The sequence below is a fragment of the Rhododendron vialii genome, chromosome 5a, assembly GCF_030253575.1.
Source record: "Rhododendron vialii isolate Sample 1 chromosome 5a, ASM3025357v1".
NCBI lineage: Eukaryota > Viridiplantae > Streptophyta > Magnoliopsida > Ericales > Ericaceae > Rhododendron > Rhododendron vialii.
The window spans coordinates 24,911,927-24,983,654 of NC_080561.1; the positions used below are offsets into that span (position 1 = coordinate 24,911,927).

Genomic DNA, 71,728 nt, shown 5'->3' on the forward strand with positions numbered 1-71,728 from the left:
CAACCCTTCGGCCAGTATTTCATTTCACACAGATTACTGTCTATCAGCAAATTCTTGTTTAAATGTCATGTTCTGACTTTCACATGCATATCTCAAAACATTTAGGGGGCAGAAAAAACATTTCTCATTTTATGAACAAAAGCTTGATTACAAAATCATCACTGTGGTTGTTTTCACTATACAATTTTTGCTTGTCTCTTTTACTAACTATGAATAGGAAAAGAGAAAATCCTAAAGCTGATCATGACGACGCCTCCGAGATGGCCTCTCGGATGAAGAGGGAGATTGCTCACCGACCCCCATATCCTCTCTGCTAGTAGCTGGTATCGGCTCAGCCTCAAGCTACGAGGAAAATGATACAATCGCTCAGATTCAAGAGAGGATACAAAGCAAAAGGGAATGTATGAGAACCAACCATACCTCAAGGATCCTACGGTGCTGCCTCCGCACTCTAATAACCATGCACCCATTCCTGAACTATTTCAGCAGGTACCTGTGGGATGACCAAACATTGCAAGCGTCTAAACATGGATATAAAGCAAGCAAAGGCTAGAGTGGAAAGCTAAAAATACCTGTGAGATCCCGGTTGGCAGTGTGTGAAGCTGAGTCGAAGAGGGAATAACCGCCAAACGCTCCTCCTCTCCATCATTAGAATTGAAAGAGACATAAGAAGGGGCCCGTGGCCAAACAGGAGCAACAGGAGGAGCAACAGCTGGAGTCAAGAAAAAATGGCAATACTCCGTGTAGTCACCTACCTGAAGAAGCAAACCAGCCCAGTCTCTAATCCGAGCATTCTTCAAGTCTTCCTTAGACATTAAGGAAGTGGATCTCATCAACGCCGGAGGCGGAAGAGGAACAAGCTGAAGAGCCTCAGTACGTGGGCACCACTGACTAGCCACCCGATCACCTAGGTACCAAGCTCAACAAAAGGGGCCCTCGAGCAAGCTACGGGTACGATCCAGAACCCTAGAATGCGCAACAGGAGCATCTTCTGGTACCCCATTCCAAAGGTCAACACGCACCTGCAAATGAGGTCAAATCAGCTATAACATAAGAATATGGAAGCCTGAAGATAAAGAATATAAGAGAAAAGAGGTACTAGATCGATTGTCAATCGGTCCAAAACCCGTTGCCATTCAGGAAGGTTCAAAACTGGTGACCGTGGCTTCCATCGTCCCGCCAACCATCTCTTGTAACGAGGAATATAGTTCTCATCTTCATGTCTAGTGTCAGTGGGAAATTGAAGAAGATGTTCAAAAGCATAGAGCCGAAAGATGAAAATAACATAACTCAGTATCAATCAGAGTGAAAAAGGAAAGAAGTAAAGGAGAAGGATGTACCTCAAGCACTCGGTAGTGACCACCAAGGATGAAGCTCTTGTCTCAAGAACAAGCTCCAAGGTTGCCATACAAAGTGGATAAAGCTCTATGCTCTGACTCTCAAACGGCTCCACACCTCGGTTCTCTCACTTCAAGCTCCAAGCTCCAATCTTCAGGCCATTGCCTTATGATTGATACCGGCTCCGCGCCTCGATTTTATCACTTCAAAGCTCCAATGATTGTAACCGGCTCTGCGCCTCGATTCTGTCACTTCAAGCTCTACACTTCCCTGGCTCTATACTGCCATGTCTCAAAAATCGACGTCCGATCGTCTCCAGAAGATGGTTTGGATTCCACCCAATTTCATCAATTCCATCAAGCTCATTCGCAAGGATAGGCTACCGAACCGAGCTCCCCTAAGTTAAAGTAAGGAAGATCATGAAAAGCAAACGACTCACCCGCCATGTACTGATCTACCCCAAAATACTAAGGATGCTCTCCGCAAAATTTCCCCGGCAGCTCCGCGCTCCTTCAACTACTCTCTACCAAAATCCTGGCATGACCCAGGTATGTTGCACTACAGCTTTTAAAGCCTGAAGGTACGTCTTATGTTCTTAACCTTCTGCTATTTTTAATTTTCTTTTATTGCCCCCGAACTACGATTGGTCTGAATTTCCCTTGTGGAATACATAGGCAGCCTCCCAGCCTGACCATAACTAAAAACCTTTTTCGAAAACCCTTGGAATAGTTGTTCGACCAAATTGAGTTGCTTTACGGCTTTGACTCTTACTTGATATGTCTCGTGATCCGTCTAAGTTAGTCAAAGAGGGGCATCTTAGACACCCCAATTTGGCCTAACAATTATTTCAAGTCCCACCTTGGGGACCATCCCGATGATGAATGGATACATGTGATTAATGCTGATTGACTTCTCGTAAACCTGTGGACTTTTGGTGAGTACTTTTAGCCACTTAGAGGACCCAATTCAGAGCCAAATAGCCTTTCAAACAGAAATACAGCATCCTAGGAAAATACATCTGTCGGCCGCAAGATTGATCTCTCAGCCTCCACATCATTCTTTCACCCGTGAAACATGTTGTTTGAAAATCTCCTTGAGAGATTGATCCCTTACCCGCGAGAACCATCCTTCTGCCACCAGATCGTCCTTTTTCCAGATTTTGGAATGTTGTGTCAATCGTTTGATCAGATGCTCAAAACCCTAGCAGCCAAACTCCGATTCTTTTGGGTTACGAAAGGAGATTTTGAAAAGAGAACTTATAATCATATACTTCCTATTAATTCGTGTATTGTGATTGGTTGGAGTGATGTCATCCGGTGCCTCTATAAAGGACCCTTAGGGTTCTGAAATTATAATGATAATTCACCCTCTCTAGGCATAATATTCTACAAAAATACTCTCTTACACCTCCTCTCTAAAAGCCCTAAAATCCCGAAGGCAGCCGCACCCCGAGCAATCAAACCTCCAAAGTATAAACCCAAACCCTAGGGTTTCAAGAAGGAAATCAGTTAATCACCCTCAATCTAAAGCAAACAAACAACTGAGGGATCAAGGTGGTGAGGCCCAGGGGCCTATGGTTTGATTTACTTTTCAATTATTGTATCTTAATCATAGTATCTTAAGTTTCTGATTAATAATTCGTTCTGGTGTGAGGAAGAACATCGGCTAGGGCATTCATTCCAAGGGCCGATACAACAATCCAGAAGGATTCCTTGGCCGTGACATCTATTCACCGGCCGAGGGATCCATTATCTAGGATAGCCTGTTTGTTCTCTGCTTATATTTTTATGCATGCTTTCATTACTGTCCGGGCTTACCTTATTCACTGTTAAAGGCTAATAATCAGATTATGTATTTAGAATTAAATAAAACAAGTATTAATCATATGTTGAACTATTATGGGCAAGTCTCACGATTGGGCAAAGAGGGGTGCTTAACACCTTCCCCTTATTGTACTCTTGGCTCCCGTACCCGAAATCTCTATCTTTTTTTTTCCAGTTTTTATAAACTAGGTGGCGCCTCTATTTTGATGATAACTGTTATCGAATGGCGATGTTCCTAGCTATGGGAATATCCACGATCTTGGTTTATGAAGTAGAACCAAACAAGCATGATCAATTTGTATGGCAATGCCCCGTTTGGGAGGTGTCTACAGGGGGTGGGGCTCCGGCTCCTGCTCCTTCTTTCTTATGAAGAGGCCTTTTGCCTTTCAGGAGTTCGGCTTAGACTCCTGCTCCTTCATTTTTGTGAAGGAGCTCTTTTCTGTTCTGGAGTGACTCTTAATCCTACTCTTTCTTCTTCAAGAAAGAGCCTTCTTATACTCTATCAGGCTCGTCTATCTCCCCTGGAATTTCTTCGTGAAAGCCTAGAGTCTTTAGGATGCTCTCAGATCTACTCTAATTCTCAAATTTCATATTCCCGTTTCTTGATCAAATGAGCAAATTCTTCTATTTTTTGCTTCTTCTTATAAAGGATGTCTTCACTGTTATGCATGCTTTTCGAGTGTGCAACTGACTCTCCTTCACAGTGAGATTTACTCCATGTGAACCCTGTGGCTGTCCTTCCTTCTCTATTCTTGGAACTATCAAGGACGGTCAAGGGGTTACCCTTGCTTGCTGTCTTCCTTTCGTGTCCTGCTTTGGGCTTTCTCGGAGCTCCAGGTGGGGACTTGTCTCCCCCCCAACCAACAGGTCCTTTGGATCATGCGGCGTCTTTGGATCTTCGTCCATCATGGTCGTTTTTCAAAGAGAACTCTTTCGTTTCCCACAAACGGTGCCAATTGTAAGTGGAAAAAAATAGATGGTGTTTGTAGTTGTACGTTAAACACAATGGATTCTTGAGCCTCCTACCCAATACCCTAATCTGACGTCCGAACCCTAATATGCAAAACAGACAAGGAGTGACCGCACCTTCGCCTCTCCTCGGCAACGGCCCTTCAATACCTAAGTTAGTATCACATACTAGAGAAAACCCTAATTATCAGTAGGAAAGTAGTATGAATGCAACATATCGCGTACCTTTTGTCTCTAGGCTAACCTTGTTTATATAGATGTGCATATGCTTGCTGCTCAAGCATCCTAGTTGCCCTAAGTTTCCTATCTCATATAGGAAGCTTAGCTCCCCGAGTATCCTTCTTTCACAATAAGCCGTGATCCTATTCACGCAGGGATTCCTCTCTATTTGGGATTCTCTCCATATTAGGACTCTTTCCTTATTTATCTTGAAGGAATATTCGGTTTCCTTACCCGTGAGATCTTATTTTCTTCTAGAATACTCCTTCCACCTTATCACTTAAGGCTGTCTTTCCATGGGATCTTCCTTTGTTCGGCCATCTCATTGCCGAATAGACTGTTCCCTTTAGTGACCTTCTATGTCATCTGTCCTTTATGCCGATCACCGTCCTCATCGGCGGTATGACCTTTTCTATTTACCAACACTGGTCCCTTGTCCCACTTGTTCAGGTCCATTTGTGTTTGTACGGGAGTATCTCCTGATATTTGGAAATGGGCAGTTACATGCTTAGATCTCAACTCCTTTGATTGTGTCAACTTGGTGTAACTACCTCTTGTTTGAATAATACAATTCGCGCCTTTGAGCTTTGAATTGCTCATTTTCTGAGCTACCATTTGAGTGACATCTGGCAACGATTGTCATTACCTATAAAACGACACTAAGGTAATCATAACATCATCGTTCTTTAAATTGTGTGATTCCATATATTTCAGTTTATGCGTACTCCGTCTTGTCCAACATTAATGGCCATTTATCATTCTCTGAGTGGGCCAATAAATTCTCATGCAAACAGAGCCCTAACGTGGGTCCGCCCCTACTTATTAGTCCGAAAGTGCCATAGAGAACAACAAAAGTTTGTAGTCGAAACCAACAATTTATATATGCGTTGTTTGGCTGGGAAGGCTCCACCACAAACTCGAGAGTGCTTCATAATGCCTTGCCTAACGGGTTGAGAATTACACAGGGTATGTGACTTTGAAACCTTTCCATTAGTCAACATACCTCTACATTTGTGTAAACATACTCACCTACACTTTGTATGTCATTTGTAGGTCGTTACTATCTCATCGTGGCCGGTTACACTAATGGACGGGGATTATTAGCATCGTTCAGGTGTCAACGATACCACATTAACATTTGAAGGGAAGCACTTTGTGGCACAAAATGTGTAGGGGGATGAAGATGATTCATGCTCAGAATAGCACGAACCTGCAACGGCTACTTGTACCTCTTCACCTGAACCCTAATTCGTCGTCGGGACCCTAATTCATCATCAGGACCCTAATCTGCAAAATAGACAAGGGATGAGCGCACCTTTGCCCCTTGTGGCAAAGGCCCTCCAATGCCTAAGTTAGTATAAGTACTAGCAAAAAATCCTATTTATCAGTTGGAATGTTGTGAGATTGCAATGTATTGCGTACCTTTTACCTCTAGGTTTACCTCTTTATTTATAGATTCATAGATGCTTGCTGCCCAAGCATCCTTGTTGCCCTAGGATTCCTATCTCGTATAGGAAATCCTGGATATCTTGGATTCTCGTTCCCTTATTAGTTTATTACTTAAGAGTCCTTTTTGGACCCTTTTCCATAACTGGCCGAACATCCCATTCTTGTTGGATATCTTTTCCAGATCCTATACTCTCGGGATCTCATCCCTTACGAGATATTATGGTTTTGTAATCTTCCAGACTACTTCCTCTGCTCCAACTCTTGACTGGAGTTCTTTCCTTGTTCGGCTATCTCGTCGCCGAACAGACTGCCTGGACCGGTCACCTCATGTCCCTTTCTGCCGAACAAATAGCTTGGACCAATGACTTCTCATGCCATTTGTTTATATCACCGATCACCGCTCATGATGTTTTGTTTTTATCGTATTTATCCCGTGATGTACCACATGTTTGGCTATTGTTTTATCTGTTCGGGAATACCTCCCTACAAAATGTTGTGGAGAGATGCTTTGATGTGTGTATGGGGATGAAAACAATTGATGCCTAGAATTACACCAATTGGCAACGGTTACTCTTGCCTCTGCACCGGAACCCTAATTCGTCGTCGAAAACACTAATCTGTAAAACAGACAAGGGGTGAGCACACCTTTGCCTCTCGTGGCAAAGGCCCTCCGATGCCTAAGTTAGTATCACGTACTAGCAGATGAACCCTAATTATCAATAGAAAAATAATATGAATGCTTCATATTAGGTACGTTTACCTCTAGATTTACCTCGTATTTATAGATTCCTAGATGCTTGCTGCCCAAGCGTCCCTATTGCCCTAGGATTCCTATCTCGTATAGGAAACCTAGGATATCTTGGATTCTCGTTCTCTTATCAGTTCATTACCTTAGTCCTTTTAGGACTCTTTTCCATAACTGGACGAACATCCCATTCCAGTTGGGTATCTTTTCCAAATCCTACATTCTCGGGATCTCATTCTTTAATGGCATACCACTGTTTCTGGACCCTTCCAGAGCGTTCCCTTTGCTGCAACACTTGATTGGAGTTCTTTGTTTGTTCGGCTATCTCGTCGTCGAACAAACTACCTGGACCAGTCACTTCACATGTAATTGGTCATTTATCAATTACTTGGACCAATGTCTTATCAGGAGCTCCCCTCCTATCCGGCCTTCTCATTACCGAACAAGCTACTAGGACCAGTGACTTCACATGTCACTATTCCTTTATTAGTCCCTAGGTCCAATAACTTCTCATGTTTACTGGACCAAGACCCCGTACAACCTTCCTAGACCAATGATTTCTTAGGTCACTGGTCCACATCACCGACCATTGTCTTGCACCACGACTGTCCTTGTCGTATTATACCATGGTCCCACGTACCACATGTTCGGGCTTTATTTCTACCTTTTTGGGAATACCTCCCTACAATGTGCTTAAGATGAGATGTGGAATCTTGAGATCCTACCCTTTCTATCCTATTAGTGTAACGCCCCTGAATTTTGATCAATAAAAATTTCGTTAAATATTTGAATTTTATTTGAATTACTTATTTTCTCTGGAGTGGCTATATGATTTCTTGTTAATTATCGTCGTAGTTAAATTTTGGTCTCGACTAGAAACCCTACTTGACCAATTTAGTTAGTTTCTAAACTGCCTACTTGGAGGAACCGAGCAACCAACTCACCTAGTTACTAGATGAACCTTTTGGACCTTTATTCTTTATCCATTGGTCCATAATGGTTAGGGTAATTTTTATCCATTGGACAATAAGCTTTTCATTTTAATATTTGACTAAAAGTACATGTAGTCTTTTCAAAATCTTATTTAAGTATAAAAGTACTTGTACTTCTTTTATCCATTGGTCTTTAACCGCTAGGGAAACTATTACCCATTGGGTAATAGCCCAAATCTTCCAACAAGGTACAAGATTTTAATTAAATAATCAAGTATGAATTTTCCATGTGATTTTATGCATTAAACTATTGGGGTATATCTAAACCCTAGATTTTCAAAGTACTTTATTGACTAAACTAGTACTTGTACTCTATTATAAACTAATGGGGAGAATCCTAGCCTTTTATTTAATTGGGGTACTTGGTACCACACCTATATTTAAATATAGGGCTTTTGTCACATGTTTTAAAGGACTTTGATTATTTTAATATAAAAGTTTCCTAGTTACTATTGTCCATTGGACAATAAAAGTTAGGGGATTTATTATCCATTGGGTAATAGAGTTATTCTTTCATCTAGTACATGGGTTCATTAAATTAGTCTTTTATTTTTTTCCCATGTGATAAAGTACATAGTATTTTATTATGTAAAGTACTTATTAGCCTCAGTAGCCTTTAAGGCCTAAGATTCTCCTAAGTACTCTTTTATTATTTTATATTGGGGTTTTGTACCCAATTGGATTAATTTATTGGGGAGTGGATCTTCCTAGAGTACATTAGTATACTAGTCTAATTGTTTAGTCAAACATGTGCCTAATTGTAATTCTTTATTGAGTATTTGATTTGGTAAATCTAGTACTTTGGTACTTTTTACTTATTCTTTCTTGTTTATATATATATATATATATATAGTGTACTAGGAGAGAAAGAGAGAGAGACAGATGCCGAGAGAGAGGGAGAGAGAGATGCCGAGAGAGAGGAGAGAGAGAGGAGAGAGAGAAAGGAGGAAAGAGAGAGGAAATTTGATTGTACCTTCCATGATCTTTCTTCATCTTTTCAAACCCATGGGTGAATCTTTTTCCTAGCCAAAACTAACTCTCCTTTGTACTTCTATGATTTATTTAAAACCAAATCTTGTACCATTGTCTCTTTTCTTCCAACAAATCTTCCATAATCCCATCCAAGGACAAATCTTAGCCATGCAAGCCTAGGGTTAGGCTTTGATCTTTCAAAGATTGCATGACATGTGTCAAAATTTGATGTATGGAGAGTGAGAGGGGGGCCGGCCTTAGAGAGGGAGAGGGAGCCAAGATTTTTCCTATAAATAGGACCCCATTCCAAGCATTGAACTCACACCTTCAAGCTTTGCTCTTCCTTCTCTCTAGAATTTCTTTGTTCTTTCTTTGTTCTTCATGTTCTTGAGTTGTTCTTGAGTTCTTCAAGAAACTCAACCTAAGCCGCCACTAAACCGCCACTCGACCACCTTTCGATCCATAAAGTAGAGTAGTGTTAGTCAAGATTAGGTTTCGAGAGAGACCATTCTCTTTCGAAGCTTCCGAAGGCATACCGTAGGAAGTTACTTCGTCTGACCGCCGATTACCGTCTGTAAGCCGTTACTACCGCCTAGAAGAACGGTAAGGAAATCCTTACTTACTTCCTATTTACTTACTTACTCAAGTATAACATTGTTCTGAATTGCTAAGAAGAATGGTAGAATACCTCTACTCACTTCCCTAAGTTTAAGTAGATTCGAAAGATAGAACTTTTCGTTTGTTTAGAAGTATTTGTATTTTGATCTTTAAAATGATTAATGCATAAATGAATTGCTTGTATTACTTGTGGTGTGATTAAGCATAAGTGATTTCACTCCAAAGGCGTCCGTACATGTGGCGTTGTGCTTTGAATAAAGCATAAGTGATACACTCCAAGGGCGTCCGTACATGTGGCGTTATGCTATAAGTGGTATTGAGTTGGATGATCTTGTTAGAATGTTTCATGCTTACTTTTGTCCTACCGCGGAGTCTTTGCATGTAAACGAGACACGAGAACCGAGAAAGTAAAAACATGACACCTAGGGTGTGGTTAATGAAAGGGAATGTATTCCGAGGATGGAAATATTTTGAAACTACATAATGACCAGTTTTGGGTGGCATTATGTAAGTTGTGTGCGTGTGTAAAAGAAAGATTTGTGAAAAACTCAATGAGAACCCGGAGCGGCGGAATCATTTTGGGGATACTCGGGAACCCGGAGAGGCGGAACCGAGGGTTTAGATTTTGAAAACCCCAAATGGGAACCCGGAGCGGCGGAACCACTGTGGGATACTCGGGAACCCGGAGTGGCGGAACCGAGGGTTTTGAATTGTGTGCGTTCCCATGGGAACCCAGAGCGGTGGAACCATGGTGAGGTATGGCTTGGTTATCCGCGGTATGGAGCCAATGCAATGTGTGCCAATGGGAACCCGGGATGGCGGAACCATTGTGAGGATACTCGGGAACTTGGGACGGCGGAACCGAGGTTGGGTGTGTTAAAAACGATTTTTGAAAGGTTGATTTGTAAATGATAAGGTTGACACAGTCTACGATGAGTCGCGTAGGAGAAACACAGAAAATCTTAGACACCAACGATAGTTGATTAACGAATGTGGATGTGTCATTGTTAGCTGTGTATGCATGTATCATGTGGAAATCGATGATTATATAACCTGTTGTTTGTAAGTTACGGGATTGTACTGCTGAGCTTTTGTAGCTCACGGTGTTGCCTTTTTGGGGACCCTGACATGTTATATTGGTGGCGACGCCGGTATAATGTGTCAGACTTTGTAGATGATCAAGGTGAGCGTACACCTTGGAGGCCTTTGGAGCTGAAGAGCTGGTTCAGATGGAGGAGCAGGCGGAGCTGTAGTTAGGAACCTTAGTTCCCTTCCCTTGTGTAATAAAAGTACTCTCAGGAGAGTTATGATGTAATAAGAGCCAAACTCCATTTGATTTTATGAATAAAATGTCTTTTTAACGTACCCAAAATTCGGGGCGTTACAATTAGGATGATTCAATGTTGCATTGTCACAGCATGTTGCCTCCTCCACATGGCCGTGAGCAGCTCGATGGTGATTGGAGATGGTTCTGGAGGTGCCGGCGACAGTGGTGCTGGTGGTGATGGCGTGGGCCGAGTGGACTTCCGCCGAGGGACCCGGCGAAAGGTAAAAGTGTGGCAGCCGAGGAGGTAGAGACCACGAGGGTTCCATTTGTGTACCGGGAGGAGGATGTACTGTTCCGGCCAGCGGCTACATCATCGGGTCACAGGCCGATCACAAAACAGGATGTTGCAGAACTCCTGAGTGACGAACAACAAGCCCAACTTTTGGAGGATAACCCCGCGATAGGGGCTGCTATTTTGGAAGCCCAAGAGGAAGGAGAGAGGATGATAGCAGCTTCGGAGGCCGCGGCGAGGGCCGAGAGGGAGAGAACTGAGAAGGAGGAGGCTCTGAGAGGCATGGAGGCCGAGGAGAGGGTCGGAGCTAGGGTGTATGGGCCCTGAGTGATGGCAGTGTCAGAGGCAGAGAGTCTGACTCGTGTACCTTTTACAGCAGAGGGGTACATGCCACCCACGCCACACTTGTTTGTGCCATCGGGCTTTGCGGCATATAAGCCACGGCGGATGGAGTATGACCCCGAGCTCGTCCTGAGAGATCCCGAGACTCACATTTCAAGTAGTTGGACAAAGGTAAATTCCTAGAAAAGCCTCCTTTGTAGTTTCAAATTTGAATTTGCCCATTTGTGCTTGAATGTTAAAACATAAACGGTAATCTTCGAAAGAAAAGACCAAATTGTAATACCATGATCTTGACATCGAGTGCCATGCATTTAACATAATAACTTGAACCAATCATCTGTTGCCAGGCTGCATTGATTACCTAGAACTTGAGAATGAAAGCCTTGCATGCTGACATATCCTCTCGCTGCTTATTTTTATTTTGTGTCTGACACAGGAGAGAGCGAGGCAGAGGGATATCCGTGGTTTTGGAGGCGCGTGTAGCTCTTTGGCGCTATACCAGGGCTTGCCCGCCAGGGTGAGGCAGTTAGTGGATGAAGCAGGCTTCAGAGAGTTCATCCAGACGCATACTCTGCCCAGAAATGACCATGCCGTCCTAGTAGCACTTGCAGAGAGGTGGAGGGACACTACCAACTCCTTCCACCTACTACCCGGGGAGATGACAGTGACACCTGCTGACTTTACAGCGATCACTGGCTTGAGAGTTGGGGGCGAGCCTATCCCGTTTGACTTGGGCATTCACGAAGACCCAGTGGCCCTGGAGTGGTTCTTTGGAGAAGCACCCAAGATTGAGGAAGGGATGGCAAGGTATGGGCAGTTCACCAAATATCTCAAGAAAAAGGTGACAACTGAACAGGAAGCGGAGCAGATGGCCCGGGCATACCTATTGTATCTCTTTGGCGCGACCTTGTACCCGAATCGGCGCAGTAAAGTTCACTTGTCATACTTGTCTGCACTGAGAGATTTGAGAACAGCTTCGCGCTTTGACTGGGGTGGAGCGGCATTGGGCGCGGCCTATGGTTTCTTGGGCGACTCGTCGAGGACGGAGATGAGCACTGCTGGATATTGGAGAATCTGGGAGGTATGATTTCCATAGAGTAAAGCATAATTTCATATTACACTTGTATCCATTTGATTACATAACCTGCTTGATCGTCTTATTGTATGCACTGATGACTTGATTTGTTTGTGAACCATGCAGCTCTGGGCCTATGAGGTTTTGAACATGTGCCGCCCAGCATCCAAAAGCCTGGACTTGGGGATTCTCCCGCGTGCTCACATCTGGAGCAAGAAGAACATGGGAGAGAAGAAAGGGAGAGGTGACCTGAATAGCTTCCGGATATACCTAGACGAGCTCAAACCTCACAGGTATAAGCACAAAACTTGACTGAACAAAGTACAGATCTCTTTGTATTACTTTAATGCTGTCGCTGATCAATTCTTGCATTGTTTCCCTATCCTGTGTGCAGATTGAGTGGGATCCTTAGAGGGTGGTAGGGCCAGAGCCCGAGTACTTGGCTAGGAGCAGGGTTGTGACGGCTAGCAGAGTGTTGCTGGAGTCAGCCTTTGGTTGGCAGTGGTACTTGGGAGATCGGGTGACATGTTAGTCGCTCGGCTTCACTGAGTTCCAGGTGCCGGGGCCACTTCCACCATGGGCCTCACACACAGAGGAGTACACACTGGCTGAGTTGGAGATGTTTACACAGCCTGACACCGACCTGACACGCCAATTGCGACCTGAAATGGACTATGCGACATACCAGAGGGAGCGTTTGGCAGGGCCGCTGAGAGTCCGGGAGTTCAGAGAGGTCTGGAGTCAGGCTCATGGAGCTGCTGAGGAGAGGAGAGCCACAGGTGAGAGACAGAGTGGTGGCAAAGGCCGTGTGAGACGAGGCTTGAGTGGACCAATGAGAGGTGGGCCACCAGAGCTGCTGTGGAAGATAGCAGTGGTTGACTCTCAATGCAATCCAACCGAGCTACATCTAGCCCTGCCAAAGTTGAGCCTACACCGATTACTGTTCCAGTAAGACATTGTTGTTTCCTTTCATTGCATGTCACTAGAATTGAATTATCGCTGAATTGCCCCGATAACTCCCAATTCGCTATTGTAGGTACCAACTGAGTGGGCAAATGAAGCTGTTCGTCGCATGCTTGCACTGGAGAATGCAGTAAGAAGAGCAGCAAGTGGTTTGCCATTGGACTTGCGCTATCTAGCACCAACTCCACCACCAGCGGCTCAGAGATCTCAGGTATACCCTTCAGAAAATGATATAATCTTGTTTTCAATACTTGATGTATGCATTCCTGCTCGACACATACTATGATTTGATAGCCACTAATTTGAAATTGATCATACCTGCTTTCGAACATATGATATGCAATATGTATACTAATGCATAAAAAAAAAATTACAATGCAGGCACAAAGGCAGGCGGCTCCTAGGAGGAAAAGCGCCAGAGACCCTCCACCGAGAAAATTGGCAGAGAGGGCTCCGACTCCTCCAGTTACTACCAGGCGATAGACGAAAGGCCCACAGCCGACCATCGCGAGTGAGGAGGCAGCCCGAGAGGCTATGGCATGCGCAAAGGAGCGGTACCAAATCAAGATGCGCCAAAAGCCCTCGCAAGACAAGCCAGTCCGCAAGAAGCAACTAATCCTGCCTGAGGTCTCTAAGAAGGAGGACGAAGAGGAGGAAGGAGAAGAAGAAGAGGGAGAAGAGGGGTCATCCGATGACAGTGGCTCTGACGACACCACAGACGATCCCAGAAACAAGCAAGATCCGAGAGAGATAGACGATGACGACAGCGACGGAGATTGGCTCGGAGAGGATTGAGGGCTACTACGAAGCCTTCTTTACTTCCTGCACTTTTGATCTTTGCTTTGGGGCCTGCATGCCCAAGTAGATAGGTAGATGATGGGCGAATAGGCCCCAGCTGACATTTGATAGCTGTTTTGAGGCCTACGTGCCTTTTTGATTCGTGGGCGGGTGTGCCCAAGTAGACATGATGATTTTGATCGGCCGAAGTGCCAAACATGCAGTAGTTTTCTTCATCTCGACTTGGATAGATCATAGTTTAGCTATAAAATTTGCATTTTCGCGGTTTATTTACTCTTGCAGTAGATTAGAGCAGATAAAACACCGCTAATACTAAACTTGCATTGATGACATGCTGAGACTGCTTACAGACACATAAACACGTATAGATGAGACTAGCTCAGGAGAAAAATCGGGGATACACCCTAGGACACGAGGACATAGAAAATAAAATGAAATTTTGGGCAACAACAAACCAAAATTCAAAATACTCCAGCTTTGATAAAACCGACACTTCTATGAGGTCAAACATGTACAATATGACTTGGACAAATCAACGGAACTGAACAATACATCCCGGAGCAAAGTTTAGACCAAAAAGTGCTAAAAATGACACAAAAATGGACACAATATGCAAAATACGACCTGATTACATCCCGGATTGAAACCGACACCTCCGTACAGTCACATTAGGCTCACATAACCTGTACAGCATGAGAGAATGGGGCGAAAGCCTTTGAAACAAATTTTGACCTCTCGAAACCCCAATTTGACCTTGAAATGGGCCACCGAGGGTCCAAAATCTTTGTTGAACGTGATACTCTTAATCTGACACTTGGACACAGTCACATATACCAATAATGACTTGCCGGAGTCATTAAAAGTACAAAATACCCATTAGAACGGAAAATGACCAAACTTGGTCAGTAGCTGCTGTAATCTGCCAAATTGTAGACTGAACCATCGCGCGATGGAGGAACAATCGCGTGATGAAGTGAGTCTGTCGCGCGACAATCCTTTGCTGTTAAGCCATCTTTGTTTGACCCATCTTGATTCTGAGACGTTGAAAGCCTTGTCACTGTCCTTGGTCGTCCAGGATACATCTAGGGCAATTCACAGGTGTGCCCTAGCATTGAAAGGGGGCAATGCCATCTTGCTTGGATATTTGCCTTGGAAAAGGAAGATATTTCACCAAGCCTTGGCTATAAAAGAGTATGCCCCTGCAAATGTGAGGCACATCCTCCCAGAGCCAGCACTTTCAACACCTCTATCATGGCAAATAACCTTCCAGTCTTGATCAGCCCATGGCTAACGGCCTTTGTAGCTGGAGATTGGCTATCATTTCGATTTCACGGGCTGGCTGCTTTTCGTTTTCTTCGAAACGTCAGGGTCCGCCCCGAAATTCTGATGGCAACGCTACAGTTCTGGGACCCAGAGGTTCATGTTTTTAGGTTCAGGGACAACGAGCTGTGCCCAACCGTGGAAGAATTCCAAGCATATCTCCAGGGGTTTGGTTCGAGCGTGATTGTCGTACCACCTTACAGGAAGAGCATGTCAAAACTTTTGCAGTCATGTCTCGACATTTTGAGGGGAGCAGCCGAAAGTCTATTAACTGAGGGGCAAATCAACATCATGCACCTGATGGAGTGGTATGGGCCTGAAGGGAACACAGAGGACACCGCCCTGCAGGCTCGACGCCGATTTGCCCTAACGATCAGTGTGCTGGCCGCTTACTTGCTAGTATCTCAGAATGGGTGAGTCAACCCCTCGCTAGTGAGCGTTGCCACCCAAATGGTTACTCGAAGGAATATGGTGCTGCTGGTTCTAGCAGAGACACTCATGGGCTTGGATTTGGTTTCTACTGGCCAAACAAACGTATTCGGCGGTAGTCCACTCCTACTGCAGGTAAACTCTCACTCAGCTCGCCTTTTTCCAGTTTTCGCACATTTACCTTTTACGTCGTCTCTCGACTTAGGTCATATCGGGGCTCCTTACTTGTTTTCTCACTCGAGTTTTATATGGCTCCTTGTCTTTTACCCTCTCATACAAATATAGCTATCCGACAAATTGGGATTGCTCACAGCACCAGAGGCAAACTGGCCTCATTTGCCCGGTCGGATGCATCAGCGCAGGATGATCTATCCGGAGATGTCTGTGAACCAGTGGTACACGTTCATGAAGGAAATGCTACCGAATGAGATCATCTGGAGGCATGAGGCCCTGAACATTCCAGACATGGCTCTTAATTCTGCAGGTTTCGAGAGGATGGTGATAGCCGAATTGACCGTTTTCACATTCTACATTCCCGGTCGCATTCTCCGTCAGCTAGGGATAAGTCAAGGACTGCACCGAGCCGGAATCGAAACTTTCAACATTCCTGCATTCACTACATGGAACTTGGCCGGATATGAGAACAATTGGGGCCTGCGGCAACTTGGCGGAGCAGAACCAGATTTCAGCACAGAGCTCATGCATCGATACAAAGCGTGGCTACGAAGGAAAATCGCGAGAAGACAGAGTGATGACTGACTCCCGATAGACTCTAATGATCTAGAATAAACTGTGAGCTTATCAAGGCCTCTATCATTTTATTCTGTTTTTATGCTTAACTGTGTTTAAAAACTTTGCTTAGTTGTGTAATAGAAGTAGCAGTTTGAATAAAATCGAAAGATTTAAACTTTCTCCTCTTGATCCAAATGTTGAACACCACGCCACTTTGAATGTTGAAGAAAATTCCAAAATGGCAAACCACGGATCAAGTTGATGGAATGTGACCGAATCTCACGAAGCGACTGCCTACGTATCCTCTTTCAAGGAATCAGGTCAAAACGTAGTTCAAGTTTAGGTTCGCTTGAGTATTTTACCTCTCTTTTTACGCTCTAACTTTTGCCTAGTGCGGCCACTTCGGGTTTTTGGCCTAGCGAGCTTTTGAATATTGCCTATTTATTTTTGCCTGAACCACCTTCTCAGGTTTTCGATTCAGCAGGCTTGCTCTAATTTTTGCTTGGAACCGCCCCCCTTTGTGGTTTTTGGCCCAACGAGCTTCTCTCAGGGGTAGTAATGCTTGAGTTGATCTAGGTTCACCAAAGTGGAGAACTCATTGCCGTTGAGGTCTATAAGTTGAGCTGCTCCCCCAAAAAGGATGGTCTTGATAATGTAAGGCCCTGAACGCTTCGGACGAAACTTGCCACGGGGATCGAATACGGGCGCCTGAATCTCCTTTGCAACCATGTCTCCCTCAACCAAGTCCCTAGACTTCACCTTCTTGTTGAAAGCTTGTGCAATCCTTCACTGATACCCCTGAACATGATATAAGGCACGGAGTCTCCTCTCATCGAAAAGCATGAGTTCAACAAACCTCCCGCTGAGCCATTCAGATTCCGTGAGTCCGCACTCTGCCATGATTCTCAATGATGGCACCTCAAGCTCGATATGGAGTACCGCCTCCATCCCGTAAACTAAATAATAGGGTGTCTCTCCTGTCGATGTTCGAATTGACGTCCGATACCCCCAAAGTGCTAGAGGTAGTTGCTCATGCCAATCCCGGGCAAATTCAGCAGACGTTTTGATAATCGTCACAATGTTCTTGTTTGCCGCTTCAACAGCTCCATTCGTTTGAGGGCGATAAACAGTAGAATGATGGACTTGGATTTTGAACTCATCGAACAATTCCAAAACCCTGCCTTTGAAATGAGTCCCGTTATCTAACATAAATGCTTGAGGTACACCGTATCGATAGATGATGTTCTTCCTGATAAAATGGGCAACCTGAACCGCAGTTAGGGTTTTGTAGGATTCGACTTCTACCCACTTGGTAAAGTAATCTATCGCTACCAACATGAACCTGTGCCCATTCGAAGAAGACAGTTTGATCATGCCTATGACATCAATGCTCCACACAGAGAAAGGCTAAGGAGAAGTCATGCCAAAGAGGTTAGAAGGGGGGACATGCATTAGATTGGCATGGATTTGGCACTTATGACAATGCCGTACATAATCCACACACTGGGATTCCATCGTAGACCAGAAATAACCCTGTCGTAGGATTTTCCTAGCAAGCATGACACCACTCATATGAGGACCGCAGACTCCTTCATGAACTTCTTCCATAATCCTTGTGGCTTTAGAGCCATCGACACAGAGTTTGTGCATCCCACAATGGGATCTCTTGTATAACTTCCCTCCACAAAGGATGTACTGAGCAGCTATCCTTCATAACGTGAGTTGATCCTTCTTAGAAGCTTCAGTTGGATACTCCCCACTTTCAACAAAATTCCATATATCATGATACCAGGGTAGGCCATCATCTACGTCATCGATGGCATTGACATACTAATAGGTAGGACAGTCCCGCTGTTCGATGAGAATAGGGCGGAGTTTGACACCTAAAGGAAGTTCAACAATGGAAGCCAAGGTTGCTAAGGCATCAGCAAATTGATTCTTCAAGCGGGGAATATGAGTAAAAGTAACCTTATTAAAATGAGGAATGAGATCTTCCAAGTCCTGATGATAAAGTTTCAACTTCTCTTCACGAACTTTCTAGTCCCCATTGGCTTGAGACACAACAAGATTGGAATCACCAATGACCTCGAGTTTTTCCACACCGAGGGTAAAAGCGGCCTCCATACCAACAATACAGGCCTCATACTCAGCTTGGTTGTTTGTGACATTGAAATTGAGCTCATACTCAGCTTGGCGTTGGCAGTACTCTGATCCCATATCCCTTCTGGTTGGTTGCTCCATCAAAGTAGAGTGTCCACACGTCTTCGACAACTGTTAGCACTTCCTCATATGGGAACACAAAAGCTGAGTCCTTTGGTCCATCAACAGGGTGATCTGCCAAAAATTCCGCGACTGCTCGTCCCTTGACGGATTTCCTCGTAACATACTCAAGATCGAACTCTACCAATAAGAGCAACCAACGTGCTAACTTACCAGTAAGTGATGGCTTCTCAAAGAAATACTTGAGAGGATCCATTCGAGAAATCAATTTCACTGGATAAGCCAGCATGTAGTGTCTCAACTTCTTAAAAGCCCAAACAAGAGCCCAACATGTCTTTTCCAGAGCTGTGTAGCGTTCTTCACATCCGACCATCTTCTTACTTAAGTAATAAATGGCCTTTTTGTCACCCTTATCTCCTTCTTGAGCTAGTGAACACCCCATAGACGAAGGATTCACAGAAATATAAAGTATCAAAGGCTTCCCGGGAATCGGCGGCATGAGGGCCGGAGGATTCTGCAAGTAATTCTGAATGGATGTGAAAGCCGCTTGACAGTTGTCTGTCCATACAAACGGAGTGTTCTTCTTTAGAAGACGAAACATCGGCTCGCAAGTCAAAGTTAACTTGGCGATGAATCTGCTGATGAACTGAACCTTCCCTAAAAAGCTCCGCACTCCCTTTTCAAACTCTGGTGGCTTCATCTTTAATACAGCCTCAATCTTTGACGGGTCGACTGCAATCCCACGAGTAGTGATCAAAAAGCCAAGCATTTTACCTGCTGTGACTCCAAAAGTACACTTCTACAGATTGAGACGCATTTTATACTTACGGAGTCGTTCGAAGAACAGGGACATGCCCCTCACAAGTTTTTGACTTGGCGATCATGTCATCTACATAGACCTCAACTTCTTTGTGCATCATGTCGTGCAAAATGGTCATAGCAGTGCGCTGATAAGTAGGACCGGCATTTTTCAAACCAAACGGCATGACCAAATAGCAGTAAGTCCCCCATTCAGTGATGAATGTTGTCTTCTCACAGTCTTCTGGTGCCATGAGAATCTGATTATAACCCGAGAAACCATCCATAAACGAGAGCATGGCATGTCCCGCCGTATTGTCAACAAGCACATCAATATGCGGTAGGGGAACATCATCTTTAGGGCTCGCCCTGTTCAAATCCCTGAAATCGACGCATACTCGAATTTGTCCATTCTTCTTAGGTACTGACACAATGTTGGCGACCCAGGTAGGGTATTGAGAAACCATAAGAAAACCAGCGTCGATATGCTTAGTGACCTCATCCTTGATCTTCTGCACCCAATCCGGCCTCATCCGCCATAGTTTTTGTTTTATGGGTTTAGCATTTGGCAGCAGAGGAATTTGATGCTCCATTATCTGTGGGTCAATGCCGGGCATGTCTTGATGAGACCATGCGAAGATATCACTGAACTCCGTGAGCAGTTCTTTGAAATCCTGGTATTTCTCTGGGGACAAAGTGGAGCCCACTTGAACCATTCGAGGATCGTTTTCATCTTTCAAATTTAAAGAAACTAAATCTTCTTTTAACGCCTGAGCATGCCTTTGATCTTCCCTTTCGATGAAGGCACAGACTTCCTTGGGAATATCCCCATTGAAATCTATCCTTTCATCATCAGGGTCGACACAGTTTATGTATAAATCATCAAAGTAGTCAGAAGTAGGCTCTTTCATTCCAAAAGGCCCCTTAAGGCTACTAAGTACAGCAGAGTCAAACTCAAAATAAAAGCTTTGACGTGGAGGGCCAAGAGGCACAAACTCCGACTCAAAGCTAGACTCAGAAGACTTCGTGTCAGACTCAAACTCAGACACATCATCAATGCAAGTTAAGCGCGGTTTGAAAATGCAATTTTTAAGGCTACCCTTGGCTTCTGTAATAAGAGAGGTGGGATCCTCGAGGGCATCGGGCCCAAGCATGAGCACTTCGACTTCTTCAGCTTTCTCGGCCAAACCCACTTGGGAGAACTCATGAAATAGCTGCTCCAAGCTTCCCTGATTGAAAGATCCCAGCTAGTCAGTCTTGACCTTCGGCTGGTTGAGCTTCTTCTTGAATTCCATCCTTGCTGGCTCCTCATCACTATCCGACTAGGTGTCATTAGCGAAAATCTCAAAACTCGGTAGCAGCTCCCCAGTCTTTGAGTCGATAAAGGGCTCAGCCTACCCTGTGTAAACAGTGTTTCCCTTCTCATAGACGAAGTAGCTGTCAGGATCACCATAGAGGGTTCGAGGCTTTCCCGCACATTTCCTTTTTTTGGCATCATTGGCTCAGGCAATGTACCCCAAACCAAAACGGCCCTCACAGGTAGGAAAGGTAGGGAATTACGGGATCCCTTGTTGGTGAATTCTTAAGCCCAGCCCAGGTAGATAGGACATCCTTCTCATGATATCCAAAGCAACAGAGCTTATGATGAAGTCCCCATCCACGTTGATGGCCAAAACAGAGCCAGATGTGTCAAAGGAGAAACCTCCAAGATCCACGTCCTCTTCACCGTGCATAATTCCCAAAACTGGAGTACCATCCTCCTTGAGCGGGCGAATGCCTGAGTCCCCGTAAATTGTTAACGTGCTAGTAGGAAGTCCCAGCATAACTTTTTGATGGAGAGTAGATGGCACAGCCATGATGTCATCTATGGATCCACGATCTACCAAGCAGAAGGTTGAAAGTGGCAGGGATGTCAACAACATGGAATTCAACATCCATTTCAAAGCCCTCAGCATCGAGCTTGAGCATCAGCGTACCCTCGACCACACGACGAGTGCTATCGTATGCCTTAACGGCCAAATTGGAAGGTGCAAAGTCTTTTTTAGTCAATCCCAGACGGTAAGCCACCCTTAAAGGGCAAACATTGATTATTGAGCCACTGTCGATGAGAACAATCGGAACCCAGAGCCCTCGGCATTTGACAATGATGTGCAAGGGGCGATTGTGATCGACCCTTTCAACCGGCAGATCCTTATTGGTGAAGAACACGGTGTGTTTGGAAGTAGGTGGGAGGATGAGAGATATCATCGCTTCGGGAGTGATATCAGCTGGAATCTCAAGACGGGAAAGAGTGTGGCAAAGTTTCTGTCGATGTTCACGGGAAGAACAAATCAGTGCCCAGATTGATATAGCAGCGGGAATCTGCTCAAGTTGTTTCTGAATCATGTCCGTATCCAAGGTGCCAGCAGGTACCTCAAGTGGTGCAGACCTTGGGAAGGTAGAGGGCTCGTTCCTTTGGTTAGAAGGGTTAGACGAGCTTCCAGCCTGTAGATTAGCAGACTGAAAAATCCGTCCACTCCTCGTAACATTGTGAACGTTTCCCAAAGAGGGCATGACCTGAGGGTCTTGATCAATATCCCAGAGGTCAGCAGGGATTTCACCCAGTTTGCGCTTCCCTTTGTCAGTCAGTGATGCCATCGTAGGCACTTCCAAGTCTAAACCCAAATCCTCAGCCAAATCCTTTACCAAAAGTGTGTCCCAAAAGTCCAAATCCTTGACCGCCGGGACCTCTGCAATAGGTTCTGAGTTGGCGATGAAGGGAACATCCCAAAGTTTGCCATCAGCTAAAGAACGATTGACCATCCAAACCTCTACCCCCACTTGGATATTGACTATATCATCGACATCCCAAAGATCGACTGGCGGGATAAGGTCCGTGACCATGATACTGCAGTCTTCCCTAGTCAAGAAAAAAGAACTGTAAATCGTGGAAGCCCTTCATTAACGATGTAGAAAGTGGGGTCCTGCTCGACATCAGATACCGAGTTGCAGAGCCTGTCGATGGTAGAAGGGAGAAAGCATTCCCTTAAGACACGAGATTCTTCTTGAACAAAATCGTCCTCAACAAAGTGAGTCATGTAATCTGGTAAAGCATAGCCTTGAAGAGGATTAGTGTCAAAATCCAACGGAAATTGCCAAGTGGGTTCAGGATCCCAACAGTATTCCTCTTCGGGAAGCAAAGGTTCAGGCTGTTGGAACAGCATATACAAGGAAATACCATCCAAAGGATCAAGCATCGCCTGGTTGTGTCCGACCTGCCATTCTTCATCCCAAGCCTGGTCATGCTGAGGGAGCGGGAGATACTCGGGGTGTAACGGGAATCCCTCTAGCTCAAGGTGGTTCCATTCTTGGATTAAAGGAGCAACATAATTATCATCGTCGGCTATAGACCAACCCACGGCCTGCATGCTGAGCTCAGGGTCTTGCTCAAAGAATGTTGGTAGAGCAGCCCTGAATTGGGTTTCAAAGTTTCGAGAAGAACTAGGATCCATTATGATCGGGATAGGATCACGACGAGTCGAGGTAGGACCAAGTCATATAGGCTGAATAGGGTCATCATGGAGATCACCAATGATTTCGTTGAAGAGATCGAAGCCTATCTGCAGGAGTTGAAGAGTTGGATTTGGACGAGAAGGTTCCCCAATGAACATGAGTTCTGCTTCTGGCTTCGATGGTATAGTTACGACCGGTTTGGGCTGGTTCACTGGGATTATATGGTCAGTAGGGTTGAATATGGTAGAGCGAGGGTCATTTTGAGTGGGGCTGGAGGATATGTGGTTGATATGTGGAGCAGCATTGTGCTTTGACATGGAATTGGAAAGGATGTTTGATTTTTGAGATGGTGGAGGTGGAGCCTGAAGGGTCCCTGTAGGGGGATGAAAACAATGGGTGTTTCGAGTAGCACCTAATTGCAACGGCTACTCGTGTCTCTTCATCGGAACCCTAGTTCGTTGCCTGAACCCTAATCTGCAAAAACAGATAAAAGGTGAGCGCACCTTTGCCTCTCGTGGCAAAGGCCCTCCGATGCCTAAGTGAGTATCACGTACTAGTAATCGAACCTTAATTATCAGTAGGAAAAATAATTTGAATGCCACGTATTGCGTACCTCTTACTTCTAGGTTTACCTCATATTTATAGATTCATGGATGCTTGTTGCCCAGGCATCCGTGTTGCTCTAGGTTTCCTACCTCGTATAGGAAACCATAATATCTTGGACTCTCGTTCCTTTATTAGTTCATTACTGTAGTTCGTTTAGGACTCTTTTCCATATCTGGCCGAACATCCCACTCTCGTTGGGTATCCTATCTAGATCCTATATTCTCGGGATCTCATCTTTTACATGAAATGACTACTCTGGAATCTTCTAGAGTACTCCCTCTGCTCCTACTCTTGATTGGAGCTCTTTCCTTGTTCGGCTCTCTCGTAGCCAAACAGACTGCCTGGGCCGGCTACTTCACATATAACATTGGTCTTTGTTTAGCTATTTGGACCAATATAACAGTATGTCACTATCTGCCGAATAGTCAGTTTAGACTAATGACTTCTCATGCCATTAGTCCATATCGCCGACCATCGCTCAACCTGATTTTAATCGTGTTTAACCCATGATCCCTCGTATCACGTGCTTGATTATTACTTTATCTGTTCGGGAATACCTCCCTACAATTGTTCCCCAGCTTTGCTTGTTGCCACTATTCGGGGACTACAAGTAAAGCTTAAATTAGACCTTGAGGTGAGCTCCTTGAGTTCCATGTAGATATAATACCCAAACCCATTGATGTTTTTGGCGGTTTAATCATCATTTCCTCAAAGTAGTGTTTCCACGTGGCATATTTCGCACGTCTTGTATTTAATTCTGACTGACGTTTCGGCTAAAAACGACGTCAGAACGGCATCCGTTGAAGCCTTCTTTCCATTACTTTTCTTGTAACGGTGTGAGAGGAGACATCTCGTCTCCGTTCCTTCCACTTTAAACCCCTAGAAAGGATACTTTTGGATTTTTCACCAAAACTTGAACCCTTTCTTTCTCTCTTTAAAACTAGGCAAAAATAACCCGCCTCACATCCGCCATCGCCGTCGTCTGCAAGTTCGATTGCGTCCCAGGGAATCTTCATAGTATCTTTGTAAGATCCTCGTTCTTACTTCATTTTTTAGTCCATTCTGAGATCTCAGAACCGCTGGTTTCTAGGGCTAGTTCATACCCTTTTCTGATTTCATAGCTTTCTTTTGGTTACCTCTATGGCGGATGACAATGAAAACCTTCCTAAACCCAGTAAGTTTAGAAAACTCTGTGAAACTCCTACTGCCATGGCAGCATTTAGGGCAGAGTATAACGTCCTAGACAATGTGGGCCTCGAACTTGCCCCATTGGGAGCAGATAGGGACGATGGCTCATGGGATAGAATGTGTATCCCTATTGTGGCCATTGTCGAGGGTGGGGTTCGATTTCCACTTCACCCACTTCTCCGCCAGATCCTGAATTGGTATCGTCTCACCCCCATGCAAGTTTCTATGAACGTATTTAGGCTTGTAATGGGAGTAATAGCTCTGAATAGAATTCTGGGGACTCAGTTAGGAATTTGGGATATTCAGTGGTGGTATAGCATAGTGCTAAACCCCGATTACAACACATATTACTTCAATGTCAGAAGAGCAGAAGAGCAGAAAAGTGTCTCGTGCTAAATCTGCCTGATTCTGCTCGTGACCATGAGATTGACTTCCTCTACGTTACCGGAGCATTCGAGCCAATAGAGGAAGATGGCCAGGTGGTGGGCCTTCATTGCCCCCATATTTGGGGCTACCCATGTATGCTCCTGATTTTTTTGCTCTACTTATAATTTCTTTCCACTGTTTTCCTCTTTTTGTATTTAAACCATACCTGTGCTTTAATTTGCAGCGGATAACGCCAACAAACGTCCCAGGCGTGTGCCAAGTTATGTCCGAACAACGGATATTAACAGGATCTTGAAATATACAGGTGAGCCCAGTACCCTAACAGCTGGTCGAGGTCGCAACGCGGACGTTCTATTAGGATACGATCCTGCATACAGAGGGGTTATTGACAGAAGACTCGCCAACCTAAGTACTAGTACTGCCTCAACTTCGACTGCTTCCCAACCACGGAGTTCGAGATCCCATGCTGGAGTTACTGTTGCCGGACAACCAGGTGAAGTTCCCGTCTCCGAGGGCATCCCATTGCCTCGCTTAATCCTTAGAAGATCCTCACAACGTCAAGCCGTCTTTCAACGACAACCCGAACAACCAGCCATTGACCTTGATACCAGTCAATCATCGTCATCCGATTATTCCCCGTCTCCGCCAAATTCAGGTACAATGTCCCATCAACCCATAAACCTTAGCTCTCTCCTGACTGTTTCTGCCCGGAGACGGGGCTCTGGGAGGGCAGCATCAACCGGGCATGCTCCTCCCCCACCCCGTCGTACCAGGGGTGGCTCTACCCAGTCTTCCTCTTCTCCTCGAGGGTCTGATATTGTTCATGAAGCTGGTGATGCTCATCGGGACAAACGTCCTAGAGTAGAAGACTTCAGTGATGCCGCCGGACAAGCCGCAGCTTCGATTCCAGCCCCTATCGCCGAGTACCCAAGCATTACCTCAAACTTGGGCCCCTCAATTCACCAGGGGTGATTGGTTCGTTCATGTTGGGGATAGTGCAAGTTCTTTTGAAACTGCACTTGTACTTGCCCAAGGCCTTCTGCTGCCTGTCGATATGCAAAAGGAGTTTGGATCTCCACCTAATCGGCTCATCTCCACTGGTCTTGTCAGTGGGATAAAGGTAAAGTATTATCATTACTTTATGCATGCTCCATGTTCCCCTTATTTACTATTACAGTGTTGTCACTATTTTTGGACATCTCTCAGTTCATTCAAAAAATGATTACATTGGGAGAGAAGTTCCAAGATGCAGATGCTGAAAGGATCAGGTTGTTAAACGACAACACTAGGCTGCTCCGTACAATCTCAAGACTAGAGAGAGAAAGAGACAAAGCCAAGGCTGATTTTGAAGAGGCGAAAGGAAAACTCGGAACAGCTGAAGCTAGCCTCAATCAGGCTTTGTCAGAAATGGACAGGACCAAACAAGCTGCTTATTGTGGGCTACCACAGCCCCGGGTGAGATCGGGGCGGCCCAAAAAAAAAACACATACCGCTCCGGCTAATTGATTTGAAAATTTTGAAGAGTCGCCACCCGGATTTATGGTTCGCCACCCGAGAAACCGTTTTTGATTTGAAAATTGATTGACTTGAATTGAAAACCAGAGATCATTCGAGGGTTCGGAAGCCATGTTACGAGGGGGGAAGGGTTTTACGGCACCCCCCCTCGCCCGACGCGATGTCGGTCTCTACTAAACGTTTATGGGATTTTTCAAATGGATTTTGTTTCGTTAAACATGTAGCAGGTATCCATAAGTGTAGCAAATAGAAGGTGTATGCTGGTGCTTGTGTACAAGGAGTGATGAAATGATGATGGGCATATGCATGCTGGCAAAGCAGTATAAACTGCTACTGGATCAACTCTCGAGCGCTTGAGAGTACTCTCGAGCGCTTGGGAGTGCTACTGACCAAATCCTGTAGAGTTTGTTAGTCTCGAATAAGATGCCAAATAACGGTGTACACTGGTGCATGTGTATGGGAGGGTGATTATGTGATGAAAGACAGCAAGATAACAGGGAATGAAACACTCCTCACTGGCTTCACTCTCGAGCGCTTAAGAGCATTCTCGAGCGCTTGGGAGTGCACTTTCTGTTAGCACTGACACAACACAATGTAAAGACTACAAAATGAAATACTGTTACACAGACCACTGGCTCAGAAGAGGACTTGAAAAACTGAGATGGGACCTCAAGTTTTTCAAGTCATGTATCCTTGCCATTACACAAACGGATCTACAATTCTAAAAGAGCAAATGTACACATCTATACATGCAGAAGCTCAGAAAACTGGGAGAGTGAAATGCAATGGCATGCATGCACTCCTGAGCACTTGGGAATGGATCCGAGCGCTTGGGAGTGAGCTGCATGCCAGCTTACTCTCAAACGAAAAAAAAATGGTAATGCTGCACCATAAAAACATCCTTATCTGAGTTTTTAACAAGAGAGGATCTTATTTTTAACTTAGGAAAACTTTATTCTTACTTGAAATTTGTAAGAAACATTTCTGTTTTAGAAAAAATGATCTTCTGTGTCTACATGCTAGAATAAAACCATTTCGTTTAAAAGTGCATCTCACCCCAGCCTACTGCTTACCAAAATGCCATGCATGGGAGTGAAAACTATCCCGAGCGCTCAGGAGCACTCTGGAGCGCTCGAGAGTGTTTCCAGTAGGGGTTTTGGGAAAACATTATTCATGGACTCTTTGCTCTTGCCTTTTCACTAAGGTCTCCCAACCATGCACCAGTATTAAGGACTGGGACAGGCTGAGAGACCCCCCTCAGAAGGGAGAACAACCTCTTGATTTGAACCAAGGATAGAAATGTTTCTACCTTTATTTGACACTTTGCTCCTTGGATGGTTTTGAAAGGTGAATGTGGAGATCAGAAACTGAGAGTGCTCTGGATTTCTTGCCTTTTCCTTTGATGATTTTGAAAGAGACCTTTGAAGTTGGGCAAGAAGTTTTTTGTTTTTGAGACCTTTTCCTTTGAACAAGAAAGAGGGAAGAAGAGGAGTTTAGAGAGAGAAGATTTTCGTCCCCCCCTCTATTTGCTTTTGCTGAAAGACAAGGTGTATATATATAGAGGATATAACCCATGGTTTTGATAATCAAGTGATTTTGAAATAAATCCATTTTTAAAGAAAGAAATCTTCAGCTGATCTCTTCTCTGACTGAGGTTGAGTGTTGACTCACCTCAGCCGGTGCAATGATGGCTTGCATGGATAGTAGGAATCTTCTTCACCCATTGGGCACTGGGAGAGGTCTCGAGCGCTTTGGAGTGGTCTCGAGCGCTTGAGAGTGAGTCAGGCCAGTGGTTTTTGGAAAACAGTTTGGAGCGCTTGGGACTGCTTCAAAGCGCTTGGGAATGATTTTGGTCATTTCCTCCAAGGAGCAACGTCTCAATTGGTACATGGCTTGTTCTGATCCATATTCATCATCGGGGAGCCCCAGGGCCACAAATTAAGGAAATTTGACAAGTCCAAATTGGGGTGTCTACAGTTGCCCCTCTTTGGACGGCGCTTGGCATCATGTTTGGATGCGAGTGTCGTCCAAAGATCGAGACAACCCAATTCGAGCCAAATCAAATCCTCAATTTACGAATCAAATGCAAATAAAAAGCATACAAGCACTCAATGCACAGGGTCGTGTCTTTTCAGACTGCCTACGTACCCCATTTGTAGGGATCAGACCAGCGTAGTTCTTTGGGGCAAATGCAAACACGTGTGATGCATGCATTGGAAAGAGATCGACAAATGCTTTGATAACGATAGAAACAAGAAATGGGGCCCATCCGTTACTCTGTCTGGTGGACCAAATGATGAAAGGAGTATTACGCGTTGGGTAAAACTTCTTGCGAATACATCGACGATTGTAGAATTTAGGAAACTTTTATCGACCTCTAAGCAGGAATTATTTTTTTTTTTTTGCAAACTAGGATGATCCAGAATAGATCACGAAACAAAATCCGCCATCGATTGCTCTGTCTCGACTCGGATTTAAACAGGACTGAGATTGATTTTGTAAAAATTCTTGAAGGACAATGATCATTAATCAAGGCGAAATGCATGAGCTTACGAAAAGCAACAAAAAGAGTCAAGCACTGGTGACCCACTCCCGAGCGCTTGGGAGTGGTGTCGAGCGCTCGGGACCATTGCTGGGGTCCACCGCCCTTTCATCTTCCTCTTTTGATTCGGGGGTTAAGACCCTGGTTCTCGAGCGCTCGAGAACCAGATCGATCGATCTCATCTCTCTCGACCGCTCTCACTCTCTCGACTTTCTCACTCTCTTAATCCTCTCGACTCTCTCACTCTCTTAATCCTCTCGACTCTCTCGACTCTCTCAATCCTCTCGACTCTCTCACTCCTCTCAATCCTCTCCCAATCCTCTCAACTCTCTCACTCTTGGTATGGCAAGGGGGAACGAAGACAGGGCGGTCGGCGGCGGCGAAGGGACGGATGTCATCGGTCAGGAGGTCACCGTTGGTGCCACGGCGGTGGCAGCTGGGGGGAATGGCGGTGGCGCAGGGGCGGAGCCCAGCGGCGGGGACGCCACGGTCGGTGCCACAGTGGCGGCGGCTGCTGGTGACCCTGGGGTCGCCGGAGGGAGTCCAGTGGCGGTCGCTGCCGGTGAGGGTGCAGAGGTGGCAGCAGTGGAGGGCTCCGTCAGCGGGGACGGAGGTTCGGGCAGTGGAGTCGGGGGTTCGGGCAGGCCTCTTACCCCTATCGTGGAGGAGTTGTTTGCGGCTGCCGAGCGGGCGAGCGACGGGGGGATAGCCGACCTCGGTGGTGAGGAGGTAGTTGTCGGACAGTTCAGCGAGACGCTGGTGCTGAGGACGGCGACGGTGTTGGAGCCGAGGAGTGGGGATAGCGGGATCGGGTCCTCACGCCCTGTTCCCTTCGCGGACGGGGACTTCCTAGAGGACGTGGAGCCCCGGGATGTCTTGGACGCGCTTGGTCTCGACTCTGTGGTTGCAGCGGTGCTGAAGGACGCTAGCACGCCTGAGGACCGGGCTTCGGCGTCGCTTTTAGGGGCTTTACTGAGCGGAGCGGGCTCGGGCGCCCAGAAGGTGGTTGTACCGGAGGCGGAGGCATTGGGAGGGGATAGGGTGGCTGCCGAGGTGGCTGCTGAAGTACGGGTTACCGCGGTAAACGAGGCGAAAGCCTACTTGGAGGGGCGGGGAGGCTACCTGGCGAGGGAGGGGCCCGAGTTCACTCCGGCTACGTATGCTCCTCGACTACACTTCTTTGAGCCTGTGGGGATGACGGCTTACGTCCCCGGCTACGCTGACTACCCTAAGGAGATGCTCCTCCGGGACCGAGCTTCACACATCTCCTCTGGCTGGGTCACGGTGAGTTTTCGATCACTATCTTTTCTTGAATCCCGCAATTTACTTTAAATTTTATTTCCTGCTCGAGATCTAATGCTATTTTCTTGCTTTGTTGAAACAGCGCACGATGGACGTGTACGGCCACGGGGGCTCAGCCAGCTCACTGGCGCACTTCAGGGCCTTGCCTGAGAGGGTGTGAGCACTGGTGGAGGCAGCAGGGTTTGGACCCTTCGTACAGCTGCTGACAGTGGTGAGGGTGGACCGGGCTGTGCTTATAGCGCTGGCGGAGAGGTGGTGGGACACCACCAACACCTTCCACTTCCGGTTCGGGGAGATGACAGTGACGCCACTCGACTTCGCGGCGATCACAGGGCTCAGAGTTGGAGGAGACCCGATCCCTTATGACTCGAGTCTGGTGCTGGACGACGCGGCTCTGAGGTGGTTCCTCGGGCAAGTGCCACGCCACAGCGGGGGGATGGCAACTTACGGGCAGTTCGTGGAGTACTGGGACCACGAGCCTGCGACCGATGAGGAGGCGGCCCAGATGGCCCGGGCATACTTGCTATACTTGTTCGGGGCTTCTCTGTTCCCGAACAGGCGTAGCCGGGTGCACCTGTGCTATCTAGCGGGCTTGGTCGACTTGGGACAGGCGGGACGCTTCGACTGGGGAGGTGCTGCTCTGTGCACGCTCTACTGTCTCCTTGGAGCTGCTTCTCGCGGGGTTGGAGACACAGTTGGAGGGTACTGGCGGGTGTTTGAGGTATGATTTTGAATTATTGCTTTTGAATTACTTTCGACTGCTTTTCGACTTGAATTATGCATTTGAGATTGATTCGACTTGAATTACAAAACTTGCAGCTTTGGGCTTACGAGGTTCTCGGGATGTTCCCACCCGAGAATACTTGTACGGACTCGAACTTACTCCCACGCGGCTTAGCCTGGGGTAAGGCATACCGGAGAGCAAAGGAGCGACGAGGAGAGGTGATGACTTTCCGGCGCTGGCTGGACAACCTGACAGGGGTTGTGGTACGATCGACATCTCTTGCTTTTCTTTTAGCAAATTTTTCGGCGAGTAGACTTATGAATGAATCCAAAATTTGAATTGCAAGTTCGCTGGGACCGGTGGGCAGGGATGGAGGCTGACTTCCTTCCGAGGAGTCGGGAGGTGATGCAGAGCAGGGTCTTACTGGAGTGCCCACTGGGCTGGCAGTGGTACCTGGGGGATCGAGTGACTCGACAGTCACTTGGTCTTCCAGCGTTCGTGGTTCCCGGGCTGCTTCCTCCACGCGTGCAGAGGACTGAGTCCTACACTCGTGATGAGCTTGAGCTGTTCACCGTGCCGAACACGGATCTGGAGAGGCACCTGCGACGCTTCTTGGACTATGCTGCTTATGCGGATCGGTACTTGGCGAGGAGCCTAGGGGTGGAGGAGGAGTTCGAGAGACGGGTAGCTGGAGTGGGGGCTTGGAGGGACGAGGGCGGAGCGCGGAGCTGCGGTGGTTGCTCTACACGGGGTCGGGGACGAGGCGCTAGAGCCCCTGCTGGTGGGCGAGGTGTGGGTGCCGGAGGTGGGGGAGAGGGGAGCACGAGGGTCCCAGAGACCGCGGAGGCTTCAGTACCACCGGCGTTGCCAACGCTGAAGTGGACTATAGGCGTGACGAGTTCGTCGGGTGCACGGGAGGTGATCGACGTGCCACGTCTCCCACAGTCGCCGATGCGATTTCCTGCTCAGGTATAAACAGCATTTTCGTTTGCTTTATATATTGACCACTCCCTGTTCGCGTATTCTGAATCTTGGATCATTCTGTAGGTGCCGCGAGAGTGGGCTGAGCAGGCCGTCATGCTGATGGTGGGGATGCGCCACCTCTTGAAGGACTGCGCTAAGGGGAGGGTCCTTCAGACAAGACCTGCCCCTGTGACTGCTTCTCCTGCTGCCACTCAGGTATGACATGCACACATATTCTATATTTCGATTTGAGTAAAGTTACGTTCGAATATGCACAAAATGAGAAAATGTTTGTGATATGCAGGTGCCGCCACGACGTTCAGCTAGGATGCGCCCGCAGGGCGCCACGAGCCCTCCCGTGCTTGCCACCGCACGAGGTCGGGGTGCAGGGTGCGCGCCATGGCCTGCTGCGGGTGCGAGACAGTTCAAGGTTTTTCCCCGGGGGGCGTCTCAGCGGAGACCAGCTCGCGTGGAGCCGGAGGAGTCAGAGGAGGAGACAGAGGAGGGCACAGAGGAGTCCTTCGAGTCACGTGTCCTGGGGACGTCGGACTCGAGTATTGCTTCTGGTTCTCCTGACGACGACGGTGATGACAAACCCGAGAGTTCTGAGTCCGAGGGACCACAACAGAAGAGGATTCGACGGGTCTGAGCCTCGAGTTTTGCTTTGTTAGTTTTACCTTGTACATAGGCCTGCGTGCCATCGTAGTTGTAGATTTCGGGCCTGCGTGCCTCAGTTTTGCTCGGGCCTGCGTGCCCCGGTAGTCAGGATTTGGGCGCGTGTTTGTCCCAGTTTTTTGTGCTTCTTTTTTCACTCATTGTAAACACCGTGTTCATTTATGAGAATTCGCACTTTGTTCTTTTATTCGTTCGCACTGCTGTTACAGAATTATATTTTATGAAATATGTTCGTCTAGCTTTGAAAGAACATAAAGAGTACGCGAATTTGGACCGATACTCTCAAAGTGAGGAATAAAACTCGACATCGACACCAAACGACAAACCTTCGAGCGATCGACCATGAAATTTAGATTTAAGGGCTTTTGATCGTAACCGAGTGCGCTGCGCGGTTGACAATGAGTGTTGTGACTCGAGGGGACCGGGAGAATTACTAAAATATTTTTGACAATCGACACTTGCATTTAAAATGACGATTTTGGTACGATTGAATGATGAAAGCTTGAACTAAGAGTGCTGACGCGTTTTTGGAGTGCGTCAAACAGTCATTGAAACCCGTCATGGCTCGAGCGTGTTGTTTGATTTGACCAAATGCCCTTGATACGGATTCCGACATGCTCAAGGAGTGAAAACTTTGGAAAACTTATGATTTTTCACGTAACACCCTTGAATACTCGACAAAACACATGGACAGAACTACTGTACCCCTTATACAACTGCTGGGAATTGTTAAGCTTCTAATGTCTCATGGAAGCCAAAATGGGAAAACTAGAATCTGCTGCAAAACAGCAGTACTCTCAAGCGCTCGAGAGTGGTCTCGAGCGCTTGGGACTTCACTCCCGAGCGCTCGGGACTGCTGTCATGGACTGTCCCTTGCTGTTTTCCAATGCCACTTATTGGCTGTCCTCTGTTGTTTTCTTCTGCTCGCACGTTTTCAATGTGCCTGAATGGCTTCGTATTAGCTGCTTCCCCAGAACAGAATGGCTTCCTAAAGCTTGACTTGTGGTTTTTCCAATATTTTCCAAGTTTCCAAAGTTTGAATTTTGAAAAGATTTTGAAAATGATAAACTTGATGAGTTTCAAGGCTGGTGGGGAAGTGGTGTTGCCCACTTTAAGCTTCTATAAATACCAGGCTCTCCTTTGGTAAGCCATTCACACTTCATTTCATCATTTCCCTTCAAAAATCCATTCTTTCCATCACCATGCTAAACCAAGCCTTACTTCGCCCTTGGTTGGACAATCTCAAAGGCATCGACTGGCTGAACTTCCGAGGGCACCGGCTTTACGCCCTAAGACATCTCCGAGATGTTGCAATTCGTCCCGTCCTGCTGCATGCGGCGGCGCGCTTTTGGGATCCAGAGGTGCACGTCTTTCGCTTCGGTTCTCAAGAACTGTGCCCCACCGTCGAGGAGTTTCATGCTTATCTCGGAAGCCATGACTCTGCTGAGCCGGTTGTTCTTATGATCAGGGAGAGCATGAAGAATATTCTGAAGGCAAAGCTGGGTGTTAGCGGTAACGTCGCTGAGTTTCTTTCTCGGGGTAATGCCATTAACATCGTGCAGTTGTACGAGAGGTTCAGCCCACCTGGAGACTTGACGGATTTCGAGCACCAAGGTCGTAGGATGATGGCTTGTTGCATTTGCCTTTTGGCAGCCTTCTTGTTGGTTCCGTCCGTTGGTCAGCCCAATTCCTCACTGGTGGGGGTTGCTGCTCAGATTGAGGCTCGCAAGGATGTTGCACCATTGGTCCTTGCTGAAACCTTGATGGGGTTAGATGCCGTTCATGCTGGTCGCACAAGGGTTTTTGGTGGTAGTCCACTTTTGCTGCAGGTTAGGGACCTCACTCAGCTCTCCTTTTTCTATTTCTCTCATTCATTTTACCTCGACACTCGGTTCAGGCTTTATCTGGCTCCTTACTTGTTTTCTCTCTTTTTGGCAGATGTGGCTTTGTGACAAATTAAGTCTGTTGACACCGCCAGCCAATGATTGGTGGTATCGTGCAAGTGGATGGAACCGTCCCTTTCAAGTGATGTATGGGAGTGAAGATGATTGGGCTGATTTCCTTGCTTCTGCGGAGGAAGATGACATTGCTTGGCGATGCCATTGGCTGAGGCTTCCTGCTATGACCGTTGGCAACATGGGCTCGACACATGTGTTTGTGGCTGGCTTGACAGGCTTTTCCCTCTACTCACCCTTCCGTATTCTCCATCAGCTTGGACTTAGCCAGGAGGTGCCGCAGCCGGGTTCTGAAGTGCTTCGTCTCCCTCCCTTCAACATTCCGGGCCTTCGGAGTTACACTCGGTCATGGGGGACTCGTAGGACCGAGCCAAGTGACCCACTGTTTTCTATTGCTTCGACCGGAAGGTACCGTAAATGGCTAAGAAGAGATGTGAAAGCAAGGATGGGTTGACTGCTTACTTTGCCAGACTTTGAAATAAAAAGTGTGCTTTGATTTTGTGCTTTTTCATTTTCATGCTCAGCTTGTAATAAAGAAGTAATCTGAATAAAATCGACTGATTAAGGGTTTCCCCCTTTCGGTTCATTTGATCACATGCGGCTCTGAAAAGCGTTTTGGATTTGTCAATTTGGACTTGATTTGGGATCGGATTTTGATATTTAGGAATCAGGACCGAATCTCAGGATGAGATTGCCTACGTATCCCTCGTAAAAGAGAATCAGGCCCGCACGTAGTTCAGGCTACGGGTTCACTCGGGTATTGACACTCTCCTTTTGCGCTCTAAATTTTGCCTAGTACCGCCCTTTCGGCTTTTCGGTCTAGCGAGCTTTTCTTTGATCATTTGCCTTTACTTTTGCCTAGGCCGCCCTCTCGGGTTTTCAACCTAGCAGGCTTGTTCTAACTTTTGCCTGGAACCGCCCGCCCTTGTGGTTTTCGGCCCAGCGAGCTCTCTCAGGGATAATAATGTTTGAGTGGATCCAAATTGACAAGATTCACAAATTCGTTGCCATCGCGGTCGACGATTGAAGCTGCTCCTCTAGAGAGGATGGTCTTGATGATGTAGGGCCCTGCCCATTTAGGTCGGAACTTCCATCGCAAGTCGAAAATTGGCGCATAGATTTTCTTGACTACCATGTCCCCTTCTTGTAGATCCCTTGACTTCACCTTTTTGTTGAATGCCCGGGCGATTCTTCGCTGATAGCCCTGAATGTGGTATAGCGCGCGCAGCCTTCTTTCATCAAACAGCATGAGTTCCTCGAATCTTCTGTTGATTCATTCAGCTTCGTCCACTCCGCATTCCGCCATGACCCTCAAAGATGGCACCTCTAGCTCGATAGGGAGAACGGCTTCCATGCCGTACACCAAAGAGTATGGTGTTGCCCCTATCGGCGTACGGATAGACATCCGGTATCCCCACAAAGCTAGTGGTAGCTGTTCATGCCAATTTCTTGCTGACTGAGTAGTCCTTTCCAGAATCGTCTTAAGAGTCTTGTTTGCTGCTTCGACTGCCCCATTCGTTTGTGGCCGATAAGTGGTTGAATGATGTACTTGGATCTTGAATTCCTCAAAGAGTTCCAAAACTTTTCCCTTGAAATGAACACCGTTATCAGACACGAATGCTTGAGGGACCCCATACCGATAAACGATGTTTTGCCTGATGAAGTGAGCCACTTGAACAGTCGTCAAAGTTTTGTACGAAGCTGCTTCGACCCATTTAGTGAAGTAATCAACTGCCACCAAGATGAACCTGTGACCGTTAGAAGCTACAGGCGTGATCTTTCCGATGACATCAATGCCCCAGGCGGAGAATGGCTATGGCGTTGCCATCGAGTGTAACTCCGAGGGCGGGACATGGATAAGGTTGGCATGAGTCTGGCACTTGTGGCACTGGCGTACGTACTCGATGCAATCTGTCTCCATGGTAGACCAATAGTAGCCTAGCCTTAACACCTTCTTAGCCAGCATCATCCCATTCATATGAGGTCCACAAACCCCTTCATGAACTTCTTCCATTACTGCTCTGATGTCGTCCCCGTGAACACACAGCTTGTGAACTCCGCAAGGAGATCGTCGGTATAATTGTCCTCCACAGATGATGTATTGAGATGCGAGTTGTTGCAGTGCGATCCGATCTTTCTTAGTTGAATCTACAGGGAACTCCCCTTTTTCGACGAAATTTCGAATATCATAGAACCAAGGGAGTCCATCGTCCGGTTCGTCGATGTTCATGACATAGTCGTACACATGTTTTCCCCTCTGTTCAATCATGATAGGCCTCAGCTTCACCCCAATTGGAAGTTCCAGCATGGACGCCAAAGTGGCCAGGGCGTCTGCGAAACAGTTCTTCATCCTCGGTACATGCGTGAAGGTTACCTTTTGAAAATTCGGGAGAAGTTCATCGAGCTGTTGATGATACAGCTTCATTCTCTCGTCTCTGACCTTCCATTCTCCGTTTGCTTGCGATACAACCAGGTTGGAATCTCCGACGACTTCTAGCACCTTGACACCAATCTCCAACGCGGCTTCCATTCCTACAATACACGCTTCGTACTCAGCTTCGTTGTTCGTAACTTCGAAGTTCAACTTGAATGCGAGGGGAATATGCGACCCCTCAAGCGAGACCAGCAGTATGCCAATCCCGAATCCTTTCTGATTTGCGGCTCCATCGAAGTACAACATCCACGTTTCATTGACCGTCGACATCACATCTTCATCCGGAAATTGAAATTCTGTGTGCTCTGGCCCTTCGATCGAACGATCTGCCAAAAACTCTGCCACTGCTCTCCCTTTTATTGACTTGCGAGTGACGTATTTGATTTCGAATTCCGCCAACAAGAGCAACCAACGCGCTAGCTTACCGGTAAGTGTCGGCTTCTCGAATAGATACTTGAGAGGATCCATCTGAGAGATCAGCATCACCGAGTAGGCGAGCATGTAGTGTCTCAACTTCTTTGTGGCCCATACGAGCGCCCAACATGTCTTTTCCAGTGAAGTGTATCGCTCCTCGCACTCTACCATCTTCTTGCTCAAGTAGTAAATCGCCCTTTCAATCCCATCTTCTCCTTCTTGTGCCAGCATGCACCCCATTGATGAGGGCGTGACAGACAAGTATAAGATCAAAGGTTTTCCTGGTTTAGGCGGCATCAGGATCAGAGGGTTCTGGAGATAAGTTCGCACCGCTTCGAAAGCTTTCTGACACTTCTCGTTCCACCCGAACTTTACATCTTTCTTGAGTAATCGAAATAATGGTTCACAAGTCGAGGTCAGCTTGGCGATGAATCGACTGATGAATTGAATTTTTCCCAAGAAACATCGGACCTCCTTCTCTGATTGGGGTGGCTCCATCTCAAGAATGGCTTTGATTTTAGAAGGGTCTACCTCAATCCCCCGGGTTGTGATCATGAATCCGAGCATTTTCCCAGCAGTGACTCCGAATGTGCACTTCTGTGGATTAAGGCGCATCCTGTGTTTCTGAATTCTCTCGAGGAACTTTCTCAGCGTTGGGAGGTGATCTTTCCGCTCCTTCCCCTTCACTATCATATCATCGACGTACACCTCGACTTCCTTCTGGATCATGTCATGCAGCAGTGTCGTAGCACCCCTCTGATATGTAGGACCGGCATTTTTCAACCCAAACGGCATAACCCGATAGCAGTAGGTTCCCCACTCGATGATGAACGTAGTCTTTTCCCCGTCTTCCAAGGCTAAGAGAATCTGATTGTACCCCGAGAAACCATCCATGAAGGATAGTAAAACATGCCCTGCAGTGTTATCAACGAGTATGTCTATATGCGGCAATGGAAAATCATCTTTAGGGCTTGCTTTGTTCAGATCTCTAAAATTGACACACACTTTGATTCTTCCATCCTTTTTGGGGACAGGCACGATGTTTGCAATCCAAGTGGGGTATTCAGTTACGATTAGAAAACCAGCGTCGATTTGTTTCGTTAGTTCCTTTTTTATTTTTAACACCCAATCAGGCCGCATTCTTCTCAGCTTTTGTTTAACGGGTTTTGCATCGGGATGGAGAGGGATCCTGTGCTCGATGATTTCTGGGTCGATTCCGGGCATGTCTGCATGGGACGAAGCGAAGACTTCTTTAAATTCTTTTAGTGAATCGGTGAGCTCTTGAAGCTCATCTGGAGACAGCCCGGATCCGACCTGAACCAATCGAGAGTTCTCCTCATCACCCAAGTTCATCGAGATTATTTCTTCTTTTAGAGGCTGAGCATGCCTTTCATTTTCACGCTCGATGAGGGAACGGATTTCCTTGGGAATGTCCCCATCGAAATCTACTCCTTCATCGTCGGGATCCAAACAATTTATTTCAAAATCCGGCAAGTAAGCAAAGGCGTCGTTCATTTCATTGATAGGCTCCTCGGAGGGAAGGAATACAGCAGTTGACTCAAACTCGAAGTAAAAGCTACGACGAGGAGGGCCGATAGGCACAAACTCCGACTCATTACTAGACGAAGAGTCAGTATCAGACTCAGACTCGGACTCGGTGCTAGTGTCGTGAGTGCGCGTTACAAATGGAACGAAAGTGCAGTTTTCATAAGCGCCCACAACGTCCACAATGAGCTTAGAAGTGTCTTCCAATTCATCTTCTCCTCCTAGCACGAGCACAGTCGCATCTTTTATCATACCCTCCTATTCCTCACCTTCGAACAAAGATTGAAGACTACCCAAACCAAAGGCTTCAAGCCAATCCAATGCTTCGGACAATTCTTCCATCTTAGTTACCTCTTCATCATCCTCCCAAGTGTCATTGGCGAAGATTTCAAACCCAGGGTATTTCACTTTCGTTTCGAGATCAATGAAAGGCTCGGGTTCTCCTTGATATGGCGCCTCCTTTTCCTTCTGCTTCCTTCCGACTGCATGAGCTCGGGCGCAGTTGCGCCACCTTTTCTCTGGATCACTCTTCTTGAACTCGTAACCCAGGCCGAAGCGTTCATTGCTCCTGGGGAAATGAGGGAACTCGGAGACTCCTTGTTCATAGAGCCCCAAGCCCATGCCTGGCAGGTAATTCATTCGCTTCATGATTTCCAATGCTGCGGAACTCACCAAGAAACCATCTTCAGCCCGAATGGTGCAAACCCTTGAGGTGATGACAGCAAATCCCCCCATGGCCACATCTTCTTCTCCGTGCATGATTTTCAGCAGCGGAGAATTATCTTCGGAGTGTGGACGAATACCAGAATCCCCGTGGATGATAAGAGTCCCAGAATCCAATCCTAGGATGAGTTTCTGATGCAGAGTAGAGGGTACCCCCATAACGTCAGAACGGTGCAGCCATGGCCTCCCCAATAAGAGGTTGAACGAAGCAGGTATATCTAGTACACAGAATTCCACGGTAGTCTTGAACTTCCCAGTTACCAGCTCCAGGTTGATTGTTCCAAGGACATCACGACGCGTGTTATCATAAGCACGGACACCCAGAGTCGATGGCGCAAAGTCCTTATTTTTGAGACCCAGGCAGTAAGCGGTGCGGAGAGGGCACACGTTGATGGCCGAACCATTGTCTATGAGTATCGCGGGGACCCACTTTCCCAGGCATTTCATGGTCACGTGGAGAGGCTTATTGTGATCAGTTCCTTCAGGCGGGAGGTCTTTCTCGGTGAAGGACAAGGTGTGTTGGGCAAGGTTTGGGGTTATGAGGGCGATGAGAGCTTTTGGGGCTATGTCGGAAGGGACCTCTAGCTTGGAGAGAGAGTTGACGAGCCTTCGGTGATGCACGCGGGAAGATGCCAATACTCCCCACATGGACATGCGGGCAAGGGTTTCATGAAGTTGCTGGATGATGGGGTCGGCGTCGGTATTTGGGCTTCGGTGGTGAGAGGCATTTGGGTCTGAGCTGACAAGCGGATTAAGGTGGGTGGGCGGGTTAGGTTGACGTGGAAGGTTATTGGAGTTTGAGGAGTCATCTCATGGGGCTAGCGAGACAGGGGTGGGGTTGGCGGGATTCTCGGGTATGCGAGGGTTACTCTGTTGAGGTGGTGCCGTTCGGGACGAGCTTCCTTGCTGGAGGTTGGCGGGCTGGTATACCCTACCGCTTCTGGTAAGATTACTGACTGCCGTGGGGGCGGATTCCCATCGAAGACCCTCCCAAAAGTAGGAGAGATCGGTATTGGCCTTGCGTTTTCCCTTATCAAGCCTTGTCTTCTCCAGGGTGTCATTCAAGAGTTCCATCTCCAGGGTATTCCATATGTTCTCTTCTTCAAGAGAGTTCCAGAAGCCGTCGTTGTTGCCATTGTTGACCTGCAGAGAGCCTTCATCCAACATAGCCTTGTTGACAGTTAGCTCTTCACCATTGACCCATACGTTCACCATTTCAGCTTTACCCCAAAGGTCTTCAGGATCCAGCACACAGATATGGGGTTCGTCAGGGATCTCAACAACCGGTTGTGGGAAGAATTCATTAATAATGTACTCCTGCGGACAGAAGACATGATCCAAGGTACAGGCAAGGGCGTCAGAGTCCCTAGCGATATTGATTATGGCTGAAGCGGAGAGCCCGGAGAATAAGCGGGGGTTCATCAGATCAGGGCCCTGTCCCTCTTCCTGTTCCCAGAACAAGTACACCAAAGATGTTTCATCAAGAGGGTCTGAATCGTCTTGCCAAAACCACCCACCGGGTTTTGGGTCCCATTCGTCAAATTCCTCGACTGGTTCTGGCTCCAAGAATAGAGCAAATAGGGAATATCCATCAAATGGATCCACCATCATCTCATCCCAGACTTGTCTCCACTCACCATGTTCCAATTCTTCGACTTGCTGAGCATTAACTGATACGGGCCACACTCTGCTGATAATGGCTCGTTGTTCCACCGCAAGGAAATCACTTGCCAGGTCTTCCCACCTTCTTTGAAAATCCCACTCCACCGTTTCAAGTGCACAGATAGCATCCTCGGCCGGAATCTCGACAATTGGCTTGGGTTCAGTGATAGGGATGATGTGAAGGCTTGGGTTGAAGGGATGACTTAGGGAAATATGGTTTGTGCGGGCATTTGAATGTTTTGGGAGTGGGTTGGAGATGGTATTGGGCTTTTGGTGAGGCATAGGAATAGTCTTGTTGTCTATGAGGTCTTGAATGGCGTGGCGAAGGCGGAAGCAGTTGTCGGTTAGGTGGCCAGGATTTTGGTGATAGGCGCAAAAGGCATTGGGGTTGTGAGAGGCAGAGAGCTTTTGTGGCAGTGGGGTGGGAGCAAGCGGTTTGAGGAGATCACTTTCGACCAACTTTTCAAACACCACAGAGAGAGGTGCTGAAAATTGGGCGAACACACGGGGTTGGGACAGAGGTTGACTGGTTTGGGTTACAATCTGGTTGACGGGTTCGGTTTGGGTCGTGTTTGAGGAGGTGTTTGGGAGTTGGGTGTAATTGGAATTTCTGAACAGCGTGCTGCTGTTACCGGAGTAGACCTTCTTGGCTTTGGGAGGAGGTTCAGGTTTGTCAAGGATTCCCAATTGAACTGCTTCTTCGACGGCCAAGCCTGTATCGAAGAATGTTTTAAAATCAGAGCAGGCCTGAGCCATCACCATGTGCCTTGCAAGGTTGGGCTGAAGATTCCGGACGATCATCCGGATTTGATCTCTATCGGTGGGCCTATCCTTCATCTGTGCTGCCTTAGATCTCCACCTTTTCACAAAGTCTGCAAAGGTTTCCTTGGCTTCCATCTTTGTAGATTCGAGTTCCCGAGTGGTAACCTCCAGTTGGATATTGTAATCATATTGCGCCACGAAAGCCGCACATATGTCTTCCCACGAGCGCTTCTTCCTTTCGTCCAACGAAGTGAACCAGTAAAGAGCATGTCCCACCAAGGTCTGGGAGAACATTTGGGCCATGGCGTCCCTTTCTACTCCCCACATGGACAGTGCTCCAATGTACCTAGTCAAATGCGCTTTCGGATCCCCAATCCCGTCGAATTTAGCAAAGTCGAATGGTCTGAACTTCTCCAGGAGCTTTGCATTGGGAAAAAGGCAAAGCTTGTTGATGTCAAAACCTGTCGAGGCAATCTTCTCGTTTCTCGCAACAGATTGTTCTAATTGGGTGATCTTCACCAAGACCGCTGCCATCTCGGTATTCTGCGGGGCTTCCACTTCGAGGATCGGCTGCCCCGGGTTGGGATTCGGGTTTAGATTAGGGTTTGGGTTTGGCATTGGGATTAGATTCGGATTCGGATTTGGGTTTGGGTTTGGATTAAGGTTCGGATTTGGGTTTGGGTTTGGATTAAGGTTCAGATTTGGGTTTGGATTTAGGAGTCGTCGGGCCACCCCGGTTATCATCATCATGAGTTGGGCGATTTGGTTGTCGGTACGTTTGCTCAGACGCTGAATAGCTTGCGTGACTTGCCCCATTTCTCCATTTGGGGTTTCCTGGTTCGGTTCCGGGTTTGGATTAGGATTGGGATGCAGATTTGGATTTGGATTAGGGTTTGGGTTGCCTTCGTTAGGATTTGGATTGCCTCCGTTACGGTTGAGGTTTGGGATTAGATTTGGGTTTGGATCATCTCCGTTCGGGTTGAGGTTTCCGATTAGCAGGTCCATTTCCACTCCTGAATCCGATGCACTGGCGGGGTCTGCCTGAAGTTGGAGCCGTTCCAATCTCTGTCCCAAGGGTCTGGTCCAGGAGGGTATGATATTCTTCTTCCTTGGCCCAATTGCTCGGAACTGATAGCAAAGCAAAAATCGTGCTCAGATGTGGTCCCTGCTTACATTTTATGAAATTTGTGCGTAATTCTTTGGAAAATGCTCGCATCACCATCACTGTCATCGACTCCTCTTTTTTTTTCTTTTTTGTTTTTTTTTTCTTTTGTTTTTTTGAAAAATGAATATTTGTTATGAGAGGTTGCCTTGATCCTCGGATTTTTAGGGTGTATCCTCATTTAGGAAGTGTCGTTCCCCAAAAGATGCTAAAATAAGTTAAGTATTCGGCTAATATTTCATCAAGAAACTGACTATCAGTTTGGAATGACTTGGGGCGAACAACGTGATACGACAACCGAAGTGGCGTAAGCAATACGTTTGCTTTTAGCCTGGGCGGTGCCGGTATCACGATGTTCTGCTTCCGTGTCATTCCTCCTTTTGGTTAATTCTCTAATCGAACACTAGTCAAGGACTTAACAAAATCCTAGTTTCTCTTAGGTTTTCGCTTGAGGACTCAAACGGTTAACAACACGCATAAGGGTGCGTGACTCTTCATCGGGTCTCGGCAACCTCCCAAAGACCGCGCGAGCAAGTCTCGAGAATCGTGGCTGACAGCATGATGGCGTGAGATGAAATGCAGCACGTAGACATGATATAGCACGTAATCCTACCCTGCAGGCCCCTGTCCTAATTTGGAATGTTCTATGGCTTGCTATACACGTACAAAGGCCGGTTTTGGCTTGAAATGGGTTCCCCGAACTAGAGTCAAAGTATACCTCCCACTATTGAGCGTACACCCAATAACGGTACAAACGGTAAAGATGACTCATCACAGTCGAGGGTTGCTGAGCGTTCCGGGATTCCCCATCACCGGCAAGCCGGGTAGGATTGCCGAAACACAACAGCGGGGCTGCACAAGATATACACAGAAGAAATAGACAACGAAACAAAATCAATTTGAAAATCCCACAAACATTTTTTAAGCTTGGCTCACAAGTTTAATTAAACCACATCCCCAGCAGAGTCGCCACTGTGGGCTAGCACAGCCCCAGGTGAGATCGGGGTGGCCCAAAAAAAAAACACATACCGCTCCGGCTAATTGATTTGAAAAATTTGAAGAGTCGCCACCCGGATTTATGGTTCGCCACCCGAGAAACCGTTTTTGATTTGAAAATTGATTGACTTGAATTGAAAACCAGAGATCATTCGAGGGTTCGGAAGCCATGTTACGAGGGGGGAAGGGTTTTACGGCACACCCCTCGCCCGACGTGATGTCGGTCTCTACTAAACGTTTGTGGGATTTTTTAAATGGATTTTGTTTCGTTAAACATGTAGCAGGTATCCACAAGTGTAGCAAATAGAAGGTGTATGCTGGTGCTTGTGTACAAGGAGTGATGAAATGATGATGGGCATATGCATGATGGCAAAGCAGTATAAACTGCTACTGGATCAACTCTCGAGCGCTTGAGAGTACTCTCTAGCGCTTGGGAGTGCTACTGACCAAATCCTGCAGAGTTTGTTAGTCTTGAATAAGATGCCAAATAACGGTGTACACTGGTGCATGTGTGTGGGAGGGTGATTATGTGATGAAAGACAGTAAGATAACAGGGAATGAAACACTCCTCACTGGCTTCACTCTCGAGCGCTTAAGAGCATTCTCGAGCGCTTGGGAGTGTCTGAACCCCCACCTGCACTTTCTGTTAGCACTGACACAACACAATGTAAAGACTGCAAAATGAAATACTGTTACACAGACCAATGGCTCAGCAAAGGACTTGAAAAACTGAGATGGGACCTCAAGTTTTTCAAGTCATGTATCCTTGCCATTACACAAACGGATCTACAATTCTAAAAGAGCAAATGTACACATCTATACATGTAGAAGCTCAGAAAACTGGGAGAGTGAAATGCAATGGCATGCATGCACTCCTAAGCGCTTGGGAATGGATCCGAGCGCTTGGGAGTGAGCTGCATGCCAGCTTACTCTCAAACGAAAAAAAAAATGGTACTGCTTCACCATAAAAACATCCTTATCTGAGTTTTTAACAAGAGAAGATCTTATTTTTTAACTTAGGAAAACTTTATTCTTACTTGAAATTTGTAAGAAACATTTCTGTTTTAGGAAAAATGATCTTCTATGTCTACATGCCAGAATAAAACCATTTCGTTTAAAAGTGCATCTCACCCCAGCCTACTGCTTACCAAAATGCCATGCATGGGACTGGAAACTGTCCCGAGCGCTCAGGAGCACTCTGGAGCACTCGAGAGTGTTTCCAGTAGGGGTTTTAGGAAAACATTATTCATGGACTCTTTGCTTTTGCCTTTTCACTAAGGTCTCTCAACCATGCACCAGTATTAAGGACTGGGACAGGCTGAGAGACCCCCCTCAGAAGGGAGAACAACCTCTTGATTTGAACCAAGGATAGAAATGTTTCTACCTTTATTTGACACTTTGCTCCTTGGATGGTTGTGAAAGGTGAATGTGGAGATCAGAAACTAAGAGTGCTCTGGATTTCTTGCCTTTTCCTTTGATGATTTTGAAAGAGACCTTTGAAGTTGGGCAAGAAGTTTTTTGTTTTTGAGACCTTTTCCTTTGAACAAGAAAGAGGGAAGAAGAGGAGTTTAGAGAGAGAAGATTTTCGTCCCCCCCTCTCTTTGCTTTTTGCTGAAAGACAAGGTGTATATATATAGAGGATATAACCCATGGTTTTGATAATCAAGTGATTTTGAAATAAATCCATTTTTAAAGAAAGAAATCTTCAGCTGATCTCTTCTCTGACTGAGGTTGAGTGTTGACTCACCTCAGCCGGTGCAATGATGGCTTGCATGGATAGTGGGAATCTTCTTCACCCATTGGGCATTGGGAGAGGTCTCGAGCACTTTGGAGTGGTCTCGAGCGCTTGGGACTTCACTCTCGAGCGCTTGAGAGTGAGTCAGGCCAGTGGTTTTTGGAAAACAGTTTGGAGCGCTTGGGACAGCTTCAAAGCGCTTGGGAATGATTTTGGTCATTTCCTCCAAGGAGCAACGTCTCAATTGGTACATGGCTTGTTCTGATCCATATCCATCATCAGGGAGCCCCAGAGCCACAAATTAAGGAAATTTGACAAATCCAAATTGGGGTGTCTACACTTATGAAGAAGGTTACCAAAAGGGATTCGACGCTGCTATAGCCAGCTACGTGGAGCAGATGTCAGCCATACAAGACCAAATTTGGGCCGCTAGCTGGGAGGCCTGTTTGACAAAGGTTGGCACTGCCGAAGACTCGATCCTCTGGGTGGAGAATGAACTACCGAGCAGGCGTTCTACAGCCTCTCAAGAACACGAGGAGACCATAGAGGATGACGTTGTGCGGCAGATTGAAGAGTTTGCTGATGCAGGAGAGGATACACCAATTGACTCTCACCATGTGCCGTCACCTGTTCGTGACTCAACCATCGAGTCCATTAACCTCGAGGAGAATGCTACTGAAGGTGATACTACGGCAGAAGTCAGTGGAGAGGTCCTAGATGAAACGCATTCAGAGGTCCAGATCTTGGATTGATTTGGTAAGGTTGCATAGAATACTTTTCAAAACATTTTGGCCGATCCTGTGTGACCGTGATATTTGAGCCTTGCGTGGCACCAGTACTTTCTATACTTTTGATAACACATGTATTCGGCCCTTTGCGGCATAACTATACATTTTGCTTGGCTTTCTCATGTGTTTGCATGTGTTTGGATGCAAACAGTTTATCCAAACAAAGTTTTTTGATGATTGATCCTTTAAACATATGCTCATTATGCTTATTTAGCCTAGTGCTTCGTACTCAGCAATCTTGCACATCTAAGTTTCTCATACTTAGATGATGTTTAAGTTGCTCGTACTCTTAAATAAATTGTAAGTTTCTCGTACTTATACAATCCTCAGTTTCTCGTACTTGTATGCACTGCAAGTGTTCAAGCATGTTTTCGTACGCAAACCAAGTTTTTTCGTACTTGTATGTATCTAAGTTTCTCGTATTTAAATACTTCTAAGTTTCTCGTACTTTAAAATGAATGGCAAACCATACAAGTGTTTCATACTTGTACTTGCTAAGTTTCACGTACTCAACAATTTTAAGTTTCACGTACTTAGTGTATAGGTGCCTGTTCCCTGCTCCCCAATACGAATGGGGGAAACCAAGCCCGTAGTTCATATTTTTAGGATAAATACCAAGAACGCAATATTTATACTGCAAAAAGTGATTTTATTCATAATCTTTGAAACTCAAGAGGGTGTTATTCGTACCCCTTGTAACTAACAAGTAATAAAAACATAAGAGTTTTACTCGTAACTCCCACACAATCACGAAATGCAGCCCTAAAAGACTGGAGGCCTTTAAATAAAAAACTTCCTTAAATTATGGACATTCCAAGGCCTTGGTACTAGGTTTCCTTCCAAATCTGTCAATCTGTAAGCCCCTATGCCCATAACCTCGGTCACTCGATACGGGCCTTCCCAATTGGCCCCTAACTTGCCCTCGTTGGCCACCTTGGTGTTACCGAGCACTTTTCGAAGTACAAGGTCTCCAACAATAAACTCTCGTGGGTGGACATTTTTGTTGTAGCTTTTCATCAGCTGCTCCTGATATGAGGCTAAATGAACCAGATCTATTTCCCTTCTTTCCTCGGCAAGGTCAAGCTCAACCTCAAGCACCCTGTCATTGTCCCCACTCTAGACCAATGCAGTTCTATTGGTTGGAAGACCAACTTCTAGGGGTATAACTGCCTCTGTACCATATGCCAATGAATAGGGGGTCTCTCCCGTAGACCTCCTAGGCGTCGTTCGATGCGCCCATAGTACTAATGGTAATTCATCTGACCACTTTCCCTTTGCTTTATCCAACCTTTTCTTGATCCCGTCAAGAATGGTTTTGTTAGAAGCTTCTGCTTGCCCGTTACTCTGAGGGTAGGCTGGGGTTGAGTAGTAATTTTGTATCCCGTATTGGGCACAAAAAGCTTTAAACTTTTTCTAAAACTGGACCCATTGTCTGTAATCAATGAATAAGGGACCCCAAATCGAGTAATAATACTTTTCCACACGAACCTTTCTATCATAGGTTCTGTGATTTTAGCCAACGGTTCTGCCTCAATCCACTTAGTGAAGTAATCCGTTGCCACCAACAGAAATTTCCTATTGCCAGTCGCTTTGTGGAGTGGACCTACGATGTCCATACCCCATTGGGCAAATGGCCAAGGACTTGTCAATGGCACCAAGTCTTCTGCTGGTGTCCGAATCATTGGTGAGAATTTCTGACACTTTTTACAGATTCTTACATAAACCTTGGCATCTTCTTGCATGTGTGGCCACCAATAACCTTGGGTAATTGCTCGGTGGGCTATGGATCTGCCCCCAGCATGGCTTCCACAGGTTCCCTCATGAATTTTGTGTAGGAATTTTTGCACCATCTCAGGATGCACACAAAGCAAATAGGGACCTGTAAAAGACCTCCTGTACAATTTTCTTTCAGGGGACAGCCAAAACCTAGCAGATTTGGTCCTTATCTTATGAGCCTCTTTTTTGTCAGAAGGGAGTATTTCGTCTCGTAAAAACTCCACGATTGGGTCCATCCAACTTGGTCCTTGGTTCACGTCCAAGACCAACTCCACACTTCTCTCAATGCTCGGCTCACTCAGATACTCTACTGCCACCTTCCTTTTAAACTCAGTTGGTACAGCTGCAGCCAACCAAGCTAATGAATCTGCATGAGCATTTTATCCAGAACTTATCTGTTCAATATATACCCTTTCAAGGTATCAAGCAGGTCTTTGGCTGCCTGCACGTAGGCTGCCATCTTTTCACTCCGGGTTTCGTATTCCCCGGATAGTTGATTGACCACAAGCTATGAATCACAATATACCCTAACCCGTTCTGCTTTTAGGGTTTTTGCACTTCTCAAGCCAGCTAAGAGTGCCTCGTACTCCATCACGTTATTTGTTGCATTGAACCCTAGCCGAGCAGATAGCTCCAACATCACTCCATCAGGGGGAAAGAGCACAATCCCAATCCTTGATCCTGTGTTACATGCTGATCCGTCAACAAATAGCCTCCATTCCAGGGGATTCTATTCGGTTGGGGCCTGGTTCTTCTTTGTTGGTGGCCCTGTTACCTACTCCTTTATCGTAGGAGGCAAAGGTGCTACTGCAGGCGAGAATTCTGCCACAAAATCAGCCAACACTTGGCCTCTGATTGACGTACACGGCTAATAATCAATATCGTATTGGCTTAACTCGACGGACCAAGTTGAGATCCTTCCCGAGAAGTCTGCTTTTCGTAGCAGCGACTTTAATGGGAACTCAGTATAAACCACAACCTTATGACTTTGAAAATAATGTGGCAATTTCCTTGTCGATGTCCTTAATGCTAGGACCAGCTTCTTAAGGGGCAGATACCTTGTTTTTGCATCTAGCAATGTTTTGCTCACGTAATAGACTGGGATTTGCTCGGATCCTGTATCCCTTAACAGGACCGCACTTACAGCATGTTCAGAAACTGCCAGATACAAAATTAAAGACTCACCAGGTAGTGGAGTTGACAGAAGTGGGGCTTCGGCTAAATACTTCTTTAGGTCCTGGAAGACCTGCTCGCACTCTGCTGCCCATTCAAATCCTTCCCTTTTTTTAGCAACTGAAAAAAGGGTCTGCACTTATCACTTGATCTGCTGATAAATCTGTTGAGTGCTGCAGCCATTCCAGTCAATCTCTGGACTTCCTTTGTGGTTTTGGGACTTTGCAAATTCTGTAGGGTCGTTATTTGGTCAGGGTTTGCCTCAATCCCTTTCATGGTTACAAGGTGACCCAAGAACTTTCCAGATCCCACTCCAAATGCACATTTTAAGGCGTTGAGTTTTAGTTTGTACTTTCCTAGGATTTCAAAGGCCTCCTTTAAATCTGCTATGTGTCCTTGGCGAGTCTTACTTTTCACCACCATATCATCAATGTAAACCTCCATGGTCTTACCAAGGAGCTTTTCTGAACATGATAGTTGCCAGTCTTTGGTATGTTGCCCCAGCATTCCTTAGTCCAAAGGGCATGACACTATAACAGTACAACCCTCGTGGTGTAATGAAAGAAGTTTTGTCCTGATCAGGCCCAAACATAGCAATTTGATGATATCCTCGATATGCATCGAGAAAACTCATCTGCTCAAATCTAGTAGTGGCATCTACTAACTGGTCAATTCTGGGAAGACGAAAACTATCTTTTGGGCATGCTTTGTTTAAGTCTGTAAAATCTACACAGACATGCCATTTTCCATTCTTCTTTTTCACTACCACTGTGTTGGATAACCATTCTGGATAATAAACCTCTCGTATTGCCTTGGCCTCCAACAAACGATCTACCTCTTCGATAACAGCATCAACATGCTGCACGGCTGTGTAGGGAGGTATTCCCGAGCAAATACATTTAGTTGCCGAACACGTGAGGTTTGGGAGCACGTGGTGAATACAACTGGACTTATCTCCGGGCAGTATGAAGAACAGCGATATGGAACAAATGACATGTGAAGTCCCTGGTCCATGTAGTCTGTTCGGCTAAATAAAGGCCAATGACATGACAAGTCATTGGTGTAAACTATCTGTTCGGCAGATAGGAGACATTTTGATTACGTTTGGACCAAGTTACATGTGAAGTCCTTGGTCCAGGTAGTCTGTTCGGCCATGAGACAGCCGAACAAAGAAAGAGCTCCAATCGAGAGTAGGAGCAGAGGGAATACTCTGGAAGATTCCAGAGTAGTCATGTCCCATAAAGGGATAAAGATCCCAAGAATATAGGATCTGAGAAAGATACCCAACAAGTATGGGATGTTCGGCTCTTAATGGAAAAGAATCCTAAAAGGACTCTTTTCCATAAACTGATAAAGGAAACGAGACTCCTTGATATCCTGGGTTTCCTATACGAGTTAGGAATCCTATGGCAACAAGGATGCTTGGGTAACAAGCATACAAAAATATATAAATATGAGGTAAACCTAGAGGCAAAAGGTACGCAGTACTTTGCATTTTTGCTTTCCTACTGATAATTAGGGTTTAATTGCTAGTACGTGATACTAACAAAGGCATCGGAGGGCCTTTGCCACGAGAGGCAGAGGTGCGCTCACCCCCTGTCTATTTTGCAGATTAGGGTTCCGACGACGAATTAGGGTTCCGGTGAAGAGGCACGAGAAAGCCGTTGCAATCTAGTTGATCAGAAGGCATCAATTGTTTTCATCCCCCTACAATTGGCGCCGTCTGTGGGAAACGAACGAGTTCCCTTTTGAAAAATAAGAATGATGGAAGAAGATCTAGCTACACCATTTAGTCCGAAGGACCAGTTGGGTGGGGGAAGAGACAAATCCCCACCAGGCGCACCGAGAAAGCCTACTGGTAGACATGACAGAGGTAGCTCCAAAGAAAAAGGAGACAAAACTGCTACTGGCTCTACGAGAAGGAGTAGGTCACATCGAAGGGATGAGTCAGACATCCGGTCAAGAAGTATACACGATGACAATGATCTCCTAGATAGAAAGAGAGGAGAAATCGAGGAGTATGCTCGTTTGATTAAGAAACGAGAGTATGAGATACAGGAGTTGCAGCGGATACGAGAGTACCCAGAAGATTCTGGACTCTCTCGTAGGCATTCCCCAAGAGATGGAAGGACGCTGGTAGTCCATAAGCAGACCCATTCACAAAGAAGAAGGAGTAGAAGTCCTGTTATAGGGCGTTATGAAGCTTCTCCACTAAAAAGGGGAAGAAGAAGTAAAAGCCGAACACCCGAGAGAAAGGCTTCTTCACAAAAAGGGAAGAGCAGAGACAGAAGTTCCACCCCCGAAGAGGAGGGAACTAGAAAGCATCATCGAGACAGGTACGAGAGACCTGATGCTGATTGGGTCAAGGCTTCGGCCCACAAGTCAAAGGAGCAAGAGGATGGGACAGTAACTGCACGAGAAGCAGCACGCAGGGCCCTGAGTAATATTGCAGCCTCCCCCTTTACAAAAAGGCTACAAGAAGCAAGGTTGCCGAGCAGAGTGAAGCACGGTGCATTCGTACTTTACGAGACAAATACGGATCCCGTGGCTCACATACAACATTATCAATAGGCCATGTTTATGCATGAAGGGGATGATTCCATCTTGTGCAAGATGTTTCCCTCCAGTCTTGGCAAGGTGGCTTTATCCTGGTTTCATAAGTTGGCCCCACGATCCATACGAGGATGGAGGCAGTTGGCAGAGGAATTCACTGCTCGGTTCTTAACGAGCAGAAAAGCCCCAAAGACTTTTGAGAGTCTTTCCACCATGAAGCAGGAGGAGAACGAGCAGATCAGGGAATATGCAAAAAAGTACTGGGAAACTTTCAACGAGATTGAAAGTTGCAGTGAAGAGTATGCAATTGCAATGTTCAAGACTGGTTTGCCTGTTCGGGGAGAGCTGAGCCGTTCATTAAATAAACATCCGGTAGCCACCTTGGCTAAATTGATGGAACGGATAGAGCAACACGCCAGAATGGAGGATGACATACTCCGTGAAGATGGCAGGACGGTTGCCGAACAGCCGAAGGCACCTGCCAAAAAAGTGGATAAGCCAGAGCCTAAGACTTATAAAGACAGAAGGGAGTACGGGCAGGCTAAGAAAGAGCCATACAAGGACAAGCAAGCTCCTGACCCCAAGTCCTTCTTTTCTATCACTACGGTTTGGAAGGAGCCAATTTACAGGATTCTTTATTGAATAAAGAATCAGCCATATTTTAAATGGCCCCCAAGTCTGGGCGGAGACAAAGATGCAAAATGTGCTACGAATCAGCACTGCAGCTATCACAAAGATTGGGGCCATATGACCGAGGACTGTGAGATATACAAGAGGCACCTTGATGATTTGGTCTCTCGGGGCTATCTCAAGGAGTTTATCCAGGAGGACCCTAAAGAGAAAGGGAAGGCTATGGAGCTGGGTTACGAGCAAAACCCTAAAGGCGTGATCCATGTGATACATGGGTTGGCTGCACCTTATACGAGGAGTGAGGTGAGGCTGTTGCAAAGACAGGTCAAACACGATCAGCACGTGATGCGATTGGGAAACAAGAGAGGACGAGAGACTGATGTATGCAATGAGAGCTTGGCATTCAGTGATGATGACTTGGGGGAGGTCCAAATACCCCACAACGATGCATTGGTTGTAACCCTACGAGTTGGGGAATATGACATCGAAAGAATTCTAGTGGACTCGGGGAGTTGTACAGAGGTATTGTACTATGATGCATTCAAGAAGCTGGGCCTGGCCCAATCAGACTTAGAACAGTCAACAACACCTCTAATTGGGTTCGGTGCAGGAGCAGTCTGGCCCCTAGGAAAGGTAACGTTACCTGTTCGGGCTGGATCAGTGGTGTTGAGAACAGACTTTCTGGTGGTCGATGTCCCATCTTCCTATAACGCGATTATAGGGAGGACGTGGTTGCACAAGATGAGAGCAGTTTCCTCGACTTATCACCAGATGGTGAAATTCCCAGGTTCAAATGGGATTGAAGTCCTTAAAGGCAATCAGAAAGTGGCTCAACAATGTTTGATCTCCATCATCAAAACAGCCCCAAAGGTCCACCATGTTCATACGTTGGAAGCATCAGATCAACCAACTATCGAGGATGTTGGAAGAAGCCCGGATGAAAAAGTGGTTGAAGGATTGGAGAAGATTCAGATCAATGAGACTGATCCTGAAAGATATTTTTTAGTTGGGGAATCACTACCAGCAAACGAAAAGGCTGAGTCGATAAGATTTCTAAAAGAGTATATTGATGTCTTTGCATGGGTGCCAGAGGAAATGCCCGGGGTGGATGCAGATGTGATCTGTCATCATTTAAACATTGACCCACAACACAAGTCGATCATTCAGAAAAAACGAAGGGCAGCCGTGCAGCATGTAGATGCAGTGATTGAGGAGGTCGATCGTTTACTGGAGGCCAAGGCAATACGTGAAGTCTATTACCTAGAGTGGTTATCCAACACTGTTGTGGTAAAGAAAAAGAATGGGAAGTGGCGTGTCTGTGTGGACTTCACAGACCTGAACAAAGCGTGTCCTAAGGACAGTTTTCCTTTGCCCAGGATTGACCAATTGGTTGATGCAACCTCTGGTTACGAGCGAATGAGTTTTCTCGATGCATATTGAGGATATCATCAGATTGCTATGTTTGAACCTGATCAAGAGAAGACTTCGTTCATTACACCACGAGGGTTATACTGTTACAGTGTCATGCCGTTTGGGCTGAGGAATGCTGGGGCTACATACCAAAGACTTGCAACCATTATGTTCAAGAAGCTCATCGGGAAGACTTTGGAAGTTTACATAGATGATATGGTGGTAAAGAGTCGAGAAAAAGGAGGGCATATTTCTGACCTAAAAGAAGTGTTCGAAATCCTTAGGAAGTATAAACTAAAACTCAACGCCTCGAAGTGTGCGTTTGGAGTTGGTTCAGGAAAATTCCTGGGCCATTTGGTAACTATGAGAGGGATAGAGGCAAATCCCGATCAGATTGATGCCTTACAGAGACTACAGAGTCCCAAAACGACCAAGGAAGTCCAGAGGCTGACTGGGATGGCAGCGGCACTTAACAGATTCATCAGCAGGTCAAGCGACAAATGCAGACCCTTTTTTCAGCTATTGAAAAAGAGGGAGGGATTTGAATGGGGAGCAGAATGTGAGCAAGCTTTCCAGGACCTGAAGAAGTACCTGGCCGAGCCCCCACTGTTGTCAACTCCACAGCCTGGTGAGTCTTTAATTCTGTACTTAGCTATTTTCGAGCATGCAGTAAGTGCAGTTCTGTTGAGGGATTTGGGGATCGAGCAAATCCCTATTTATTATGTTAGCAAGACATTGTTGGATGCAGAGACGAGATATCTGCCTTTAGAAAAACTTGTCCTGGCACTTAGGACAGCCACAAGGAAATTGCCACATTACTTCCAAAGCCATAAAGTTGTAGTATATACTGAGTATCCATTAAAATCACTGCTTCGAAAGGCAGACTTTTCGGGAAGGATCTCGACATGGTCCGTGGAGTTAAGCCAGTACGATCTCGAATATCAGCCACGCACAGCAATCAAGGGCCAAGTATTGGCAGATTTTGTGGCAGAATTTTCACCCACTATGGCTCCCCTACCTCCTACGAGAAAGGAACAGGTGACAAAGACATCATCCATGAAGGATCAACCTGCAGCCGAACAGGATCCCATGGAGTGGAAGCTATTCGTTGACGGATCAGCATGTAATACTGGTTCTGGAATTGGGGTTGTCCTTTTTCCTCCAAAAGGAGTTCTGATTGAACTATCTGTTCGGCTTGGATTCAGTGCATCGAATAATGTGGCTGAATATGAGGCACTCTTGGCTGGATTAAGAAGTGCAAAGACCCTTAAAGCAGAACGGGTCAGGGTGTATTGTGATTCCCAGCTTGTTGTGAATCAGCTGTCCGGCGAGTACGAGACTCGAAATGAAAAGATGGTGGCCTACGTGCAGGAAGCCAAGGACCTGCTTGATACCTTCGAGAGGGTATATATTGAGCAAATAAGTTCAAGACAGAATGCTCATGCAGATTCCTTAGCTTGGTTGGCTGCGGCAGTTCCTACTGAGTTCAAAAGGAAGGTAGCAGTCGAATATCTGAATGAGCCGAGCATTGGGAGGAATGTAGACTTGGTCTTGGACGTGAACCAAGGACCAAGTTGGATGGACCCAATCATGGAGTTCTTACGAGATGAGATACTACCATCTGACAAAAAAGAGGCCCACAAAATAAGGGTCAAATCTGCTAGGTTTTGGCTGTCCCCAGAGGGTAAGTTGTACAAGAAATCCTTTACAGGCCCATATTTACTATGTGTACATCCTGAGATGGTACAGAAGTTCCTTCATGAAATCCACGAGGGAACATGTGGGAGCCATGCCGGAGGCAGATCAATTGCCCACCGAGCAATTACTCAAGGATACTGGTGGCCACACATGCAAGAAGATGCAAAGGTGTATGTCAAGATTTGTGAGAAATGTCAAAAATTCTCACCAATGATTCGAACACCCGCCGAGGATCTGGTGCCTTTGACAAGTCCCTGGCCTTTTGCTCAATAGGGAATGGATATCGTGGGTCCGTTGCACAAAGCAACTGGGAATCAAAAATTCCTGCTTGTAGCAACTGACTATTTTACAAAGTGGATTGAGGCAGAACCACTGGCCAAAATCACTGAGCCTATGATAGAAAGGTTCGTGTGGAAAAGCATCATCACTCGCTTTGGGGTCCCTTATTCATTGATCACAGATAATGGATCCCAATTTCAGAAGAAATTCAAGACTTTTTGTGCCCAGTATGGAATAAGAAATTATTATTCCACCCCAGCCTACCCTCAGAGTAATGGGCAAGCAGAGGCATCTAATAAAACTATCCTTGATGGAATCAAGAAAAGACTGGACAAAGCTAAGGGAAAGTGGCCTGACGAGTTACCATTAGTTCTGTGGGCTCACCGAACAACGCCTAGGAGGTCTACGGGAGAGACCCCCTATTCATTAGCCTATGGAACAGAGGCTGTCATACCTTTGGAAGTAGGTCTGCCGACCAACAGGACCGTTTTGGTTGAAAGTGGAGGCAATGACAGGGCTCTTCAAATCGAGCTTGACCTCGCCGAGGAGAGGAGAGAAAAAGCCTTGGTTCATCTTGCTTCTTACCAAGAACAGCTGATGAAAAGCTACAACAAGCATGTTCATCCTCGAGAATTTGGTGTTGGGGACCTCGTGCTACGAAAAGTGCTCGGCAACACCAAGGTGGCCAACGAAGGCAAGCTGGGGGCCAACTGGGAGGGCCCATATAGAGTAACTGAGATTGTAGGCATAGGAGCCTATCGATTGGCAGATTTGGATGGTGATCCAATTCCAAGGCCTTGGAATGTTCATAATCTACGAAAGTTCTTTGTTTAGAAGTATTAAAATCTGTCTTAGATAAGCACTACGTGATTGTGTGGGAATTACAAATATAATTCCCTTGTTCTAGTTTTGATTATTTTAGTTGCAAGGGGTACGAATAACACCCTCTTGAGTTTTGCAGATTATGAATAAAATCGCTTCTTAGTATAACTATTGTGGTATTTGTTTTTAATACGAACTGCAAGTTTAGTTTCCCTCATTCGTATTGGGGAGCAGGGTATACAATTTAAGTACGTGAAACTTAAACACAAGTATGAAACACTTGTGTGCTTTTCAAAATTTTTAAGTACGTGAAACTTAACGACTACAAGTACGAAACACTTGTGTGGGGACAAAAGTCTGTTAGAACATTTTTTAAGTACGTGAAACTTAACGAATACAAGTACGCGACACTTGTAAAAAGCAATTGTCTTGGCTTACAAACATAACGAGTATATGTTCAAGTACGTGAAACTTATAAATATCTGTTCTTAAGTATGTGAAACTTAAAAGAACACCTGTATGATTATATGAACCTTACAAGTGTTTGTATGAAAACACTTGGAAGATTTGAAGACGAATACAAGTATGAATACACTTATATGTACTAAACTTGAAAACAGTACGAAAAATTGGTTTAGCAAATGTTTCTAAGTACGTGAAACTTAGATTCAGTACAAAGACGTCATGTTTGTAGGATCTGCTCGAGTACGAAATACTTATGCAGACACAAAATATATGATTAAATTGATCAAAAGTACGAAATACTGATCTGCATCCAAAAAATGCAACAAACGAGAGAAGCCGAGCAAAAGTATAGTCAAGCCACGAAGGGCTGAATACCTGTGTTATCAAAATAGAGAAAGTACTGGTACCACGCAGGGTAAAGAAGCCATGGTCATGCAAGACCGGCCCAATGATTGAAATCAAACAACAAACTACATGCTTGCTTTTTTTAATCCAGGTTCTGAATCTCTGGAGGGACATCAGCCTCAGCAATAGCAGCAGTAGCAGCAGTTTGTACTTCTGGGATAACAATCTCAGTGGTCACTTCCAGAACAGATGATTGATCAACATCATCTTGTGATTCTACCTATATTTCTTCATCAACGTCTGCAAAGTCGTCGATTTGTTGATCAACATCGTCAGTAGGAGCTGTAACTTGACGACTTGGTAGATCATTCTCAACCCAAAGGGGAGAATCTTCAGCAACTCCCACCTTTGTAAGGCACGATTCCCAGCAGGCAATCCAGATCTGATCTTGAATGGCAGGCATCTGCTCAACGTAGTTAGCAGTTGTGGAATCAAAACCCTTCTGGTACCCATCTTCGTAGGCAGCTTTCTTGGCACTGTCAATCTCTGACAAAGCATGATTGAGGCCTTCTTCGGCAATTTCGAGTTTGCCTTCAGCTTGATTGAAGTCAGACTTGGCTTTGTCTCTTTCTCTTTCCAACCTGGCGATTGTTCGAAGCATTCGGGTGTCGTCATTCATCAGCCTGACTCTTTCAGCATCAGCTTCTTGGTATTTTTTGCCCAGAGTAGCCATCTTTTGAATGAACTGCGGAAATACCATATGTAGGTTATAATTTTTTAACCAGCACAAAGGTAGGGCTTGAAAAACAAAGAAGAAGTTTTTGTTACCTTAGTTCCATTGACGAGACCAGTAGACACCAGCCGATCAGGAGAAGACAAGGACTCTTTTTGCAAATCAACAGGGAGCATTAACCCTTGAGCCAAGGCTAGAGCAGTCTCAGATGAACTGGCACTATCTCCGACATGTACAGGACGGTCTCCTCTAATAAGAGGAGGAGTCCATGTCTGAGGAAGGATTTGAGCAGTTGGTGAATTGGGATGATGAGTTTCAGTATCTACTTGAGAAGCAGTACCATCTTGATCATCTACCCTTGGGCGTTTGTCTCTATGAAGGTCAGCAGCCTCTGTAGTGGCGTCCACTTCTCGAGGAGAAGATGATGACCGTACGGATCCCCCCCTATTACGACGAGATCATGGGGGAGGGGCTCCAGTTGAGGCCACCCGCCCAGTCCCACGTCCCCGAGAAGAGACGGTGACGAGGGAGCTGAGATTTAGGGGCTGGCGTGTCATAGTGCTTGAGATAGGAGGAGATGGAGAATAACCTGAGGACGAGGATTGGCTAGTCACACGGATCGGAGCTGGCTGTTCGGGTAATGATAGAGAGGAGGCCTGACTCCGTGAGGATCTTCGAACTCTCACTCGTGGTAACGGAATTCCTTCAGAAATTGGGACTTCACCCAGTTGGTCAGCTACTGTCACTCCAATGTTAGCTCTAGTACTCTTAAGCTGGGAAGCAGTGGAGGTGGAAGCAGTACTGGTGCTGGGGTGAGCGAGCCTTCTGTCTATAACCCCTCTATATGAAGGGTCGTATCCCAGAAGTACTTCTGCGTTACGACCCCGACCAGCTGTAGAAGTGCCTGGTTCGCCTGTATATTTTAGAACCTTGTTGATGTCCTCTGTTCGGATGTTGCTCGGAACGCGTCTGGGACGATAATTAGCGTTTTCAGCTGCCAGATCAAAATTGAAACAGCAAGATTAAACACATGTAAAGGCTATGAGAAAGCGGTAAACGAAAATATTACAAACTTATAAAATGAGGAGTATTACGTGGGTATCCCCATATGTGGGGGCAGTGGAGCCCCACCACTTGACCATCCTCTCCTAGTGGCTCGAAAGCTCCAGTAACGTATAAGAAGTCAATCTCATGATCCCGAGCAGAATCCGGCAGGTTGAGCACGAGACGCTTTTCTGCCCTTCTTACTTCGAAATAGAAGGTGTTATATTCAGGGTTTAGTACAATACTGTACCACCACTGAATGTCCCAGATCCCTAGCTGGGTCCCTAGAATCCTATTCAAAGCAACTACTCCATTTATCAGCCTAAATACATTTGTTGATACTTGCATAGGAGTAAGGCGGTACCAATTTAGGATCTGACGAAGGAGTGGATGAAGGGGAAAACGGACTCCACCTTCAACAATTGCTACGATAGGGATACACATTCTGTCCCATGAGCCACTATCCCTATCTGCTCCTAGAGGGGCGAGTTCGAGACCTACGTTATCAGGAATGTTGTAATCCGCCCTAAACGCCGCCATTGCGGCAGGGGTATCACAGAACTTCCTAAACTTACTGGGTCTAGGAGGGATGTCATGTTCATCCGCCATGGATATACTCGAAGGAAACGTAAATGTAAGAATGGGCGTGACTGAAACCCTAGAAATGACCACAATCTGAGAATGAAATCTCAGATGAAAACCTAAGCAGAAGAAATGGAGTTAGAACGAGAATCTTACAACGATACCGTGACGATTTCCTGGAAATGCAATCGAATTTGCAGATGGCGGCGATGGCGGAAAGCTTAGAGGGAAAGACTGAAAGTTCGAATGTTTTGGGTAAAAAACCAAAAAGAGCCCTTTCTGGGGTTTAAGGGTGAAAGACGGAGACGAAACGTCTCCTCTCACACCGTTACAGGTAAAAGTAACGGAAAGCAGAAACCGTTCTGACGCCGTTTCATAGAACGTCAGTTTGAAATTAATGCTAGGCATATGAAACGTGCCACGTGGAGTCACTTACCCCGAAATGGTATAATGACAAAGGCGCCAAAAGGCATCAATGAAATATTGAAATTATGACTGCACGGGATCAGAAGGGTCTGGTCTAAATAAAAATTCAGTTTCTAAAGCATCATCTATTGCCCCCGAACAGTGGTAAATAGATGAAGCTGGGGAGCAATTGTAGGGAGGTATTCCCGAGCAAATACATTTAGTTGCCGAACACGTGAGGTTTGGGAGCACGTGGTGAATACAACTGGACTTATCTCCGGGCAGTATGAAGAATAGCGATATGGAACAAATGACATGTGAAAACCCTGGTCCATGCAGTCTGTTCGGCTAAATAAAGGCCAATGACATGACAAGTCATTGGTATAAACTATCTGTTCGGCAGATAGGAGACATTTTGATTACGTTTGGACCAAGTTACATGTGAAGTCCTTGGTCCAGGTAGTCTGTTCGGCCATGAGACAGCCGAACAAAGAAAGAGCTCCAATCGAGAGTAGGAGCAGAGGGAATACTCTGGAAGATTCCAGAGTAGTCATGTCCCATAAAGGGATAAAGATCCCAAGAATATAGGATCTGAGAAAGATACCCAACAAATATGGGATGTTCGGCTCTTAATGGAAAAGAATCCTAAAAGGACTCTTTTCCATAAACTGATAAAGGAAACGAGACTCCTTGATATCCTGGGTTTCCTATACGAGTTAGGAATCCTATGGCAACAAGGATGCTTAGGTAACAAGCATACGAAAATATATAAATATGAGGTAAACCTAGAGGCAAAAGGTACGCAGTACTTTGCATTCTTGCTTTCCTACTGATAATTAGGGTTTAATTGCTAGTACGTGATACTAACAAAGGCATCGGAGGGCCTTTGCCACGAGAGGCAGAGGTGCGCTCACCCCCTGTCTATTTTGCAGATTAGGGTTCCGACGACGAATTAGGGTTCCGATGAAGAGGCACGAGAAAGCCGTTGCAATCTAGTTGATCAGAAGGCATCAATTGTTTTCATCCCCCTACAGGCTGCCCTTCTCTTCCTCTGAATGACTGGCTTATGTTGTGGATCAACGTTCAAATGGTGGCAGATGACATCTGCATCCACCCCGGGCTTTTCCTCTGGTATCTAGGTAAATACGTCAATGTATCTCTTTAGGAAACTTACCAATTCAGCCTCTTCCTCAGCCCGTAATGATTCTCCAATGAGGAAATACCTTTCTGGATCAGTCTCGTTGATTTGTATTTTCTTCAAACCCTCAATTACCCTCTCTATTGGGTCATTTCCGATGTCCTCGATAGTCGGTTGATCCGAGGCTTCCACCGTATGGACATGGTGGGCATTCTGGATTCTCTTTACGATGGACACCAATCACTGTTGAGCTACCTTCTGGTTACCCCTGATCTTTTCAATCCCATTGGATCCTGGGAACTTTACCATTTGATGGAAGGTGGAAGAGACTGCCCTCATCTTGTGTAACCATGTTCTCCCTATAATCACGTTATAGGAGGATGGCACATCCACCACCAGGAAGTCAGTTCGCAGTACCACTGTCCCAGCCCAAACAGGCAAAGTTACTTTTCCTAATGGCCACACTGCTCCTGCCCGGAATCCGACCAAGGGGGTTACTGATTGTATCAAATCTGCTTGAGTCAATCCCAACTTCTTGAATGCATCGTAATATAGTACCTCGGTGCAACTCCCTGAATCCACCAGGATTCTTTCCATGTCGTATTCCCCAACTCGTAGGGTTATGACTAAAGCATCATTGTGAGGTACTTGGATTCCTTTTAGATCCTCATCATTGAAAACTATGCCCTCGTTGCATGTTTCTTCGTCACGCCCTTTTTTTCTTTCCCAACCGCATTACATGTTGGTCATGTTTGATTTGTCTCTGGAGTAATCTCACCTCATTCCTCGTATAAGGCTCGGCCAATCCATGTATCATATGGATTATACCCTTTGGATTCTGCTCGTAATCCAATTCCATTGCTTGTTCTTTATCCTTGGGGTCTTCCTGGATAAATTCCTTGAGATAACCTCGCGAGACTAGATCATCGAGGTGCCTTTTCAACATCTCACAATCCTCAGTCATATGACCCCAATCCTTATGGTAGCTGCAGTGCTGATTCGTAGCACGTTTTGTATTTTTATCTCCACCAAGACTAGGGGGCCACTTGAAGTAAGGCTGATTCTTTATTCGATAAAGAATCCTATAGATGGGCTCCTTCCAAACCGTGGTAATTGAAAAGAAAGATTTGGGATCAAGTGTTTATTTATTCGGCTCTCTCTTAGCCTACCCATAGTCCCTCCTCTCTCGATAGGTCTTGGGCTCTGGCTTGTCTGCTTTCTTTGCAAGGCCTTTGACTTGCTCGGCAACTACCTTGCCGTCTTCCCGAAATATGTCGTCTTCGTTCCAGGCGTGTTGCTCTGTCCGTTGCATTAACTGTGCTAATGTTCTCACTGGACTCATGTTCAAGGACTTACGCAGTTCTCCCCGAACAGGCAACCTGATTTTGAACGTGGCAATCGCGTATTCCTCACTGCAACCTTCAATCTCATTGAAAGTCTCCCAGTATTTTTTTGCATAACTTATGATTGGCTCATCCTCGGCTTGCTTCATAAAGGAGAGACTCTCAAAAGTTTTTAGAGCTCTTCTGCTTGTTAAGAAACGAGCAGTGAATTCTTCAGCTAACTACACCCATGTTCGGATGGAGCGTGGTTCCAACTTATGGAACCAAGACAAAGCTACCTTCCCCAAACTCGATGGGAACATCTTACACATAATTGCATCGTCTCCTTCATGCATAAACATTGCCTGTTGGTAATGCTGTATGTGTGCCACGGGATCAGCATTTGTTTCGTAGATGACAAATGTTCCGTGTTTCACTCTGCTCGGCAATCTAGCCTCCTGCAATTTTCTTGAAAAAGGGGAGGATGCAATATTCCTCAATGCTTTTCTTGCTGCTTCTCGTGCAGTCATGGTTTCATCTTCTAATCCTTTCGTTTTGTTGGGTCTAGTCCTTTCCCAATCGGAATCAGGTCTTTCGTACCTGTCCCTATGATGCTTCCTAGTCCCTTCCTCCTCAGGGGTAGAACTTCGGCCCTTGCTTGTCCTCCTTCTTGGAGAAGCCCTTCTTCGTTCCGGTGTTCGGCTCTTGCTCCTGCTCCTCTCTTTTTGTGGAGAAGCTTTGTGTCGCCTTGGGGTTGGACTTTTGCTTCTGCTCCTTCTTCCTCATGAAGGGGCTTTTCTGTATTTTACAATAGCATACCCGTTGCCTCTAGAATCTCTTCAAGACAGTTCGGAATCCTCCGGGTGTTCCCTGATTCCCTCTAGCTCCCTGATCTCATGCTCTCATTTTTTAATCAGACGAGCATACTCCTCGATTTCTTGCCTCTTTTTATCGAGAACATCTTCGCTATGGTGCATACTCCTGGAGTGTGCGACCGATTCATCCCTTCGGTGGGATTTACTCCTTCTCGTGGATCTCGAAACCGTCCCTCCCTCTCTGTTCTTAGAGTTGTCATGAACAGTAAGGGAGCGGCCCTACTAGTGGTCCTCCTATGTCCGCCTTCGGGCTTTCTCGGAGCCCCGGGCGGAGATTTATTTCCAACTCCATCTAGCAGATTTTTCGGATCGTGTGGTGTTGTTGGATCTATTTTCACCATATGGTCCTTTTTCAAAGGGAAATCGTTCATTTCCCACGGACGGCGCCAATTGTAGGGGGATGAAAACAATGGGTGTTTCGAGTAGCATTTGATTGAAACGGCTACTCGTGTCTCTTCACCAGAACCCTAGTTCGTTGCCTGAACCCTAATCTGCAAAGTAGACAAAAGGTGAGCGCACCTTTACCTTTCATGGCAAAGGCCCTCCGATGCCTAAGTTAGTATCACGTACTAGTAATCGAACCCTAATTATCAGTAGGAAAAATAATTTGAATGCCACGTATTGCGTACCTCTTACTTCTAGGTTTACCTCATATTTATAGATTCATGGATGCTTGTTGCCCAAGCATCCGTGTTGCTCTAGGTTTCCTACCTCGTATAGGAAACCAGAATATCTTGGACTTTCGTTCCTTTATCAGTTCATTACTGTAGTTTCTTTAGGACTCTTTTTCATATCTGGCCGAACATCCCACTCTCGTTGGGTATCCTATCTAGATCCTATATTCTCGGGATCTCATCTTTTACATGAAATGACTGCTCTGGAATCTTCCAGAGTACTCCTTCTGCTCCTACTCTTGATTGGAGCTCTTTCCTTGTTCGGCTCTCTCGTAGCCGAATAGACTGCCTGGGCCGGCTACTTCACATATAACATTGGTCTTTGTTTAGCTATTTGGACCAATATAACGGTATGTCACTATCTGCCGAACAGTCAGTTTAGACTAATGACTTCTCATGCCATTAGTCCAAATCGCCGACCATCGCTCAACCTAATTTTAATCATGTTTAACCCATGATCCCTCGTATCATGTGCTTGGTTATTGTAGACACCCCATTCTAGACTGTCCAGATAACATTACTTGTCGATCTATTATTTCCCCAATGATGATTATAGTTGAGAACAGTCTGAGGATGATGGTGTGTTTGAGCTTTGAGCATCCCGAGCCTCTTTCAAACCCATGTCAAACCCTTCAAACCAGAGCCAAACGGCCCCAGCAAAACCCAACTGGCTTATGCCAGTACCTTGATGCCGTACGCCAGTCATCTGCCACGTGTCGGTCATTGACCGTTGACTTAGCTTTTACGGGCGCACGCTAGTACATATGTGGTGCACGCCAGTCAATTCCAGTCAAATCAACTTTATTCAGCCACATGGACGAGACTTTTGTGCCACCCTGACGTCGGCCACAGTATCCCTGATGATTACTCTCGGTAGAGGCGTTCTCTCTCTCTCCTACACCCCCCATCAAGGCAAGTCCCATGCATTTAAGGCATGGGAGGCTCCCTTCTTGACCCAAGCCAGCCAAACAGGCCTTAAACTAGACTGATCTCAGTCTCTCTATCCCCTATAAATACCCCCTTGCATTCATTTGCAAGGGGTTAGATACATTAAGAAGAAAAAAAGTCTTATTCTCCTCTCTTCTTGCTCCCTATCTCTCTTCCCCCATTGAAAGAGAAAGGAAAGCAACCCACTTCCATACACCTTACTGATATACAGTCACCATCTAAGCCTCCATCTCCAAGCCTTAAGCTCAAAACCACCTTCAAACCTCAACACAAAAAGGTATACCACCTTTGTGTTCCTTTCTGTTTTCAACTCCTGAGGGGAACCAGTAAGGCCCAGGCTAGTAAGCAATACTAGTCCTGGCCTTAAACTGGTGAAATACAATAGTCGTATGAGACAAGACATGGCACGCGCCAGTATCTCTATGCCGTACGCCAGTTATGGCAGTACGAGCACTACTGGCGTGGGGATCATGGATCGTCATTTATGCTATTATATCTTTTTGTCAATCACCTAAGCATGATAATAACCAATTTACTGCTTTCTGTATGTTTAAAGTTGCTTAGTTGTAGTAGTTAACGCTTACTCCCTATCTGTTTGGAAGGCCTCTGGGATCCTTCTGGTCATGCTCCAGAGCCCAGGTGATGCAAAGCCAAGCACTGGGTAATAGAGATAACTGGCGTACGGCGTCATATGACTAGCGTACGGCAGTTGTATCTAGGAGCCAGTGGCTGGCCCTTGCATCTTAGCTTAATCTTGGCCTATTTCATGTCCCCACATTGTTTTTGGGGTATTCTGCTGTTTTTCGTGGCTTGAAGCCATTTTCATTTGTCTGTAACTGTATATATTTTGCTTTATTAATTGCATGGTTTGTCCTGGGTGTGCGCTGGTCCCTTTCCAAAGCCCAGAGGATTGCAAACAAAGACTGAGGCACCAGTCAAGTGGAGTACGCCAGTTTATTGATGGCGTGCGCAAGTCATACCAGCATGCAATGGCTCGGCCAGTGCATGCTGCTGTGGATCCTGCTCACGACCCTCTAGGGGAGTGTACTCCAACTGACTCAGGTTGTTCTCGGTGCTTGTTCTCAATCTATATTTATCATTGCAAGCAAGTCATCCATAAGCATTTTATCACATAAATACAACTTGTTACAGCTTTAACCCCCATTAACTGTTCCCCCGCCCTAACTGGCTAAAAAATGATCAAAAGAGAGAAAAATGCAAATGTTTTACAAAAATGCCCAAGTAGAGACCGATCTCCGGATTGGGCGAGAGGGGTGCCATAAAACCCTTCCCCTCTCATAACATGACTCCCGAACCTCAGATATCGAAGGTGACGACGGACCGGTCTACAAGCCTTCTTCAAAATCAAACAAACGTGGCAAACATTTTCGAGTTCGATTCCTTGGGTGTTTTCACCGCTAAAACCCGAGTGGCGACTCTGAATCGAAGCGTTTCGCCGCGCTTTCCGAAAGAGGGCCGCGCCCAATTTTTGTAAACGAAAATTTCCGGGTCGCGTGCCCACAGTGGCGACTCTACTGGGGAACTCATTGCATTGATTGGTATTTGGCAATTAATACATAATTGAACAATTTTTGAAAAGTCTGTCAAAACAGTACACTTCGCGCTACTGAAGAACGGAATGGTAACGTAACAGGATCTCAGCATCCGACCAATCCGAACTGGGGCTTTTTACTATTGTTCACTTGTGTATTTTTCTCCAAATATTGATCAATAAAAGTGAGCCAAACTTCAAAAGGCATTTTTCCAAGATGTTGCATTTCTCTCTCGTCGAATCATTCTTCGGCATTCTCCGTTCGCTCCGATGGTTGGTCAGCCCCGTTGAGGTGTTTTAGGTAACCGGCACAATTTATTGGAGCCCGGGGTCCTCGAATGCCCAACAACCTTGGACGATGATGAGTCGTACTACCGTTCGACCATTGCTTTACTCTATGCGTTGCAGTGGGAGATATATCGCGGCTCTAGTTTGAGGAACCCTTTTAGCCAAAACCGGCCTCTACAGCGCTTACAAAGCACTAGAACCTTTCAACCTAAGATAGGAACCCGCAGGGTAGGATTATTTGCATCTAACCCCCATATCCTGTCTATGTGTTACCGCTTTCCTTATCGCATGTCTGTACATACATTCATGTTTTGCGTAGGAGCATGCTAGGGCGGCTTTTAGGATGTCTTTTTGTCGAGTCTGTCTCGCGCCCCTTTGACGTTTCCCTGGACCAATGACGAGTCGTGCATCTCGATGTTGCACGTTACCAAAAGTTTTCAAGTCCTTAATCAATGAGGCTTCGGGAAATCGATACTTTCTAAGTCTTTATCTAAACGCCCGATCGAGGTTTCAAACTGAAAAACCGGGAACAACGGAGAGAATGTCGTGATACTCACACCACTCAGGTTAAAAGTGCTAATCACTTACACTGCTCAGGCTCCGGCACAGTGCTGCTTACGCCACTTCGGTTATGGTATCATGCCATCTACGCCAAGTTGTTCTGAAATCAAATTTTGAAACTTCGAAGAGCGGGAAAGCCGAAGTCTTAGGCTGTCTTGGCATCTCTTAGTAACGTTCGATTCAATCAAGGATACACCATCGAAAAGAAAATCCGAGGATTCTATGGCAACTGTCCGAGTGTCGTAAGGCAGACTCTCTCTAGCTCTAGAGTCTAGGAGGACACCGACGACGTTGGCATGATCATTTTTCCGTTCTTGTCGTTTCTTTCAAATAAAATGATTGCAGGCTGTCACTGAGCTCTTATACCTTGCTGTCTAGTCATGCCGATGTCAAAGCAGGGTTCTGAAATCAAGAGCCAAACCTACTTGGGATCGTCCGTCGGGTTTGTCTAAAGGTCTGATCTGGGGTTTGTCTCTCAGCCGATCACAACGGAAGCTCTGGCCTGCACTGTGTCACGGGAGGATTCACCGCCGACTACTCCGCACGAGTCCCCTCCGTCTACTCCGTCTCCGCCAGCATCCCCAAGGCTTGTTAAGATAGAAGTTCAAACCATGGCAGACATCCCTCCTCCGAATCTCGCTACCGTATTAGCAGATCTGCAGCACAACCTAGCCATCATGCATCAAAGGGCCGAACAGGCCGATGCCTCCATGGCCAATCTCCGAACCCTAATTGAAGAGCGACTTCCTCTTGTAGCAGGAGGGGAAGGCGGCGAAAGGCGAGAGCAGGAAGTCATTGCCGAAGAGGATCCTCTGATCGAAAATCCTGCTCCGAGCTCAGAAATGGCAGCTTTGGTCGCCAAAATGGCCAAGTTAGAAGAGGCAGTTGCTAAGTCCGAAAGAAAAGGGGCAGGAGTGCTAGACATGGATCGCCTTTGCCCGTTCCCGAATGCCAGGTTGCCCGATCGGTTCAAAATGCCCGACTTTGCGAAGTTTGATGGAACCGGAGATCCGAAAACTCACCTGTTGGCCTACCACGGCGCAATGAAACTACATGGTGTTGGGGAGGATGCCATGGCTCAGTTGTTTCCACAAACCCTTGCCGGTCCCGCCTTCCAGTGGTTCTTATCACTCGACATCTCCAAGAGACGAATATGGGAAGACATCGGCACTGCTTTCAACGCTCAGTACAGTTACAACGCCCAGCTCAAAATGACCACCCGGGAGTTGGAGTCAACCAAGATGAACGCGAAGGAGTCTTTCGCAGACTTCATCCAGAGGTGGAGGGCCAAGACCGCTCTCATGCCCGATCGCCCGAGCGAGAAGGACCAGATCCGCATCATTTCCCGCAATCTGCAGCCGGACTTTGCCAAAAACCTTGTGTTGGTTCAGGGAGCGAACTTCGAGACTTTCTACGACTCTGGTTTGGCCATCGAAGAAGCCCTCCAAACTGGTGTTCTGCCCAGGAGCGACAATTCTTCCTCCACCTGAGCCTCAAAGTCAAAGCCCCGTGCATACACCGGAAACAGCACTGCTTTGTTCGGTGGCAACAGCTATGCCAATGCAAACTCTGCTAACAACCCCTCTGCCCAAAGCTCCAACCACATTGCCGACATCAACCAAGTTCAAACCCCTCAAAGACCCCGAAACCGCAACCAACCCCGTAACTTCGCCAATTTCAAGGCACCTCTTTCCTCGGTGTTGGAGAAGTTAGTCAAAACCGGGCACCTTAGACCTCTAGCCCCGACTCCACTTCCTCAAAATCCACCCCCTAGCCATAACCCTAATGCTTTCTGCGCATACCACCAAATGCCCGGCCATTACACTGACTCTTGCTATCGCCTCCGTCATGCGATACAAGATTTGGTGGACAATGACACCCTTCCAACTCCACCTACCAAGCGCAACGTCATCTCCAATTCCTTGCCTAAGCACGACCCCAACCCTCAAGTAAACCAGATAAACCTTAGCTCCACCATATTCAACCCCACCGATCATATTACCTTAACCATCAACCCTAAGCCAATCGTACCTTTTCCCTCTGAGCCAGGTATTAACATGATGGCAGCCGGTTGGGCCATGGAGGACAAAGCCAAAGAATGGGAAGAGCTTTGCAATGATTGGGTCAAACAGTATAACATGGGATTTCCCGCACACCAGCAGGTCAATCAGATGTGGCTAGATCAGTGGGAAGGAGAATGGAATGCGGCGCAGGCTGACCCTCTGGACGGACTCTCTTTGTTCGCACTCTTTTACCAGCCCGAGCTGAACCAAGTTGAGGTAGAAGCCGAAGAATATGTGTGGGATCCGCAACCCGATGAATGGCAAATGGGTTAGGGTCTCGAGGCTGAGTTGGACCAGGATGACATCAGTAAGGAGTACTGGGACCACTTTCAAGAAGGGGAGATTGTGCCCAATATCCGTTGCCCGCTCGGCGCCATGCTACCTTTGGTAAATAAGATCGCCGGGATGGTCGGTCGCTGCGCCCATGAGGTTGACCCTACTCTCGACATTATCTCCGCGGAACAACCTCGCCTTATTGTCTCCGTTCCCGGAGATGACTGCACGATCATGGTCTTGGATGCACCTTCTGCCGACCTTTGGGATGCAGAGGAAACTGTTAAGACTCCACCGCCTGCAAATATTTGGGTCGTCGACAATATCGTTGATCTGAACATGGGGAACGAAGTTTGGACCGTCAACACTGCTCTCGTCGATGGGGGATTTTGGGACATTCCGTTCGTCACTAATCCGGGGGCACCCTTTGAAGAAGATGCTGCACAGGACCCTACCTTTTGGGAAGGATTAGTGATGGAGGATTTGGAATGGGACACAGCTCTGGGGCCAGACTCGTCCGCAACGGTGGCGTCGACAGACAAGGGAAAGCGCAAGCTGGAAGAAGTGCCCGCCGATCTGTGGGATTCTATTGACTCGTCTTCTTGGTGGGATGTGGCCAACATCACAAGGAGTGGCCGAGTGTTTCAGCCATCCAACCTTCAGGCTGGAAGCTCGTCCAATCCGCCGGCTCAGAAAACCACCGCTCCCGCTGCTCAAAAGAATGATCCGCTCTTTCCAAATGGGGTTCCCGAAGAGGACGCCATTCTGAAACAACTCGAACGGATCCCGGCCGCCGTGTCTATCTGGGGCTTGATATCATCGTCAAAGGAGCATCGTGAAAAGCTGTCCTCCGCATTGGCCCGACTCACGGTGCCGATTGACAATACTCCTGAGGCCATGATTGCTCTTGTACTACCGCTCCTCTCCAAGCACTCTGTCACGTTCACCGAGAGGGATCTGCCCATCGAAGGAACTGCTCACAACCGCCCGCTGCACATCACCGTTAAGTGCCGGGGACATTGGGTGCCAACCGTACTAATCGACAATGGCTCTGCCATCAACGTTTGCCCAATGAGGGTTGCCTACCGCTTGGGGCTCTCAAAAAGTGACTTAACGCCCTCCAATCTGGCCGTCAAGGCGTACGACAGCATGCGCCGCATGGTGGAGGGAACTCTGATGCTGAAACTA

The 71,728-nt window shown here is 46.4% G+C and overlaps 3 protein-coding genes across 3 annotated transcripts; all 3 read left to right on the forward strand.

The window, feature by feature from the left end:
- The first annotated feature begins 11,014 nt into the window (after positions 1–11,014).
- Positions 11,015–12,523, forward strand: LOC131327715 (protein MAINTENANCE OF MERISTEMS-like). The gene is made up of 4 exons (XM_058360854.1): positions 11,015–11,197; positions 11,463–12,107; positions 12,228–12,394; positions 12,496–12,523. Exons 1-4 carry the CDS (start codon positions 11,015–11,017, stop codon positions 12,521–12,523), a joined length of 1,023 nt encoding a protein of 340 aa, XP_058216837.1.
- A 16,910-nt stretch (positions 12,524–29,433) lies between these two features.
- On the forward strand, positions 29,434–30,553 carry LOC131327716 (uncharacterized). The gene is made up of 2 exons (XM_058360855.1): positions 29,434–30,375; positions 30,476–30,553. The coding sequence occupies exons 1-2, from the start codon at positions 29,434–29,436 to the stop codon at positions 30,551–30,553; spliced, it is 1,020 nt and encodes a 339-aa protein (XP_058216838.1).
- Positions 30,554–30,688: 135 nt separating this feature from the next.
- Positions 30,689–31,455, forward strand: LOC131327717 (protein MAIN-LIKE 2-like). The gene is made up of 2 exons (XM_058360856.1): positions 30,689–31,114; positions 31,213–31,455. Exons 1-2 carry the CDS (start codon positions 30,689–30,691, stop codon positions 31,453–31,455), a joined length of 669 nt encoding a protein of 222 aa, XP_058216839.1.
- Positions 31,456–71,728: the final 40,273 nt, after the last annotated feature.

Excerpts from the sequence above, each read along its gene's own strand:
- LOC131327717 (XM_058360856.1), top strand. The coding sequence starts at position 30,689 with ATGACAGTGACGCCACTCGACTTCGCGGCGATCACAGGGCTCAGAGTT. Across the intron at positions 31,115-31,212 it reads GGTACTGGCGGGTGTTTGAG|CTTTGGGCTTACGAGGTTCT; the intron begins GTATGATTTTGA and ends CAAAACTTGCAG.
- LOC131327716 (XM_058360855.1), top strand. The coding sequence starts at position 29,434 with ATGGCAAGGGGGAACGAAGACAGGGCGGTCGGCGGCGGCGAAGGGACG. Across the intron at positions 30,376-30,475 it reads TCTCCTCTGGCTGGGTCACG|CGCACGATGGACGTGTACGG; the intron begins GTGAGTTTTCGA and ends TTGTTGAAACAG.
- LOC131327715 (XM_058360854.1), top strand. The coding sequence starts at position 11,015 with ATGGCAGTGTCAGAGGCAGAGAGTCTGACTCGTGTACCTTTTACAGCA. Across the intron at positions 12,108-12,227 it reads GATATTGGAGAATCTGGGAG|CTCTGGGCCTATGAGGTTTT; the intron begins GTATGATTTCCA and ends TGAACCATGCAG. Across the intron at positions 12,395-12,495 it reads GACGAGCTCAAACCTCACAG|ATTGAGTGGGATCCTTAGAG; the intron begins GTATAAGCACAA and ends TCCTGTGTGCAG.